This window comes from Hibiscus syriacus, unplaced genomic scaffold (assembly GCF_006381635.1).
Source record: "Hibiscus syriacus cultivar Baekdansim isolate YM2019G1 unplaced genomic scaffold, ASM638163v2 tig00112215_pilon, whole genome shotgun sequence".
Lineage (NCBI taxonomy): Eukaryota > Viridiplantae > Streptophyta > Magnoliopsida > Malvales > Malvaceae > Hibiscus > Hibiscus syriacus.
In genome coordinates this window covers 2,404,902-2,476,990 of record NW_024063268.1, presented here as the reverse complement: position 1 = coordinate 2,476,990, position 72,089 = coordinate 2,404,902, and the positions used below count along the sequence as shown (strand labels likewise).

Below are 72,089 nucleotides of genomic sequence, written 5' to 3'. Positions count from 1 at the left end.
AGTTCCAGATTATCTAAGGCATTTAGAGTATGTATTGAGTTATTCTTAAAGGGCATGTACTATTTATGGACCCTTATCTATCCAGTCGTAAATCTTTTTTATTTAAATTTAGTATTTTATTATTTTGGATATTCTGGGAGCTCCTCTTACTTGTAAACTTTATTACTATGTTCTAATTTATTTTACTATGGACGAATTTCATCAGATTTAGATCGATTTAAAGAAAAATTTTGGATTAGTCACTTCGGGGGTCTCATGTGACTTGTTAATCCATTAGTCTTCGGGTCGTACTGAATTAGGGTGTTACAGTTTATCTTTTTTCTTAGGTTGGATTTGACATCGTCACGACTGATCAAGATGATGCTTATTTGTTGTCATGCTGATCTTCCCTACTTTGGTCCATCAAATTAATTTGGATACACGATTCGCGTTAGTGAATAGTTTTCTCATGTCGATTGACTCTGATTTGTAGGTTTTTGGTGGTCTTTCAGTCACTTCATCTTCTTTTGTTATTCCTTTGCCGATGCAGTTAGATTTGTTCTTATCTATCTTTTGTCCGCTTTTTGGTTAGGTTTTTTTTAACCTAAATTCCTTGTTTGGTTATGGTGTGATCTAGGTAGCTAGTTTTTATGTCAATGAATATATGAAAGTGTCATAATTATAAGTTTAATTTACGGTTATTCTTGTAAACCTTCATTGTAGTTCCAGATATTTCATATTTTTAATAAAACTAGCCACTTCTATAAAAAGATAAAAATAATTCTAAATTTGATTATATAAATACTGAAATATACAATATTACTTTTTAAATGATATGAAATAATTATAATATCATATTAGTTAAAAAAATAGTCAATGATGATGAACGTATATTACATAGACACAACAACATGAATCTGGAACTTCTAAAGGAAAGAACAAACTCTTTTAGGAAGAATCTAAAATGCATCTTGTAATTCTAGGGCTAAAATTTGACATAAATTACTAAGAATGTGACTTTTTAGATCGGATAATGTAGCATTTTAGGTTGAAATCGAAAATATTAGGGTACATTTGGTTTTAGAAAATATAGGCTATTTTCATTTTCATAGAACATAGAAAACGTTGAAGAAAACATGTTTGGTTGTAAAATTGAAAAATGATTTCTAAAAAATGAAAACAAAAATAAGTGAAAATATGAAAACATAAAAAAGATGTTTTCACTATTTTTATTAAAATTGTTTTTGGAAATTCAAAAAATAAGGAAACATTATATTTATATTTTTAACTTAACTTACACATGTTTAAATCATTCTAACAATAATTTTTTGATTTAATGGTATCTAAAGCCCTCAAACTTTTGTAAAAAAGTCAATATGGTCCCTAAACTTTTTTTACACTCAATATAATCCTTAAATTAATTTTTTATTTTGATAATTTAATTTTATAGTATATTTATATTTAATTTATTGAATATCTTAATAATTGTTTATATTTTATATTTTTAATTTAAATAATTTTTTTAATTTTTAAAAAATTAATAAGTCCTCAAACTTTCTAAAATAATCAATTAAGTTCATCTACCACATCATCATTCATCGAGTATTGTCACAACAATATCGTGAACTATCACATCAATATTATAGATTTTCAAATTTGTGAACTGTCATGTAAGCGTCGTGATAGTCAATGTTTGATTTTGTTGTTCAAAGGGTTTGATTAATTTTTTTCCAATTTTAACAATCACATTTGAAGTAAAAAAAGTTTAAGGACTACACTAATTATTTTTCTCAAAATATTTAGGGTATCAGTTGCTACTAAACATATTTTTTATGTCAATGACTCTTTTGTGTGATATTACTTATAACAATATTTTTATGTATTTTTAAAATTAAAATAAATTTTATATTATAGAATTTCTTATCAACTTTATTGTTTTATATTTGTATAATTCATATGTTAAATTTATGTAATATTTTTTTTAATAATTATAATATAATTTAATTATTTAATAACTATTTTTTTTATTTCTATTTTTAAAAAATAGATATCAAATATATTTTTACTATTTTAGTTTTGAATTCAATTTTTCATTTATATTAACTAAACATGTTTTTGAATTTTAAAAAAATTGAAAAGTTTTTTCTAAAAATAAAAATAGAAAATAAACATATTTTTTTAATAACCAAACAGGCCCTTACATTCTCCATAACAAATTATGTAAATTATATAATTACTCCATTGCAACTTAAAAAGTTACATTAAGATATTTTTTGTTGTAACCAAAATTATTATAAATTATATGACATTTTAGGTTGGACATGTAGTATTTCAAATTAAAACCTGTCACAATATTATATTTTCGAATATGACCAAAATTATTATAAATTTTACAAAATTTTAGATTGAACATTATAACATTTAGATTAAAAACAGTTACAAATTAACTTTAAATTAGGCCCCATTTGATAATCCTGTCTAAAAATACTTTTAGCTAAAAGCTTATTTTGACCACGAAACTAATACCCAACCGGTAAATTTTAAAAAAAAAATGGTGGAAACGGTGGTTTTAAACCAATCGCAAAAGCTAAAATTTCTAGCTTTTTTTAATTCAAACTATGCATTTAAAATCAAATTTATATTTTTACCCTTATTAATACAAGGGCTACTAAATCATGTATTTATATTTTATTTTAATAATTTAATACAAACATCGTTAAAAACAATTTATTACTTTCAATAATTTATTTATAAATAAATAAAGTTCATGATTTATATTAAAACATTAATAGTGAGTTATATAAAATATATTTATAATATAATTATACTTTTATTTATACTTTTATACATATATTATAATTTAAATTGATATAATATATATATAATAATATTTTTTTAAAAAATTTATCGTAATTTAAATTAATATAATTCATATATAACTATAAATATAATTTAATGTTATATTTTAAATTTACAATATAATGCCTATAATAAATATTTTTTTATTTTAAACTTATTTTTTAATAATAAACCTAGATAATTAAATTATAAATTATATTTTTGAATAATATTTTTAAAAATCCATTTTTACAACACTTTTAAAATCAATTTTTTTAAAAAAATACCAACCGGTGCTTAATCCACTACTGATGTTAGTAAGGGTGCGTTTGGTTCACGGAATGTAAGATTACCAGTGGGAATAAAAGATTACCAGGGAATAGGATTACTGAGAATGTTACGTTACTGTGTTTGGTTGGTTTGGCAGGAATGTAAGATTATCGTGTTTGGTTGAAGGAATAAAAGATTATTGGAATGTATATTTTACCAAATTGACCTTGTTCTATATTATTTAAGGTGTGAAATTCTAATTATTTAAATAAAAATTATTTATATAAAAATTCATCGATAATATATTTAAATAAAAATTATTTATATAAAAAATCATCGATAATATATTTAAATAAAAATTATTTATATAAAAAATCATCGATAATATATTATTTTATTATTTAAATATATCATGTATAATTTTAATTTTAATTAATATTAAATTTTACATAATTTATTTAAAAAATATATTAAAATTTTACTTCAACATAATTTATATAAAAATATATCATGTTCAATTTAGGGATTTTTAACTTTCACTATGATATTAAATCGACCATGACGATGATTCCGTTGGGTAATATTTTCCACACAAAATAGCTTCCAAATTTCCCTACATTGATGCCTTTAAATTTATTTGAAGTGAATGCTCTAAATATTATACAAATTGGAATGTTATTTACATGTTAGGTCATGCATGCATAATGAAATGAATTTGTGTATACACTATACAAAGATTTCGAAAAGTATTTTACAAAATACAGATTATAAAATATGAAGGTTAAACATACAGGGTGGAAACATAACACATTGAACAAAATATTATAGAAAAGTTAAGAGAGTTGAGAGAAGCACATCATAAGTTAACATTACAGCATGAAACTGCATAATGTGAGTCTGTACAATTGTTTGATAACTACAAAGCCAACTTTGTATGTTTAATTTAAGTTTCATGCAAACAGAAAAAAAAAAGATTACTCTTCAGTTCACATATTCATTCTTAAAAAGAAAAAGATAACCTGTTACATCCACATATAGACTTATATATCCCAAAGTTATTATAAACTCAAAGATACATAACAAGGGTCTCAAAATTGTAATGCATACAATACGATGACATTGTACCTTAACATTAGCACTCTTAAAAGTAGCTTAACAAATTAACTACTTATGAGATTGTGCAAAAGTGTAGAGTTATATGTGTACGAGTTAAATGTCAACTCCAAAAGCTATGAAAGTTAAATTGAGATACTCAAACAAGTTCCTATGTTCCTTGCAGGAAATTTGGTTACAAGCTTCCACAGTGCAAAGTCAAGCTTGAGTAGTAACAAATCCTTGCATTACTAGGAAAAAGTTTTGAGATATTTATTTGAAAATGAAAGCAGAACTAGATGAGGATGAAGGAGAAATCTAAAGTACTATTATTAGAGAAAGTAGATAATATATCAAAGCTTAATATGATGACAATATAATAGCAACCTCTAATGAATAAAGAGTTCAATGGTAAGGTCAGGAAGGTCAGCATCAAGGTTCAAAGGACTCCAAAAAGAATTCAGACTTGAAGGAACATACTCTGAAAAAAGAACGGAAAAACAAAACCAACAACAGGATATTGCATCCGCTAACAACCATTTACACAGTTACAAACATATAATGACATTAGCCTAATTAATTTTAAATATAAAAGGATTCAGTCATGAAGAAAAATATTCAGACAAAAGAAGAAAAAAAACATCAACAACAGGATATTGCATCTGCTAACAATCATTTACATGGCTACAAATAGAAAATGGTATTAACCTAATTAATTTTAAATATATGTGCAACAGAAAGTTTAGAAAGAATTAACAAAAAGATGGTCTAACATAAAAGGTGCATCAATTGCAATTTTCTTTTGAGATACATCTGGAAGAGTTAGTAAAAAAAAATTCCAAAATAATAAGAATCATGCCTTATGTTTATTTACCTTATTGTACAATTTTAAACTTCAAGAGCCCAAGTAAGAAAGTTCACATAGTTCAAGCAAAATATGTATATATATAAGTTCTGAAATTAACTCAAAATATTATCAAACTTTTCATCAAGAAAAGCTTACTTCAAACTAATGGCTTTCAAGCTACAAACTTGTAACACTAGCAACCAAGGAACACCTATTTAACTGTTCCAAATAGAAAAGTTAAGGTTTTTTCTCTATTGAGTTTCACTATATATTCCACAACCTATCACCAAAACTCAATAAAACAAAAAATGCTGCTACTCAAATGCCTATCAAACTATAATTATAACGTAATCGATATGGTGAACAAGGTGATGTAAACCTTTTCCAACACCATCTGAGCAGTAGACTGCTCAATGTCTTTCTTTTTCTTAAAGGACTCAGACACAATAGTAAAATCTGAAAGCTCCAAGGTACAACGATAAAGGCAAGGCCCCTTCTGAAGGATTGCCAATCCTGGGCATCCATTTGAGTAGGTTCCTCTACTTCCTCTACCGAATAAGAAGCTTTACTCCCAAACTTTTGGTGTATAATAGCCTTTGGCATAAGCGTTGGCTTTCTTATTGCCTGTGCCAACGATCCTCCAGTTTCCATGTGACTTCTAGGTGTTTGAATAAACCAATCTAGAAAACAAAAACTGAAAAAGTTCAGCAAACTATCATGTATGCAAATAAAATGGTAAGAACAACAACTGAATCAAACTTGCATTTCACCAATTGCACAAACTAAACCCTAAACCCTAGAAGAAAAAAGAAAAAAGAAAAACAGTACCCTAACCATATTCTATACAATCAACCAATAAAATCATAGAAAATGGAAATATAGAAATGAAGAAAGATCCGTTAATTTCTTGAATGGTGGAAGATTGAAATCTATTGTGTTATGAATATGAAATTAATTCCAACTCCAGAATCAATGTTCTGCAATTGCCAAACACAGAGATGAGAAGAATAGAAACACAGAGATGAGAATAACAAAAAAAATTGAATAGAAAAAGGCAGGGAAGTGAGAAGGACGGAAGTCCTTATAAGGAACAAGTTGGGGAAAGCAAAATAAATGAAAGGGAGTGGAGAAAAATCTTACTAGCAGAATCTCATTGGAAAAACAACGAATTTTTCGCAGGCAAGCTCACGGGAGAAGAAGATATCGCAGAGGCAAACTCACAAGGACAAGAAGGATATTTTAGCCCTTAAGCCCGAGAATAAAAATATACCTAAGACACATATGAGAATAACATTCCCGGAATAAACCCACAAAATTTTAATATTGGTATTGTGATATTAACCTCACTTGAGAATCTTGTCTATCCAAACATGGGTATATTAAACAGGAAAAAAATATTCCTGAGAGGAATAATAAAATCATTGATCCAAACGGGCCTTAATATATTTGAATCAAACTAATTCCAAATCAGGGATAATCCACAGAACTGATGCTCACCATATTACTGAGAAACCATTGTCCGGAAGAAGCAACAATTAAACAGATGGAGCTAAGTACCATGTTTTTTATCATCCAATCGAACGGCCCACAACAATTAAACCCGTACATCATAAAACACCGTAATGAAACCCTAAAAAGGGTGGAGCCCACAGTAACCTCACCCCAATCCAATCTTAAAAAATAAACGGCTCTCTCTTAAAAACCGCCCACCAGAGCTTCTCCGTCAATCTTCCGTCGACCGTCTACACAAATTAATTACCTCAAAGGAGAAGAAATCGTGAATGAATCTATGGACGAAACCCTAGCAGATCACAAGCTCTGCGGTTACCTTCTTACGGTTCTAACGCTCCCCCCTCAATCCATTCCCTCCACGGCTCCCTTATCCGCTCCCTGCCTCCTCACCACCGACGACGACAACGCCGTTTGCTTCCGGTGCCAAAACGGCCTGCTTTTCTCCCCAGTTCGAAACGCTTCCGTTTCGTATCGCGACAATGCGGGGAATTCCAGGAGGAAAGGGAGGAAGAAGATTGGGATGGTTCATGGGAGCATCAGTGTGGTGAATCAGATTCATGTGTTGGTTGCTCATAAGTGCCTCAAGATCCAGGCACGGCTTCTCAGAGTGGAGGACGGCTGGGAGGAGGTTAGGGCGGTGGTTCTCGTGGATGTTTATTTGCCAGTTGAGTTGTGGGCCGGTTGGCAGTTTCCCCGTTCCGGTTCCGTTGCCGGTTCATTGTTTAGGCATTTGAGGTAAAGCTTTTGCAATTTTTATATACCAGTTCGATAATTAGTTGTAACGTTTTCGTGTGTATGCTGTTAAGCTTAGTTTAAAAAAATTAGAAAGTATTTTCTTAATCATTAAACATTAAATTCCGTGCATGATTTATTATGATTAAGTACTGAGGTATATTTAAGCTTGTTTAATCATTTTAATCAAGCGGGGCAATTCAATTTTGACTTTGAAGCGCAATTTAACTATGTTTAATAAGCAAACTAGTAAAGAGCAACAACCTAGGCTAGAAGAAGATCAGCCATATATTATTGTGGGAAGTTTTGAAACTATAGGGAAAATAATTCTGTTATGCGCTTAGGGCAACATTAGGATGTATGTAATGTGATGGGGTAAAGGTGGTGTATACAGTTTTTGAAGTAAAATTTGATTGAGCAAGTATGAGAAGGAATTGGAAAACAATGGTGATGCTGATACATGCTACTCCGAGTTTAAATAAAACTATTTTTTCATCATTCATCGGTCCTAAAGATGATATTTTCTTAGCTTCTGCTGATTTTTATTTATTTAGTAATTGGGGTTATTTTGTTGCCCTTACATTCTTGATTGTTAGCTATCTGTGCACCTTTGAATTAAAAATGCCACGCCCTTCATCTTTTCTATTGGTTAGCTGAGACATTCATATTAGACCAATCTGCTGCTAAAGAGTAGTGGATATGAACTGACTGATATATAGTATGGTAGTTTACATTGTTTTAAATTTATTACTTCTAAAAATTCTTGAATGGAAAACCTTTTTGCATTCTACTTTGTAGAACACAGCTAATTGGGTTGTTTCCTATTGGTCATAACTATTACTCTCTTATTTACAAGCTTCCTCAACAAACTAGCTGTATTTTCATGTTAAAAAATACTAAGTTTTAGTTTGAGATTTTATCATTTAAATAGATTATTTTCCCTTTATATTTGCATTGCTTTGTCAAAATTTTGCCTCTAAAGTGTAGTTTGGTTTGTCAGCTGTGATTGGAAGGAGAGAAATTTGATGCTCACTAATGGTACAGAGATCGGTCAAGATGCTCTTGGAAATGCAAGGAGCATCTGGAATGTTTTTGATTGTCATGTTCTAGGATGCAAGTTGCATTGTAATGATATTGACCCTTTGAAGAAAAGGCTATTTGAGCTTCATGACATTTTCAAGAGCTTGCCTAGTGTAACAAATAAGGGAATGACTCATTCTTCTAGAATACAACCAGCTGATGATAGTCAAAATTCTGGCCTTTGGGACATAACTGATGATATTCTGATGAATATTCTAGCTGCACTTGGTCCGAGGGATCTTACCAGGATAGCAGCGACTTGTCAACATCTAAGGTCTTTGACTGCATTGATAATGCCATGCATGAAACTTAGACTTTTCCCTCATCAGCAGTCAGCTGTTGAATGGATGTTAAAACGTGAGCGAAATGCTGAGGTTTTGCTTCATCCTTTGTACATGGAATTTTCAACAGAAGATGGGTTTTCTTTCTATGTTAATAGTGTTACTGGCAGTATAGTTACTGGCACAGCTCCCACTATTAGAGATTTTCATGGAGGAATGTTCTGTGATGAACCTGGCCTGGGAAAGACTATAACTACCCTATCACTAATTCTGAAAACACAAGGAACAATGGCTGATCCACCGGAGGGTGTTCAGATAATTTGGTGCACACACAATGGTAATGATAAATGTGGTTATTATGAGCTTATTGGTGATAAATTTACCAGAAGTATGTCTTTGGGGAAGAGGACTACAAGTCCGAATGCTCTCAGGGGGCTATCATCTTTAGGGGAGTCTTGTCTCATGGAGGACATAAACCACCCTTTACCTAAAAGGGCCAAGCTGATGAATCCAGGTGAGAGAAGTGCAGAATTTGACGATTCTTGTTCTGGTAGAAGAACAAAATCACCATCGACTCAAGTCTCTGAGCCAGTAACTTGGGCACTTCGATCCTCAAGAAATTTGAGGCACATCAGGAAAAATCTTCTGTATTCATATGGTGGGCTGTCTGGTTCTTGTAACAGAAAAACAGTTGAGAAGAACACATCAAAAAGGAATGGATCAAGACACATTTGCAGGGAAAAGCAAGTTGATTTATCCTTTGGAGTTTCAGATGGTTGCAAGAGACCTGGGAAGGGCACTGCTGATAGTGCTATGTGTACTGAAACTTGGGTTCAGTGTGATGCCTGTCACAAGTGGAGGAAACTTGTAGGCTCAAGTTTAACTAATGCTAAGGTAGCATGGTTTTGTAGCATGAACACTGACCTTGCACGTCAGAACTGTACTGATCCTGAAGAAGCATGGGATGCTCATGGTTCTATAACATACCTACCAGGATTTTTCACCAAAGGAACAGCTGGAGGAAAGGAGGAGAATGTATCCTTTTTCATCAGTGTTCTTAAGGAGCACTATGCTGTGATAAATTTGAAAACAAAGAAAGCCATACTTTGGCTATCTAAGCTTTCTCCAGATAGGCTTTCTGAAATGGAGACAGTTGGTTTGTCAAGTCCAATATTGGGCAGTGGTGTTGCAGGAGATGCACTTGGGTTCCATAAGATGTTTCAAGCATTTGGTCTTATAAAGAGGGTAGAAAAGGGAATTAGCAGGTGGTATTATCCAAAGACTCTTGAGAACTTGGCATTTGATGTGGCTGCACTCAGACTTGCTCTATGTGAGCCATTAGACTCTGTCAGGTTATATTTGTCAAGAGCAACATTAGTTGTTGTTCCAGCAAATCTAGTTGATCATTGGAAAACACAAATCCAGAAACATGTAAGGCCAGGTCAGTTACAGCTTTATGTCTGGACTGATCATAGAAAGCCTCCTGTTCACAATCTGGCTTGGGACTACGATATTGTTATCACTACATTTCACCGTTTAAGTGCAGAGTGGGGCCCCTGTAAGAGAAGTGCACTGATGCAAGTGCATTGGCTTAGGGTCATCTTAGATGAAGGGCACACCCTTGGCTCAAGTCTTAATTTAACCAACAAATTGCAAATGGCTATTTCATTGACTTCTTGTAGTCGTTGGTTACTGACAGGAACACCCACTCCTAACACACCCAATAGTCAACTGTCTCATCTCCAACCATTACTCAAGTTCCTTCATGAAGAAGCTTATGGTCAGAACCGAAAGTCATGGGAAGCTGGCATTCTTAGACCATTTGAAGCCAAAATGGAAGAGGGTCGATCACGTTTATTGCAGCTGCTCCATAGATGCATGATTAGTGCAAGAAAGATAGATTTGCAGAATATTCCTCCATGCATTAAGAAGGTGACATTTGTCAATTTCACTGATGAACATGCAAGAAGTTATAATGAATTGGTGGTTACAGTGAGGCGAAATATTCTAATGGCCGACTGGAATGACCCTTCTCATGTTGAAAGTTTATTAAATCCAAAGCAGTGGAAGTTTCGGAGCACAACAATTAGAAATGTCAGGCTATCTTGTTGTGTGGCTGGGCATATAAAAGTAACAGAAGCTGGTGAAGATATTCAAGAAACAATGGACATTTTAGTTGAAAATGGTCTGGATCCTCTTTCAGAAGAATATGCTTTAATTAAATATAACCTCCTTTATGGTGGTAATTGTCAGAGGTAGTAATTTGTTTTTGAGTTTCTTTGTCGCTTTGTTTAAACCATTTCCTATCATATGATCAGATTAAGGTTTATTTTATTTCTTCTGATATAGATGCAATGAATGGTGCCGTCTACCAATTGTTACCCCATGTAGGCATCTTTTGTGCCTTGATTGTGTTGGTTTAGATAGTGAAATGTGTACGTTATCTGGCTGTGGTCACTTATATGAGATGCAGACTCCTGAAACATTAGCACGCCCGGAAAATCCAAATCCCAAGTGGCCTGTCCCAAAAGATCTTATTGAGTTACAACCTTCATATAAACAGGTAGGTTAATTCTTGATTTAATCATTTTATTATGTAGGTTTTAATTTTATGCTATATAAATCCTACAAAATAGACATTCCTTTTTCTGGTTATTAGGATGATTGGAATCCTGATTGGCAATCAACCTCTAGTAGTAAAGTTGCTTATCTTGTGGAGAGGCTGAAAGCATTGCAGGAGGTTAATAAAGAGGTCAATTCCTCTGTGGATGAAGATGATGAGGGAAAGAACATTGATAAGTTACTTTGGCCTTCACAGAGGATTGCTATGGATGTGCCTTTGCTGCTGAATTTCTCTAGACCGGGCAATGAGTCATACAAGATGCTTCCGGAGAAAGTTCTAATATTTTCTCAATTTCTTGAGCATATACATGTTATTGAGCAGCAGGTATATGTAGTTTGACTTTACCTACACAGAAGTGCACTTTTTTTTATTTTCCTTTAAAAGTGGTAGGCTGATTACCTTTTTTTATTTTGGCAGCTGAATTGTGCTGATATCAAGTTTGTTGGAATGTATAGTCCAATGCATTCTAGCAACAAGGTACTTCTTTTCTCTAGCCGTTAATTTCTATTCCCCCCCCCCCCTATTCGTGCAATCCTTGAGTTTTAATTTCCATTTTTGCAGATGAAGTCACTGACCACATTCCAGTATGATGATAGTTGCATGGCTCTCTTGATGGATGGGAGTGCTGCATTGGGGCTTGATTTGAGTTTTGTTACTCATGTATTTTTAATGGAGCCTATTTGGGACAGAAGGTAATTTTAACTAACTTGTATCCTAAAATTTATTTTTGGTTAGGATTCTGGAAAATAAGATATTTTATCTCATCAGTTCCCTGCAAAAGGTTGTAGACTTTGCTGCTAATGCTGTTTTGTTTCCAAGTGAAAGATAAAAGCGCCGGTGTTCCAATTCTCAGATCTAACATCAAAGCTTAGGCATTAATTTTTTTTTCCTGCATCATTTTAGTATTTTTTTTTAAGTAATAACGGTCAGCAGCGGTAACCCTTTCGGGCATGACCATTGCCACTAACCACTAGGGAACCAGTGGCTGGACAAGCTTGCACAGAGATTGTAGAAAGGCATTTGTTGCCGGCTGTTAAGGTCGCAAGTGTGTGCTTGGTGAAGTGGTTAAACCACAGACTAACCCCCTCACTGAGGGTAATAACAATGGAGAGGCTGGTTGTATCCCATCATTCACTGTTAATATGGATCAAACATTGACCATCTTGCTAACAAAACACCTTGAATATATGCTATATTCTGCGTGCCACACTAGGCATAGTCTGTCTCCAAGCTCACCGAGGATTACAGTATTTCAGAAACCAATATCTAAAGATTGACGTGTAGTGCACTTGTGGTCCACTTTTGTGGCTTGAGCCCTGAGCTCTTCGTTGCCATTAAGCCTAGTGGCTTTTATATCCATTCTTTTGTTAAAAATAGCGTGCACACACACACACTTAATTATCAACTGATGCCAATGTTTACCGGTTGAAACCTTATCAGCATGGAGGAACAAGTCATTAGCCGTGCCCATCGGATGGGTGCTATTCGTCCAATTCATGTGGAGACTTTAGCCATGCGTGGTACAATTGAAGAACAAATGATGGAATTCTTACAGGTATGCCTCTTGGCCAAGCTTCTGTTTTCGAGACAATGACTTGATAATTTGCCATAACATTATTGTAGATATTCAACCCGTCCCCAGCTAAGTTGACATTTCTTGTGTTTGGCTGGGTGGGTGCATGACAGAGTCCATGGCTTTTCTACCAGTTGGGAACTCGTTAGATTGATTTCGCTGGTTGTATTTTTTTCCTAAAAGTTTTATCTGAAGGATCATCTATATCTGAATTACCTGATGTCTTTTAGCCTTTTGTGAGGATCATTGACTTTTATACATTTACATTCCTCTTATCTAATTTCCTTCCTAAATTCAATTCAATCTTTCATAACATCTTCTTTCCAGGATGTTGATGCATGTAGGGAGATTTTGAAAGAAGAGTCCCAGAGACTTGGTCATGAGGGTTCACGCCCTTGTCGGACACTACATGATTTTGCTGAGAGTAATTATTTGGCTCGACTTAGCTTTGTGCATAGAAATTCAGTATCCTGAGGTTTGTACGATGATATTATTTTGTCCTACTATTTCAACCCTTTAACTTTCTTGGTTTACATTGCTTCTATTACCCAAAAGAACTGTTTTTTTGCTAATACACCAACATTTTGTTCCTTGTATGCATGTCAGTTCCAATCAAAAAGAAATTAATCTGTTTTGCTAATCTTAGATTTCGTATTTACCTAGAAAAATTTTGCAGCCTTGACATATGGACAATGTTAAATGTTGGTGTAGAAGACACATATTTGAACTTTGAACTGATAGCTGTACCTTCAACAACTTATAGGACTGACATTGTCTAAGGGTAGGAGATGCATGATTTGGAGCACCATCTTCAGTTCAACGCCATGATGATGTTTGCTGTTACAGTTCTGCAAATATGATACCTTTGGCCAATCATGGTTAAGTTAACCCAACTGAATTGTTGTAGAGATATACCTTTCTTCCTGGTATATGGTGTTTGCAGACAGAAATAGGATAATTTGTTCAACATGTAGTATCTGTTGTAGGATGTGTATGTATTAGGTCAATTATTTTGGGTGTATAATGGTGCCTTTACTGCTATATATGATTACTTATTGCTATATTTATCATCTGTCTGGATGAACAATACTTGCATTGCACATTTTATTAATTTGCTTGGCTTGCCAAATCATGAAACCTCAACCTCATCCCTATTGATGTGGTTAATGTAGTTGGCAAGTAGTGGTGGATCTAAACTTCGTATCAAGTGGATTTAAAAAAGTTGAAGTGGGATTAAGGGCCTTTAAAAGTACTGTAGAAAAACTTTTAAAAAGTGATCTTTAAAAGTGTAATTTAAAATCTAACTACATAATTGAGTGGAATGTATTAGTAAGGGTAAAATTATAATTTGCTTTTAAATACGAAGTTAAAAATGGAAAGCTAGAAATTTTAGGTTTTGTAAAGTTGAGAATGAAAAGTTAGAAATTTTAGGTTTTGCGGCTAGTTTGAAATTATTGTTTTTTATTTTGTGTTATTTTTTTATTCGTTTGCCATTGATTTTATGGTAAAAATAATTTTTTTAATTAATTTTTTTTTAGAAAGCATGACCAAGTGTAGATTTAATTTTCTATCTTTCAAACTCTTCTGTTTTTACAATGATGTTCGTAGACCCAAGTGAGTGCCAAGTACATGTATTGTTGGCGATCAAGTCTGACGCATTTGCTTTTATATATATTTTTTTATTCTTCTATAGATATATTTTGTGAAATTTTTATGATTTGAAATTTTTAAATAAAAGTTTGTTTTCATATGTATAATATACATTCAATTAATTTTACTTAGGTCACGTATAGTAATTTCATTGATTATTTAATTATCACACTATTTACTTTTTTGGTACCATAAAGAACGGTAAATTATACCAATGATCACTTAATTGTTATTCTTTTTTATTTTAATCATCAAATTTTTATTTTTGTTAGTCATACCAGTTAACTATTTAAGTATTATCAATCAAGTCACTAATCAGTAATATTTAATTTACAAAGTGATGTGATAATTAAAAAAATTAATATAATTACATATTTGGTCATTGTTACTTATATATTTTATTAGTTTGATCTTAATTTTAAATTAAAATAAATTAAATCATTGAATTGAATGGTGTCATTTGTTATATGTGTCATGATTTAATTTTAAGATAAAATTTTATCATATCCTAATTAGTAAATTAATGTTCAGTTCAGACGACTATTAAATTTTAACAAAAAAAGGACAAGTTTGAACTTATAGATAGTTAAATGATTAATTTATAAGTTTTAATTATCAAAAGACTAAACAAAATAATATCCTAGATCAAAAAATCATTTTATAAATTTTAATAATAGCGAAACTCCTAATAAAGCAACATTTATATATTTTTTATTATGCCATTATAAGTCTAAAAGCGGGTAAATATCAGTTATTGGCTAAATTTCTCATGTCTTGGTCTTTAACAGTAGTAAACACAGATTATGGCGGAAGAGGAAGGGCGTACTTGTTAAAGTATTTTATATAACTCTCTCTTCTTCTTCCTCACGTTGTTCTCCTCTCTACTCTCACCGTATCTCCATATTTCATCAAAAACAACGTTTTTAATCAGAATTACTTCAAATATCATCTCCTAAACCTGTTGGAATCATAAAAATCGTGCAAATTTCATCCAATCTCACTCTAATCCGAAATTCTTCAAGGTATTTTTCTAAAACTTCTATTTTATTAATTTTTGATTTTAGAACTAGTTTTAATTAGTTCTAGGTTGAATATTATATCGGGCATTGATTGTTTAGTGTTTAGAACATAGATTTTACAACTAATTTCATCAAAAACACAAGAATTTTTCAAAATTATTTGAAATTTTCGAAAAAAAAACTGTTTCTCAAATTATTGTGTTTTGATTGAACTATGTTGTTATGAAAACTATACATATTGATTTTCAAAACTTAATTTTTCGATTGTTTTTCAAAACTTTGCCCATTAGGATTATTTTAGAGAACCTTGAAATATTAAGGACTCAATTGAGTTTTGGGATTGATTATATTGCATACATGTGTTTTAAAACTACAGATTATTCTTTCCAATCCGATTACCTTAATCATGTCTCATAAACGTTCTAGGGCTTCCTCTAGTCGTTCTAACCAACCTCCAAGCTCACCTCCAAATCCTCCACCTATCCAACAAATTCTTAATCCTAATCCCGATGATCCAAACATGACCATTCGCAATTCTTGCTTTAATGAACCCGGTCGTCGACAAAATCTCTACTTTAGATTTTTTCAATACTTTGAGTCTTACAAAATCCGGGAAGAACGAATCTCATCTCTTCAAGCCATGTTAGACATCAATTTTCAACAGTACGTATGAGAGGTAGCATTGAAGAAAAGGAAAAGAAAAGATGAGCCAAAGTTGGGAAAATATGGAGCTCAAACATTAAATTTCAAGTCAAGCTGGAGCTTAAAAACATTTCACAATTTGAGCTTGGGTCAGCTCAATGGGTTGAGTCCTAATTTGGTACATATAATGCTACCTTGAGCAACTCATTAACCTATTGAAGATTTCGAGTATTTTTTTTATGTAATGTTCAAGTATAATATGATTTGACATTTATTTTCATGTTTGCAAAATCCAACCTCTTGAACTTTGAATTCAAGTTTCAAGTTCCTTACTGGATTACTTATAATTGGCACTATTTGAGTCTTCTGTGACCGTGGCTTGATTGTTCTGTTTGAGCTGATAGAAAGTCATGGAATAAACAAAAGAAACAAAATTATAAACTTGTCACTGATTTTTGCGATTTTCGGCCGTTATGACCATCCGTTCACCTCACCGCTACCACCGTTAAAGTACTCTCCTCTTTCCAAACGAAACCCAGTCGGCCTTGCCTCCTCACCGGTGCTGTTTTACTGTCGTCGGTGGGTAAGTTGTTCGATCACGTGTTTTGTTTATTCTTTCGGTTTTAGGCCAGATTTGTGGGATGATTCGAACCGATTTTGGCGAGTTGGTGTAGGTGGTGCAATCAGAACACATTGGACATTCTTTCTGTTGCGTCATGCTCCACCCTTACGTGTGGGGCTGCTTATTCGGTTGAGAATCATATAGAAACTGGTATGAGTCAACTTGGATCTAACCGAGTGAACTTTAATCGGTTTGACCTGTTAACTTTGACCGAGTTGACATGTTTAGAGTTGACTTTGACAAAGTCAAATTTTTTGAAAAGTCATACTGTTGAGTTAATCGATCGATGGAATTTGCCAAGAGGGGGTGAATTGGCAATAAAAATTTTGGTGAAGCTTTTGCAGAAAATTAAAAATATTTGCACAATGATTTAGAGTGGTTCGACTTTCTCAACCAAAGTCTACGTACACTACCTTAGCTATCAGAACACATTGGACATTCTTTCTGTTGCGTCATACTCCACCCTTACGTGTGGGGCTGCTTATTCGGTCGAGAATCATATAGAAACTGGTATGAGTCAACTTGGATCTAACCGAGTGAACTTTAATCGGTTTGACCTGTTAACTTTGACCGAGTTGACATGCTTAGAGTTGACTTTGACAAAGTCAAATTTTTTGAAAAGTCATACTGTTGAGTTAATCGATCGATGGAATTGGTCAAGAGGGGTGAATTGGCAATAAAAATTTTGGTGAAGCTTTTGCAGAAAATTAAAAATATTTGCACAATGATTTAGAGTGGTTCGACTTTCTCAACCAAAGTCTACGTACACTACCTTAGCTATCCACACTAAGGATTTTCCAACAAATTCACTAATTTGTTCTTTCTTTTGAGGACAAAGAGTAACCTTACTACTCCCTCAAGAATTATACCCCAAATTCTTGAGCACACTCTTTTTCAAAGAGAAATACACAAATTTGCAAACTTACAAGGAAAACCTCACAAGGTAGATTGTTTGCACAATTCTAGAACAAAGAAAGAACACTCAAGGATAAATACTATAGAGTACAAATGGTGTTCTTGAAAGCACAATGAATATTGAATGAAAAATAGGCTTGAAGTGCTCAAACAATGAGTTTGATGCTTTCTCTTTGATTCTCTCTCAATTCTTGATAATTGTTGTTGATCAATGGCTTCTAAACTTGTTTATAAACTCCTTTAATTGAATCTGAACGTTGGGGATCATTAGTGGAGTCAATAGAGTCGTTATTGTGTGAAAACAATTAATAAAACAGCTTGGAGCGTGGGGGGAATCGGTTCCCTACCATAGGGAATCGATTCATGCAGTGTAAAATTCAAATATTTCCACCGTTAGACAGGGGAAATCGGTACCCCCTTGGGGGGAATCGGTTCCCTCCAAGCATTCTGTTTTTCTTGGAGCCAAACCATTCAGGGGGAATCGGTACCCCCTTGGGGGGAAATCGGTTCCCTCTGGACAATCTGGAATTTTTGGCTTTGAAACGGTTCGAAATACTTTGTTAAATTGTTTTGAAATTATTTTAAGATTAAAACTTAATTTTACACTTGAGTAAGGATTAAAAATGACATTTGAAAGATTTGGAGTAATATTTTGATATTCGAATAATTATATCGAATATACTTAGAAAATCTTTTGGAAAATCTTAAAATTCATTTATCTTAATTTGTTATATCGAAATATCAAAATGTTTTCAACAATCTCCCCTTTTTTATATAACAAAACATTTTAGTAATTTTAAGATTTTGAAATTAAGTTTTGAAATTACTCCCCCTTACTCTAACACTTATCCCCTTTAAAAATACTTTAACATTTCTCCCCCTTTTTGTTAAATCAAAAAGACCTTTAAAAGATTTTAAACAAGTTTTTGAAAAACATTTAGTCAATTGATTATAAATAAATATAGCGTAAGCTGCTAAGATCACAATCAAGAGAAACGTTAGCCATTAGTTTCATAATTCAATATTCATAAATAATGTGAAATGGCAAAAATTGGTCATAATGCAACTAATACGTAAATGATGCAAAAATAAACATTAAGCTCAAAATGAAAGTTAAAACCAAACCAAATATATAAGCATGTAAGTTCAAATATCCAATTATACAACAAATTCAGACATCCATAATAAAACAATCCATGAACATCAAAATGTTTCACAATCCAAAGTTCTGAGTTCGGGATGATAAATCCATTGGCCCGTTTCCTTATCCTTTTTCCATCTTGCTTTCTTCAAGGAAGTAAGATTGATTTGGTTTTGAAGAGGGATGGGAATATCAGAAGAGACCATAAGACCAAGTTTGATAAACAAATTACTAAGGAGACAACCATAAACCAAGGTTTCTATATTCTTGGAAGGAATAGTGTTTATGGAAACTCACTAAAGATGATTTGTGGCAGATTAATCTTCTTTTTATGTTGGATACAATATATCCACCATATATCTATGTTCCTAAGGGAGGAGTACCTACCTCCGGATGATCTAAACCACCAAGGGATCATATAATGAAGGAATCTGTCACGATAAGTTCTTAGGGCACTCTCACTATCCTTAGACTTATAGGGTGAATCCACAGTCTTTTTTTCATTAAACCTGAGTTACCTAGTCCAAAATGGGTAGCGATTGTACCGGAGTCAATAAAAATGAATTGTCCTAAAAGATAGGATCGAATTCCTATAAGTTCAGATTGACGCTCGTTTTGGACACATACCACATTGGAATAGAAAAATGCGGACTAATTGATGATAAACCAAAGGTTTGAGTTTAAAGAGTTTATCAAACTTCTAGGATTTAAGAGTATGAAGATATTGGAAGTCCATATCTTCTATAGCTTGGATCGAAGGGATATGTTCTTCTCGGATTTTGTATGACTCAAAACAAGTATGAAACCTGTGATATAGATCTTGTCTACGACCAGGTACGTTGAAACAAGAGTTCAAAATGGTCATATTTGGGTTATTTAGATTGGGTGGAGGAATAAGAGGTCGGTTTTGACTTGAGTGACTAGACAATGTCCTAAGTCGATTAGGATTTGACATGGTTTAAGAATTGGAATAGAATATGTAACCTGCAAATTTAAACACATGTATACAATATAATCAATCTCAAAACTCAAACGAGTCCTCAATATTTCAAGGTTCTCTAAACCGAATCCTAAAGGGCAATGTTTTGAAAAACTATTTGGAAAATAATGTTTGAAAATCATAATACATATAGTTTTTATGAAAACAATATAATTGAATCAAAAACATCAATTAAAATAACAATTCTCGATTTTTTTTTTCAAAATTAAAAGATAATTTTGAAAAATTGAGTGTTTTTGACGAAATTGGTTGTAAAATCATCATATAACCAATGCCTAATGTAATGTTCATCTTAGAACTAATCAAAACTAGTCCTAAGTTAAAAAATCAATGAAATAGAGGATTTTGAAATATTACCTTGAAAATTTGGATTTTATGAGAATGTGATGTTGTTTGCAAGGATTAGAAGTTGAAGAAAGATCTAATTCCGACTTGTATTTGATGATTTTGGCAAAAATGGAGATTTAGAGAGAAATAGAGGATGAACGAAAGATAGAAGAGAGGGTTCTGAGAGAAAAGGTTTTTTTGGACGTTTAATAACCAGAACCCGTGGGGGTATCGATTCCCTAAAAGAGGGAATCAGTTCCCATTCAAAGGGGGGATCGGTTCCCCTTCAAGGGGGTATCGATTCACTCTGTACTAAAACTGCTAAAATTTGATTTTAAACACTCAAAATTCTAAATTAATTTTCTCTAGTGGTATTGGCAACTCATATTACGAAAAATTAACTATGTTCAATCAATCAAATTTATCATTAAAATTTATTTGAACATATAATCAATTTTTCACAAAGAATCATAAACTCCCCCCAACTAATAGCAAAGAATGCAATCAAAATTTATTATAAGCATTTTTCATTTATTCTTAAAAGTGCTAAAATTATTTTAAACACTAAGTGAAGATAGGTCAGTTAAACCTAATTCTCTCCTAAGTGTCCAAAATATTTCCTTGTCTAAAGGTTTTGTAAAGATATTATCTAATTGGTGCAAAGTATCAACAAATTCTAGAACTACATCTTCCTTAGCAACATGGTCTCTAATGAAGTGATGTCTTATTTCAATGTGCTTAGTTTTAAAGTGTTGGATGGGATTTTTAGTGAGAAAAATAGCACTAGTATTGTCACACTTGATAGGAATGATACCTACTTCATTTCCATAATCAAAAGTTGTTGTTTCATCCATAAAATTTATGCACAACAACTACCAGCTGAAATGTATTCCGCTTCAGTGGTAGATAATGCAACACAATTTTTTTTCTTTGAAAACCAAGAAATCAACATATTTCCAAGGAATTAGCAAGTACCGGAGGTGCTTTTCCTATCTAATTTGCATGCTCCATAATCCGCATCAGAAAATGCATACAAGCTAAAGCTAGAGTCTCTAGGATACCAAAGTTCTAAACTAGGAGTGTCCTTAAGGTATCTAAAGATTCTCTTAACAACTAGTAAATGTGATTCCTTAGGGCATGATTGAAATCTAGCACATAAGCAAACAGTAAACATAATGTCCGGTCTACTTACAGTTAGATAAAGAAAAGAGCCAATCATTGACATATATAATTTAAAATCCACACATTTACCTCATTCATCTATGTCAAGCTTTGTTGATGAGCTCATTGGAGTGTCATGAGGTTTCCAATTTTCCAGTCCCAACTTCTTGAGCATATCTTTGACGTACTTAGCTTGATTGATGAAGATACCATCTTTTCTTTGCTTGATTTGGAGTCCCAAGAAAAATGAGAGCTCCCTCATCATGCTCATCTCAAATTCACTTTGCATTAGCTTAGAAAGTTCTTGGCAAAGAACATCATTAGTAGAACCAAATATTATATCATCAACATAAATTTGAACTACAAATAAATCTTTACCTTTATGCTTTAAAAATAATGTAGTGTCAACCTTCCCTTTTGAAAAACCTTTTTCAATTAAAACGTTTGACAATATTTCATACCAAGCTCTAGGAGCTTGTTTTAAACCATAAAGCTCTTTTGTCAATTTAAGAACATGATTTGGGAATTTTAAATCTTCAAAACCAGGAGGTTGTTTCACATAAACTTCTTCCTTTATAAAACCATTTAAAAATGCAATTTTAACATCCATTTGATATAATTTAAATTCATTGAAGCATGCAAATGCTAATAACATTCTAATTGCTTCCATCCAAGCTACGAGAGCATATGTTTCATCATAGTCTATGCCTTCTTCTTGAGTATAGCCTTGAGCAACAAGTCTAGCCTTGTTTCTTACTATATTACCACTTTCATCAAGCTTATTCCTAAATACCCATCTAGTACCTATAGTAGATTTATTACTAGGCCTTTCAACTAATGTACATACTTTACTTCTCTTAAATTGATTTAACTCTTCTTGCATTACCATAATCCAATGTTTGTCATTTAATACTTCTTTAGTATTCTTAGGCTCTATGCATGAGATAAATGCAACATAAATACAAATATTTCTAAAAGAAGATCAAGTTGTTACCTTTTTTAATGGATCACCTATTATTTCACCATCCTTGACATAGTTGTATTCCCTTGGGTAAGAGACTTCTCTTTCTTCAATGGTTGGATTCTCGAGAGGATCTTGAGTTTCCTCATCTTTCATTTCTTCCTTTGATGATGGTTCTCCAACGTCATGTCCAACGTCATTTCTTTTTATAATGCCTACATCATCATTCACACAAGAATCCTTCCTCGGAAGGGGATTATCATTGAAAACAATATGTATAGACTCTTCTACAACTAAAGTTCTTTTATTAAATACCCGATAAGCTTTAGAATTTAAGGAATAACCCAGAAAAATTCCTTCATCACTTTTAGCATCAAGATTGTCTTTACCGTTGTTAAAATAAAACATTTACATCCAAAAAGATGAAAATAGCTAATGTTAGGTTTTTTATTTTTAAAAAGTTCATATGGAGTTTTCTTCAAAATAGGCCTAATCAAAAGTTTGATTTTTCCTCTCAACAACTCCATTTTGTTGAGGGGTTCTAGGTGCTAAAAAATTATGGCTAATACCATTAGAATTACAAAATTCAGTAAATCCAAGACTTTCAAATTCAGTTTCATAATCACTCCTAACACTAGTTATAGAGTAACCTTTTTCGTTTTGGATTACTTTTCTAATGCTTCATCTTTAGCACTTAAGAATAGAACCCAAGTATATCTAGAATAGTCATCTACCAAGACAAATGCATATTGTTTTCCACCCAAGCTAGTAGTCCTAGATGGCCCAAAAAGATCTATATCGATCAATTGTAATACTCTACTAGTTGATACATCATTAATGGACTTAAAGGAAGCTTTTCTATATTTTCCTTTAGCACAAGAATCACATATTTTATCATTATCAAATTTTAGCTTTGGCAATCCTCTAACTAAATCTCCTTGAATCAATCGTTGCAAAACACTCATACGAGCATGTCCTAGTCTCCTATTTCATAACCAACTATCATGACCATCCTTAGCAACTAGGCATAAATTAGTCATATTGATAGAATCTAAATTCACCATGTAAATGTTTCCTATTCTATGACCAACAAGCATAATCAAAGTAGATGCAATGTCAATCAATTTTGCAAACACTTAATTTAAAAATAAGACATTGTATCTTTTGTCAAATTCATCTAATCGGATTATGCTTTAATCCATTCACATACAAAACATTATGCAATGTTGATTATCTAGATTAAAAGCATATGCATAAAGTTTTTGAAAATTTTATGCATTAAAACAAAAAAAATGCATAAACATTAAGAAAAATTTAAGGTCAAAATTTAGCAAAAACCAAAGTTCTTAAAAAATCGATATAAATTGTTAAAGATATATCAAAAGCAATTTTGACCAAAAATTAATATGATGAACTAGAGTTTATAAAACATTACCAAAAATTATTATGTTCATCATACAATATTTTTCAACATACATGAGATAAAACATAATCATTTAGAATTATTCAACATTTAAAATCTCATGCATGCATAAACTAAATGAGCAACCAAATAAAATAAAAACATTAAGTTTAGAGGTTACCCATCCCTTTTTCATGTGTGGCTAGAGCATCTTGAATATCATCATCTTCATCACCATTGCTCCCACACACCTACAAGAGACATTTAAGTAGATTTTGGTATCCAAATTGCTTTGGATCCTTGAACATTAGTTTCAATGCCTCTGTTCCTTTTGGAACCCATATTTGTCTAATTTTAAATCGTTTTCCTTTCTTTAAAGGACAAGTATGTTCCTTATGACCATGATAATGACAATGTGAACATATTGTCATTATTGAACTAGATGAATTATTTAAAATGATATCTTTTTCTTTTGTTAAACATTCAAGCTTAACTTTCAAATAGAAATTTTCTTTTTCAATACTTTCAAATTTCATTTTTGAAAGCTCTAAATCCTTCTTCAAGATTTCATTTTGATTTTCAAAATCCATTTTCGTTTCTAGAAGAAGTTTGTTTAATTTGAAAATTTCTTTTTCAAAGTTTTCAGATTTTATTTTTGAAAGCTCTAACTCATTTCTCAACATTTCATTTTGATTTTCCAAGTCTGTTTTAGCTTTCAAAAGAAGATCAATTTTAGCAATCAATTTAGAAATCAATTTATTGTATTTGGAGTTCATGGTCTCAAACTCCGAAAATAATTCATCATAAGCATCTTGTAACTCATTAAAAGATTTTGAATTTAATCTATTTGAGTTAGAAGATTCCTTTGGCTCTGTGAGAGCTAATAGAGACATCACCTTTATTGGTTCTTTTTCTTCCTTGTCTATATAGATCTCCTTAAGCTTATCCCACATCTCCTTGGCATTTGAACAAGAAGAAACTCCTTTATATACATTAAGATCAATTGCACAACACAACATGTGCATAGCCTTTGTATTTTGTTGAGCTTTCTTCCGTTCTTGATCACTCCACTTCTTTGCATTCTTTGTAGGAGAAGAATATTCTTTCTCGATCATCATCCAAGCTTCCATATCAAATGCTTGGATAAATATCATCATAAGCTTCTTCCAACAACGATAATTTGTTCCATTGAAGTGTGGAGGCACGTTAATTGGTCTGGATTCTTCCATGGAGAATGAACCGGAAGTGGACACCATCTTTATCGATTTAACTCTTCCCAGATCTACTCAAGAGGTGGTTAAACCTTCAAATGAGTTAATCTCTGATACGAATTATTGAGTTAATCGATCGATGGAATTGACCAAGAGGGGGTGAATTGGCAATAAAAATTTTGGTGGAAGCTTTTGTAGAAAATTGAAAATATTTGCACAACGATTTAGAGTGGTTCGACTTTCTCAACCAAAGTCTACGTCCACTACCTTAGTTATCCAAACTAAGGATTTTCCAACAAATTCACTAATTTGTTCTTTCTTTTGAGGACAAAGAGTAACCTTACAACTCCCTCAAGAATTATACCCCAAATTCTTGAGCACACTCTTTTTCAAAGAGAAATACACAAATTTGCAAACTTACAAGGAAAACCTCATAAGGTATATTGTTTGCACAATTCTAGAACAAAGAAAGAAAACTCAAGGATAAATACAATAGAGCACAAATGGTGTTCTTGAAAGAACAATGAATATTGAATGAAAAATAGGCTTGAAGTGCTCAAACAATGAGTTTGATGCTTTCTCTTTGATTCTCTCTCAATTCATGATAATTGTTGTTGATCAATGGCTTCTAAACTTGTTTATAAACTTCTTCAATTGATTCTGAATGTTGGGGACCATTAGTGGAGTCAATAGAGTCGTTATTGTGTGAAAACAATTAATAAAACTGCTTGGAGAGTGGGGGGAATCGGTTCATGCAGTGTAAAATTCAAATATTTCGACCGTTAGACAGGGGGAATCGGTTCCCTCCGAGCATTCTGTTTTTCTTGGATCCAAACCATTCAGGGGGAATCGGTACTCCCTTGGGGGGGAATCGGTACCCCCTTGGGGGGAATCAGTTCCCTTTAGACAATCTGGAATTTTTGGCTTTGAAACGGTTTGAAATACTTTGTAAAATTGTTTTGAAATTATTTTAAGATTAAAAATTAATTTTACACTTGATTAAGGATTAAAAATGGCATTTGAAAGATTTGGAGTAATATTTTGATATTCGAATATACTTAGAATATCTTTTAGAAAATCTTAAAATTCATTTATCTTAATTTGTTATATCGAAATATCAAAATGTTTTCAACACATACTCTATGTTTTCCGACATCCTGTGTCCGAATTTGAAGTCCGTTTTGCCGAATTGGAATTCGGTAAGTTGTTTTTCAGCATTTTATCTCTTGACTCAATTCATTTCTGATTAAGTTCTGTTTCTAACGTAATTCATTTTGCTTTGTATCCAAGATATTATGGGACATTGAATTCAAGTTCGAGAGAGATCGAATGGACTTTAAATGGTCGATCGATATGACTCAAAAATCGAGGTAATACATTACTACATTTTTGCATGCTTTATGGTACATGATAGGTAATTAGTTGATGTATAGATAAATATGTTTGAGGCGTAATAAATATTAAGTATTCTAAACCCATACTGATTTCAGTAAAATGACGATAAATCGATTAAGACCAGAATGATTGCTATTGAAATTTAGGAGACCAGTAGGAAACCCTAACCTTAGTGATTGTTTAATTAAGCAATTAATATCGAAACATTAATTTTCAAGTGGTGCTTGTAAAGGATTTTAATACCTAAAATTATTGGTTATGAAATAACAAAAATGCCCTTGAGATACAAATATGACATGACTTACTTCTGATAGTGGTAATGACATGGAAATTTATACTTTGCCTGATATAAGCATGAATTATATGTTTAAGTTCATAATCTGTCAGAAAAATACTCGGATAACTCGTATAAGAGACTAGAAGATTGATAAGAAATTATGAAATTACCCTTGTGAGATCAAAATGACCCAAATTGACCCTTATAGTGGAATTGATCTGAGGACCCATATTTGACTCGATAAACTTACTGACTCACATGTTAAATCTTTAAATGTTTATATAATTTTAGTAATCAGTTTCTGACCTCCGAGAGGGTAAAAGACTCGAAATTTCTAATTTTTAGACTAAACACCCGAAGACCAAAAACTGGAGTTAATACATGCAACTTAATCGAAGAAAATGACCAAAATAACCTAAGTACTCAAATGAATAAAATACTCTCGAGCTCTGAAATGACCAAGATAACCTTGAGTATTGTAATGAACTAAATGCCCTCATGACCTGGATCAAGGAAATGTTTGTGGATAAGTTCTGAAAGACCTGATGAAGCATTAAATATTGTAACGCCCCTAAAGGTTTTGGAGTACAACCTAAGTATATAAATCCTCTTTGTGACTATTACAATATTGGAAAGGAATACCACCTGAATATAAGTCTGCCTCCTCAAGTTAGGTTCAATGATGGTTTGTAAAGATGATATGTTCAAGTATATAATGCAGTCGATCGCAAGAAATAAATATTCGTGAAGTGTTTTTGTCTAAATAACCAGTAAATATCGTGTTATTGAACTTTGATTTGTTTGATGGGATTTAAAAGTCTGATGAATCATTAAAAGTATGGAATGCTGCAAATTTACTGTGTTATCCTCATTAGTCCTATTATTAGAATTTCTATCGATGGTAAAATGACTAAAATACCCCTAATAACTCGAGTAATGAAATCATTACAATTGCATCTGAATATTAAATAATTCTGATGTAAGGTTCTTGAATACCTTTTTTATTCGCCCGAAATCCTAAATGGTCTTGAAGCATCATTTTCTGAATGTCTGATTATATCCGTTATAATTGAACCCTTTTAGTAGGAATCTCGTTTATGAAATCTGATCGATTTGTAGAAGTTCGTGTTTCCCTTCCTGATAATCAAGGTGTGCCTTTGGAAAGATATTTGAATCCTCTAGTGTGTTCCTTATGCACATAAATTTTTTCTCTGATTTTAAAAGTATGACTATGATTTTTGAAATAAAAAACATGGTTTATGATCTCTTAGTTTCTGATTTCTGATACTAGATACATCTGACTCCTGATTCTGATATTATTGTTTACTATTTAACTTATTTTATACTAGGGTACCATTCTGGATCTATTATGGAGTTTTGTAAGTTCAACTCCGATCAAGCTGGTAATTCCTTATGGACCTAAGTCGACCCTTGGGTGGGCTTATGGGCCAATAGGCCAAGTGGTAAGACCTTATGGACCCTAAGACAATCCCTTAGGGTATCTCATTTGAGGTACTCCCCTCAGGTAGCTCCTACGCTTCGACTAGGGTAAGTCCTTACGGACCCAATATGTTCCCTTAGTTTGGCTCCTATGCCCAATGGGCTTAGGGTAAGCCCTTATGAATGCAGTTCTGGGGAATTGCATATCGACATTCGGTTAAAAGGTATTACAGTGTTTAAAAATATTTTTTTACTAAAATAAACTACTATTTTTTTTAAACTATGATTACATTTATTCTGGTTTTGTGGGAACACACTAGATATGATATTTAGATCTCCTAAATCCGTCTCTCTGAATGTTTCCTCTAGACTGTAGGTTTCCTATCTATTACCTGAAAAATTAATTACATAAATCTTAGCTCATCACGAAAACTTATAGTTTCCTGAATCAATAAGAAAGTTTTTTGTTTTACCATATATCCTCCTTTCATTCAGCATCATCTGATAATTTTATATTACTAAGCTTTCCAAAGCTCACTCTATTACTTACCATTTCAGGTTAAAGAATCGATCCTGTGCAGTTGTCGATCGATAGTGGGAGTTCCTTTAGTGTCACTTGCAGTACAGATGTAATTAAGGGGCATGTAGGTCACATTTGTTTTTATACTGAGTTATGGTATGCTGTATGATTGAATTATGTTTTGATATGTGAATGATTTTATGAACATGTGTTTATTTATAAATTGTTTTACGATTTTTAACTGGTCTATCAAAAAGTTTATTTTTCAAGTATTTTTACCGTGGGCCGCTTCGGTAAACCTAATTTGACACATCAGATTGGATCGGGTCACCATATCGGTCGGAGGGTGTTCCATATCTTTTCTGCCTCAATCTTATTCAGAATATTTCCTTTAATTTGTTTCCAGCTATTATATTTTTTTCTTTGTTTTGCAGCAAAAACGATATGCATCCAAAAACAAGAAAGATCCTATACAAACTAAGATTGAGGAAAGTTTTCAGTGGTGTCTTTGTGAAGGCAACTAAGGGTGTAATAGACATGCTTCAGAAGGTGGAGGCGTGGAGTCATGTCACTTATGGGTACGAAAGCAAAGCAACCTTTGTTCTTTGGAATTATATTTTTCGGTCAATGTAAAATACTAAATCATTTGATGTGAGAAGTCATAAATTATAAGGGGCTACTCCTTGTGTGTTGATGATTTCTATTCTCTAGTGTAGTGTATGTGTATGGTCGTTTTACGATTTAGGGTTTAAGGTTAGGCGTCCACACTTGGCAATCAACATACACCTTATTTCCGTGAAGAGAATTCTGGAACTTGCCACGCCAAATTGTTCTTGGTCATCAACTATCTAGAATCCAAAGTGAGTTGCTATTGGGATTTCATTGTGATGGTACCTGCCACTGCTTTCTGTGAACCTTTTATCAAGCAAATACTGGATATATTATTTAATCTTATCAATCAGAGACATTTTGATTTATAACATGTTTTGAGGTTGAACTCTCTATTAATTCATGGTGGAATTAAAGCTTTTATCTCGGATAGTTTAGGAGTAGGAGGATTATGGGTAGAGCCTAGTGGTGCGTCCTGACAAAAAAAGGCTTCATGATACTTCTTCATATAGGATGCCTGTTGAGGAATTTGCTATCTGTCATAAATTTTGCAACCATCTATCCTTTAGAAGATGCATAAACACAGAGGACTCTTCATGTAATTATACCAGCATCCAACACTCACGCTCTACTCTGAGTAGCATAGACTAGAATCTTACGCTAGCTATATGGATTACGTTATATTTACAATGGCATGAAGTTATACAGTAGTGTATTGAGTTAGAATTCATATTTCTTTTATATCTGTTTCTTCAAGTTTTGTAACCCGGGTTGTTTGAAAATGCTTATGTAAGTGCTTTTCGCTCAAAATTCTGTTTCAAACGTTAAAGCATTCCCAAACAACTCATTTTCAGCAAAAAATTCATGTTTAAAAGGTGATTATTGACTCAAACCAAGAAGCTAGAAAAGCGATGCTTTTGCATTAGAGAAGTTTGTTGAAGAAGCTCGTTTAGAGAAGCATTCCCAGACAAAACCTTTACAACAATAAAATTGTTTTATGCAGATACCCTAATCTTAAGAGTGTGAAGGATCTTGTTTACAAGAAAGGTTATGCAAGGGGTGACAAGAAAGCAGATCCTCTGACTGATAATAACATCATCGAGCAGGTATTAACAGAGTCTACAGTTGAAGTTCCCAATTCAACTTTGTCCTAAGGTTTGTAATGTTCCCAACTAAATTTCCTTGTTTGTCTGACATTGGGAAAATATGGCATCATATGCATAGAAGATATCATACACAATCGCAAATGTCAGTCCACATTTCGACGAGGTTGTTCAAGCCAGAAGATGAATATCCAGGGGAAGAAACTTCCATATAAAGAAGGGCGAGATGCCGGAAATCGCGAAGATGAAATCAATGACCTGATCAGTAAAATGAGTTAAGCTCCATATCATAGTTCTTTGTAGCTTTCTCTAAGCCCGCATGGGATGTAATCCAGTTAAGTAGAACGACTTTGGCTCTGCTTTATCAATACTAATTTACCATTTCTCATTTGTTGAGAAAGTTCCCTATGAATCTTGTTCGAATTTTTCTTGCTTTCCCCTTATTGCTTATTGTTGCATTCTACAGAGCGTACAAATAGTGGTTGTTTACTGAGAAACTGAACGAAAAATAGGAAAGTGTGATACAAAGACAGAGGCAGAGGAGAAAATCTGTTAATCAACCATCAAAAATGAGTTTATAATTCTCGCTCTGGTAATTTACATTTGGAAGCTTAGATTCCATAATCCATACAAGTATACAACTCTAAAGCATAACTATGTAGCTTTCTCTCCTTTGATACTGAAATCAAAATTCTATACAATGATTTTGTATACATCAAAGAGTTGAGTACAATTGGTTCATCTCACTTTGTATCCAGAAACCAAAAGGTAAAATAAAAGAGAGAGAAACCCAGAAAATTTTCCCGAGAAAATAACAGATTAGACAACTTCCAATTCCTTGTATCTGGCTCTTGTTCTATCAGGGGAATGAATTTCTTCCATACCCTTTCTTTTGTTAACGTTTGATTTCGTTTCTTTAGATGTAATTCCTTTCATGAGACGAGGCTTCAGCTTGGTTACATCTGATAATTGAACTGGCTTTAAAAAAAACTCTTCAGCTCCATCTTCCAAGCATCTGATTTTGATAAAATTCATGTCACTTTCTTAGTTATTACTACTATCAAACTTTGAAAAAAAATGTTATACAAACTACAAACCTGTTGATTCTTGATGGGATATTCTCAGAAGACATGATAACAACAGGTATATCCTTAAATGATGAAGATTGTTTGATTTTTCTGAGGAGATCATAGCCTGTCATTCCAGGCATGCAATAATCAGTGATGATCAAATTCACTCTCGCTTGTTGTTCATCATGTGATGCAACACTCGAGTTCCTTTCTTCATCTTCATTCATATCATTCAATCCAAGAAACTCCAAAGCCTTACTCCCAGAATCAACTGCAGTAACTGTAAAACACAAACATCAAATTCAACCCATCTTGTGTTTCTCAATTAAAGAATTGTTTTTACCCAAAAAAAAAGGATTAACTTGATAAGAAGAGGTCTTGAGAAGCCTTTCAATAAGTTTTCTATCAATGAGACTATCATCAACGGCAAGTACATGGAACTGAGAATGACTAGCCATTCCCATGATTGTTAGACAAAGAAGAAGAAGAAAAAGAAGGGGAAGTGGATAAGGAAGAAGGCGAAAGAGGGGGTTTAAAAGGGTGGGAATGGAAGAAAATGGGAAAGCAAGATCCGGGAGATATCATCAAGAATCTACCGGATCTTCAAGGTTGATTTTTGAATTGGACAAGAAGCAAAGATGATGGTGTATTTTCCATTTTCAATCATTTTTTCTCTCTAATAATAATATTTTTTTTGAAAGAAGAATTTAACATAATCCTTTAATCGACGTTTTATTATTATTGATTAATATTAATGTAACACCCCAATTTAGGGGTTAAATTTAAGAAATTATAAAGTGGTGGATTTAATTGGTATTTTGAAAGAAACAGTGGATTAAATTGTAAAATTTCAAAGTTGGTAGACCGTTTTAAGAAGTGTAGAAAGTTTAGTGACTAAACTCATGGTTTACCAATTTTTATTATGAGATGAATTATAAACCTCATTTGCCGTGCCCAATTTCCAGTATGTTTCCAGTTTTCCTCTTCCTCTCAACCCTTCTTTCAACTCCGATCTACTCGTCGTCCGACCTCCGATCGACGAGCCGAAACTATCATCGTGTTCGTTGTCGAGCGAGGAACAAAATCCCTCAAACCTTTCATCGTGAATCGTCGTCGTTCATCGTTAATTTCAGTTGGAAGTATCGTCAGTAATAACTCGATTTCAATTGGTTTTTCATCGATTCACGACGATCCGAGTATCCGTTTATGACACCTCTCGCACCATCGTGTTCCTTGCATCGTTCCGAGTCCGCCGGTGTCATCCTTGGTCTCCGTCGACGGCGGCGCGTGAGGAGGTGAAGCGGTCAAAGTTTCCGATTAATTGAAATCGAGCTCTCCGCCGTTCAAAATTGTGAACCGAGATTTGTAAGTATCTCGGAATAGCTCAAAATAATTTTTAAGAATTTTTTCATGATTTTTAGGCAGCCGGAAGGGGCCCCACGTGCCCCCACGCGCCGCCACCGCGCGTGGGGATGGTCCAAATGATCAGTTTGATCGGTTTTGGAGCAGAGTTGACCGGTTTGACCGGTCACAACCCGACCCGACCTGTTGACCCGACCCGACCCGTTGACCCGACCCGTTGACCCGACCCGACCCATTGACTGTTAACCGTTGACCGGCATTGACCAATGTTCACCAAAACTTTGATTGGCTTTGACAGGGCATTAAACGACCTTTGACTTTGACCGAGTACACCTATCCTGACATTTTTCAACGTTCCAAATCCGATTCCGCAGTCCATTTTTTGAAATTCGAACCCGAAGGCCTTGAAATTGCCGGTCAAACCCGTTGACTTTGATTTTGACCAAAAATTCCAAATTTCAGAAAAGTCATATTTTATGCTTTCATTGTCCTGAATCCAAATCCGAAGTCCGTTTCGCCAAATTCGAACCCGGTAAGCTATTTTCACTGATTTATCACCCGATTCAATCCGTTTATCGTAATTAAGCTTCGTTTTTGATATAATCTATGTTAATATGTATCTGAGAAATTATTGGAAGTTGAATTGAAGATCAAAGGCGTTCGAATGGAATTTTTATGGTCAATCAGTATTGCATGAAAATCGAGGTAATACTTTACTACATCTTTATGCTTTATGGAACATGTTGATATTGGTAAATGCATGAATAAGATAATGTTGATCACTTTTGTGGAGTTGATTAATTTATACACTCGATATGAATGTGGTAGAAATTCGATAACTGAATTCGGATCGAATGATTAATATAAGAGATTGAGGGAATGTTAGAATTAAATTACAAGTTGTGTGATTTGTGATAAAGAAATCAGCCATGGATTTGTAACTTATATTTTAAATGTTAAATGTTAAAGGTACTTGGATGGGAAATTATGAGAATACTCTGGTATGGTAAAATTACGAAAATACCCTTATGTTTGAGTATGACAAGAATTGTCCCTGGAAGTTGGTTAATAACTCTGAAAATACATATTGATCTGATATAATTACAGATGTGTATAAGAAATGCTAGCTTTGCTTAGAAAATTTGGATAATTGGTTTTTAACCCTAAAAGGGTTTGTATAAGATACTATAAGTCTGTTAAGGAATCATTTCGAGATCAAAGAATGTTCGGGAAAACAATTAACCATTGGATCTCTAAAGTATAATTATTTTCGTTAAGAGTTACTACCGAAATTATCTGATTAAGAAATTACGAAAATGCCCTTGAGAGGTAAAAATAGTCCAAGTTGACTCTGAATGAGGAAGTAACATGAGAATTTGTTTTTAAACCGATAAATTACTGATTTGATTATTGAGATCCTATTTTTGTATGGAAAATTCTGATAATCCGTTAGTAACATCTGAGAATGCATTTAACTTGGAAATCTTCGACTTGAGTAAGTACGTGAAGAATAATAATTTATCGATGGTGATATTTTGTTAGAATAGTTAAAAGGGACTGACATAAATTATAAGTTTGAATTAAATAATAAGACCGAACGGAAGGAAATGATTGAAATATTCTAGATTTGTAAAATGACCAAAATACCCCTAGAATGGAAATGACTCAAGAATGTCACCAAGCTCAGGAATGAATGGATATACTCAAGCTTTGAAATGAATAGAAAAATGTCGAGCACCAAAATGACCAAAATACCCTATTGGCCTAGAATAAGTAAATGTCTTGGATTAATTAAGGAATCCAAATAAACATAGATGTACTACTACTCTTAAAAGTTATGGAACACAGCTTAAGTGATCAACCAACGTTAGTGCTATATCATTACCTGAATGATATAAGTACCACTTGAATGTTTGTTCATCTTCTCAAATTTGGATCGATGATAATTCTGGAAGTACTTAGCTCAGCTCAACTCTAGAGTGCATATAGTACTAATAAGTGGGTACGTGAGTCAAATCAACACGAATACCAGAATGACTTTATTATATGAATAAATTGAACTGAAATGAAATACAACGTGTATTTGAAATTTAGAAACGTCTGAATTATTCTGGAAAACTTTAAAGTAATCGGGATAGACTTGCTTACTAAACGAACTAAGTAACATCAATGGCTGAGGATTAAATAGGTGATTGGATGAGTTTGGAAACACTATTGAACTTACATGATGAATTGTCCTTATGGGTTATGAGCCATGGATCAAGTACGTCCGTATTTCCTGATATTGTTGAAACGTGGAAATGAAATAAAGACCGTTGGAAGATTTATTCAGTGATGATTATGAGGATGATCTATGGATCTACATTATGGTATTAAAGAGTGTATACACTTGAAGGATAATGAATTGACTTGTTGACATGCATCAGTTTGAGAGTTGTGTAACTCGAGTTGTTTGATAATATGATCGATAGTCATAGATTGTAAATGACTTGAATCTTCGATTCTATATTTTCATCTAAAATCACTTCGGTCATGTTGGAAAACGTAAGTAACGCAGAAGGAAAAGATTCTGAATACCTCATTTAGTTCAATTGGGCTGAAATCCTATGAATTCAAAGTATATTCCTAAATACCCCTGATTGTTTGGGTAATGGAATCACTCGCAGTAAATCTGAATTTAGAATTATTCTGTATAAAGGTTCCTGAACGTTTTCCTGATGTACATGAAAATTTAGTGGAATTCTAAAGTATCAATATGAAATGTCTGATTAGATCGGTTAGAAATCGATTCTCTTCAATAAAATCTTATTCCTAGAATCCGATCAAATTGCACAAGTTCATGTTATCCATATTGATAACTACAAAATGAATATGGAAAAATTTGGATTCTCTAGTGTGTTCCTTATATTTTGAAAATTTGTTTTATTGTTTTAACATGTGGTACACTGAAATCTATGGTTACTGTTTTATGGATGCACCGACTTAACGGTGATGGCTTATGGATTTGTATCATTGTATAAATTGTATCTTGGAGATACAGATTTGTAAAGTACAGCTCTAATCAAGCTAGAAAATTTTTATGGACCTAATGTGACTCTTAGGTAGGCTCTACGGCCCTGAGATCATTCTCGGGTAGGCCCTACGGCCCTAAAATGTGTTCTTAGGTAGGCCCCATGGCCCCGAAATCTATCTTGGGTAGGCTCTCAGGCCCTAAGATGTTCCCTTAGGTTAACTCTTTGTAAGATGGTTTTAAAATAAGAGTTTAAAAAGCTCCACTACAGTATGGTTTATGGGATTTTACTGAACTATCATTTGATTATTGTACCTATTATGGTTTTATCGTACTGATGGAACACACTAGGCATCCTATTCGACCTCATGAAAACGTGATAGTATGAAAGGTTTCTTATGAACTGAGATTCATGGCTTCTACTCGATGAACTTCTAAGGGAACCCCAAATTATTCCGCCCACTGGTATACGTATGATTCAATAAGGAAATTATGGTTTCTCATTTATCTGCATGTCATGTAGCATCATCTGGTAGTTCTGTATTACTGAGCTTTTCGAAGCTCACTCTATTACTCATCTTTTCAGGCTAAAAGAATTGTACCAGTGCATCTATCGATTTCAGTAAGGGAGCTCTTCCGGCGTTATTTGCAGAGTATGGTACATGTGATTAGGGGGCATGTAATTGTATTTTGTTTTATAATTGAGTCTGAAAATATGATTTATTTCTACATACTGGTAAATCATTTTATGAGTTACATGTTTTTATTTAAGTTTTAAATTTTCCGAGATTTTTACAGTGGGTCGCTCCGGTGACCCTAATGTGACACTCCAGATCGGATCGGGATATCCGCATCTGTATGAGGGGTTACAATTAATGTAAATCTTGTCATTAAAATCATAAGTTTATGTTATTTTATTATTTTCTTTTTAATAACTATTCATGTAATCGGAAATTGATTATTTTCGTCTTTACCAATAATCACAAGTAGTATTCTCTTGGTAACAAATTTGAGAAAGCATCCACGTCATCAGGAATTAACAGAGCCGTTGGTCAATAACGAAAAGTATTGGTCAAAATATCACATTAAATTTATTTTTTGAGTTGAAAGACGACATTAAAGTGAAATAGTTACATAAACAACTAGTTGGTCTAGTGAGATGAGATATTAAATTTTTTAAGTAAGGTCAGAGGTTCAAATCTTGACAATTACGAATGGAGGAAACTGATTTGGGAGGGTCGCCATTACCTTTACACTACCCTATTTGGATTAATCGATAAGTAGATCAAATACCGATAATTATACCTAAAAAGACAAATAGTTAAAAATCACATCAATTTTCTTAAAAAAACAGTGACTTCAAGTATATTTCCATATTTAAAGCAAATCAATTTGGCCTTTTCGCTTCATGGAAAGCAACTGTTTCAGACTTTTCCATGCACGTTTCATTTTCTTTTTTATATATCATGCCTGTCCTCTAACTAAAATTGATGTTATAAAAAAAAGAGAAAAATCAAAATTGTAGAAAATTGTTTAAAGAAATAGAATGAATAAATTTGCCATATAGCAAAGAATAAACTTGATAAAATCGTTAATAGTTGTTGACCATTTTATTTTTATATTTTTTTTGAAACAAAATATAACAAAATAAAAGTACAAGTACAAAAATTGTTTTTTAAAATGTTTTTTAAGAAGAAACGGTGAATTTAAAGAATTAAAATTTGTGGGTATTCATTAATAATTTTATTAGCACTATAATACCAAGTTAATTTTTTTAAAATATTATAGTAAAATTATACGTATTGAATTGTAACAACCCGAAAATTTCAAAATAATATTTAATTGGGAATTGAGGTTTTAATTGTGAAAATTGGTGGATTTTTGGGGACTAAATTGTAAGTTTTTAAAACTTGAAGTTTGTTTTAGAGTTAAAGAAAATTCAGAGACCAAGCCTTGAATTTACCCTAAAATGTTAGGTATGGGTTGTTATATACGTGAATTGGTTTCTGAAAATCAGAAACCAATTCCTCCCAAATTCCCTCTCCCAACCTCAACTTCCGACGACGATCCCGACGCCGTCCGAATTCCGATCGTCATTTTAAAACCACCATCGTGTTCATCATCAAGCGAGGAACAAACCCTTCAATTTAATTGAAGCGAAACGCTGCCAAACGTCGTGAATTTCAAGTCAAAGCATCGACGTTTTTTTTAAGCTCAATCGCCTAGAAAATCCTAAATTCATCGCCGATCGTTGCTCCGTTTACGATACCTCCCGCACCATCGTGTTCCTTGTGCCGTTCCGAGTCCGCCGGTGTCATCCTCGATCTCCGTTGACTGCGACGCGTGGGGAGGTGGATCAGTCAAAGATTCGGAGGACGTCGCATGCGCCACACGCGCCGCCGCAGGCGAGTGAACGCTGGAAACCGGTTTTGACCGATTTAACCGGTTTTGAACCGATTTTGACCGGTTTGACCGGTCACGACCCGTTTACCCGACCCGTTGACCCGACCCGACCCGACCCGTTGACCAGTGCTATTCTGGGAATTAATTCGATTTTGGTACTATTCTGGGAATTAATTAGAAATAGGTGTTATTTTGGTATTTTTTTTAAAAAGGGTGCTATTTGTGTAAAATGTTTGACAGTTTGTTGACCTCCTTTAACCAGAACTTTGACCGGCTTTGACCAGCTATTAAACGACCTTTGTTTTCGACCAAGAATACATATCCTGATAGTTTTTGACGTCCCGAATCTGTTTTTGAGGTCCGTTTCGCTAAATTCAAACCCGAAAGTCTCCAAATCGTCAGTCAAATCCTTTGACTTTAATTTTGACCAAGAATTCGAAATTTCGGAAGATCATACTTTATGTTTTTCGACGTCCTGAATTTGATTCCGAAGTTCGTTTTGCCAAATTCTGACCCGAAATTCCTGAATCGAGCTTGTAAACCCAAAAGGCTTAATATTTTAATATTTTGATTATTTAAATGAGATTTGGTCAAGGATTTATTCAATAAAAATATTTTATGAAGGTACTCGTGTTTCACCTGAGCAAGGATCAATTAGGTCCGGTGTTATCCGTTCATTAGATCAGCCTGAACCGCATACTACGAGAATTACCCGTAGGTTTCCGTATATTGTTTAAATAATATTTAGATTATTTATATTAGGATTCCAATATGGATTTTTCTAATTCGTAGGATCTAGCGCTGCAGCAGAACGTGATCGACAAACCCAATAGTAGGATTCCCTATCCGATTTCTCAGAGTGTGACAGGTGTGTTTCTTGATAGTGTTGTTTTACTGTTTTAAAATATTATTTGAATTATTTTGAATGGTGATTATTCAAAATATTGTTATGACATGATACATGATATCTGATTTCTGAATAATGGTTACCGACATCTGATTACCGTATTTCTGTATATGATTTTCAAGCATGATCCATTTTCATGTTTTAATGGATTAATCACTATTTTTACTCGAATACATATTTGTTTATTACTGTCATTGGGGGGGAAAGAATTGTTGGAGGAAGAAAATATTGCAGGCTCCTCGGCTTTGTGCTCAGGGCCTTACTGGTCGGGACGGGGTGTATGGTTATGGGAACCTACACAATTTGTTGGTGACGGATGGGGGTAGTGTTCATATTTAAAAAAAACATGTTGCATAAATCGATTTTTATTGATAATATTTTATTAATATGTTTTTGTACGCTGTATGGAACACACTGGGCTTTTTAGCTCATTCTGTAAATTTTAACCTTTTTCAGATAACAGCAGACCGTAAGCTAGCAGATTTGGCATCAGGAGAAATCAACTACTTTATTTTGTACAAACATATATTTCTATATGTTTTTCGGTTATGTTTGGTGACATGTATTTTATTATCGTTTTGGACATATATGTATTATTAATATTATGTTATATATTATATTTAACGTTCTATAAGTTATAAAAAAAACCTCTGAATGGGATATGTGACCACTTAGGTTTGGGTCTAACTCACAGACCGGGTCTAGGGGGTTACATTTGGTGGTATCAGAGCTTTCGGTTTTAAACACTCGGACTGTATATGGGTCCTAAACTTTGAATTTTTAAGAAATAAAAAAAAATGTCACCTTATGTTATGATTTAAAGTTTTCTCGAGATCCCTGATGCTAATCTGACATATGTTTCAAATTCTTCTGTAGAGCCTTATAGATCCAACGATGAATACTGCTAGAGGTCGTAGGACAGGACGTGGACGTGGTAGAGGGCGACTCACTCGACCTTCTGTTACGATAGACGATCCGATGTCACGACGTGATCCTCCTGTTCCGCAAGTAGATCCGACTCTTTCTCATGATGATCAGTTTACTCCTATGAGAGACCCTCCCGTCACTGAAGATGAGGATTCTGAGATGAATGAAGACGCCATTAATAGAGCTATCTCCGCATGTTTCAGAGAGCTGCTAGAGCCCCTAGTAACATGACTGCAGTGGAGATTTCAAATTCTCTGGTTGCTGCTGGTGTAGTACCATTCGAGGGTATTACTGGTGGACCTCTGACAGATGTTGAGTATTGGCTGGAGGACACAGAGAGGATTATGGATGAGATGGACCTCATACCTGAGCAAAAGTTAAAGGGGGGCCTAACTATGTTGAAGAAAGAAAGCTTCAGATGGTGGCAATCCATTTCTGGTAGTATTCCGAGGAACAAATTAACATGGGATCTTTTCAAGACGCGCTTCCGAAGTCGCTACATCGGAGAGAGATATCTGCAGGAGCGACGCCAGGAGTTTCAGAATCTGGAGCAGGGTATATGTCTGTTATGGATTATGAGGTTGAATTCATCCGATTGAGGCCGATATGCTCCTGGACTTGTGGACACTGAGACAGATCGATGCTTGAGGTTCGAGAATGGACTCAGGTATGAAATCAGGAGTCGAATCGCTACCCACCGAGAGAGAAATTTTGACGCCCTGGTTGAGATAGCCAAGACTGCTGATGAAATAGAGCGATTGGGTATAGAGCACAAGAGAGATAGTGATCGAGCCCAGAATCGATTCAGGAGGCCTTCTGGTTCTGTTAATTCTTCTGCACATCCTAGCAAGAGAGGCAGGGGTGATTCCTTTCAGAGAGGCGGTGCAAGTGGCAGACCTGTTGCATCTGGTGCTTCAACAGTTCAATCTTCTAGACATGGTGGTTCTTTTGGGTCGCAACCCTTTCCAACATGTGATTATTGTGGGAAAATCACTTTGGAGAATGCAGGAAGAAATTGGGCACTTGTTATAAATATGGGTCTGGTGACCATTATTTGAAGGATTGTCCGGAGATACCTCATTCTGTTCAGACACCAGCTCGTACTCCCGCTAGTTCTCATAGTACAGTTCAGACTCCAGCACGGGGACGTACTCAGGAGAGAGCACATGGATTATCTAGTAGAGGCCGAGTATCTCAGAGTAGGGGTCCAGTCAGATCTGAGGCTAGACAACCTGCATTGGTTTACACTGCTAGACTTCGACAAGATCGTGATGGGCCTAATGTGACTGCAGGTACTATTACTATTCATTCAGTTCCATACTTTGCATTATTTGATAGTGGCTTTACAAATTCCTATATATCACATTCCGTTTCTGAGGGTCTAAATATTCCCGTTGAAAATACTGAGCATTCGGTGATAGTTCAAAGTCTCTTAGGCAAATCCATCGTGTTGGATCGTATTTTTAGAGAGTGCCCTATAGAGATCAATGGGGAGATTTTTCTGGCTGACCTGATGGAGTTACCCTTTGAAGAGTTCGATTTGATTCTTGGCGTAGATTGGTTGGATAAACATCGAGTAAATATTGATTTTGAGACTAAGAGAGCTGTTCTGAAGACCCCAGATAATTGAAAGATTATAATGATCGGGGGAACGACGTGGATTTCTGACGAATGTTGTGTCTGCCTTGGTAGCGGAGAAGATGATCAGGAAGGGTTCCGAGGCGTTTCTTGCTTATATTTTGGACACTAGGAGATCTCAATCCGATATTGAAGGCATCCGAATTGTCAAGGAATTTCCCGATGTTTTTCCCGAGGAGTTGCCTGGATTACCTCCAGATAGAGAAGTCGAGTTTGTGATTGAAGTCTATTCTGGTTCCACCCCGGTTTCAATGGCTCCTTATCGTATGGCCCCAAAGGAGCTTAAGGAACTAAAAGTTCAACTTCAGGAGTTGTTGGACAGGGGATTTATTCGACCTAGTGTATCACCGTGGGGAGCTCCAGTTCTCTTTGTCAAGAAGAAAGATGGGACATTGAGACTCTGTATTGATTATAGAAAACTAAACAAGCTCACTGTTAAAAATAAATATCCTCTGCCCAGGATCGATGATCTATTTGACCAATTTCGAGGGGCTTCTATCTTTTCAAAGATAGACTTGAGATCTAGTTATTATCAACTCAAAGTGAAAGATTCGGATATTCCGAAGACTGCTTTCCGTACTCGATATGGGCACTATGAGTTTTTAGTGATGTCATTCGGGTTAACTAATGCCCCTGCTGCTTTTATGGATCTGATGCATAGGGTGTTTTGACCTTATTTGGACCAGTTTGTAGTTGTATTCATTGATGATATACTGTGTATTCTAGAGTGAAGTAGAACATGAGGAGCATTTAAGGATTGTTCTTCAGAATCTAAGGGAGAATAAGCTATACGCTAAGTTGAGCAAGTGTGAGTTCTGGCTCAGCGAAGTGACTTTTCTTGGACATATCATCTCTGCTGATGGCATTCAGTGGATCCAAGCAAGTGAGGCTATTCTGAACTGGAAGCAACCCAGAAACGTCTCTGAGATCCGTAGTTTCTTGGGCTTAGCTGGTTACTATCGTCGTTTCGTTGAGGGGTTCTCCCTTATTGCAGCTCCTCTGACGAAACTATTGAGGAAAGATGTTCCATTTGTCTGGTCTGAGGACCAACAAGCTAGCTTTGAGAAATTGAAGATTGTTCTAACTCAAGCCCCAGTGTTGATTCAGCCTGAATCTGGGAAGGATTTTTCTGTCTACAGTGATGCTTCTCATTCTGGATTAGGATGTGTTTTGATGCAACATAGGAAGGTTGTCGCTTATGCGTCATGTCAGTTAAGGCCGCATGAGCGTAACTATCCTACTCACGATCTGGAATTAGCTGCTGTGGTTTTTGCTTTAAAGGCCTGGAGACACTACCTCTACGGAGAAAAGTGTTATATCTATACTGATCATAAGAGTCTGAAGTATCTGCTTACTCAGAAAGAATTAAATTTGAGACAGCGTCGCTGGTTGGAGCTTTTAAAGGACTATGATTTTGAGATAGAATATCATCCAGGGAAGGCTAATGTAGTGGCAGACGCCTTGAGCCGTAAGGCGATATCAGATCTCAGAGCCTTATTTGCCAACTTGAGCTTATTTGATGATAATAGTTTGTTAGCAGAGTTACAGGTTAAACCTACTTTGGCCGAGGAGATTAAGGCTAAACAACTCCTTGATAACTCGTTGCTTCCCATTATTGAACAAGTTAAGCAAGGATCGAGTTCGGAGTATACTGTGGATCAGGATGGTATTTTGTGTTTTCACGGTCATTACTGCGTTCCTAAAGATAATGAGTTGAAACGGGTTATTCTTTAGGAGGCTTATAGTAGTCCTTATGCTATGCATCCTGGTGGGGACAAAATGTACAATAATCTCAAAGAGCGCTACTTTTGGACTGGTATGAAGAAAAAATATTTCAGATTTTATGGCGAGGTGTTTGACTTGTCAGCAGGTTAAGGCAGAGCACCAACATCCATCTGGATTATTACAGTCAATTAAGATTCCTGAGTGGAAATGGGAGCGTATTACGATGGACTTCGTTACTGGTCTTCCTCTAACTCCTTCCAAAAAGGATTTTATCTGGGTGATTGTTGATCGACTCACCAAGTCAGCGCACTTTATCCCTATTCGAGTTAATTATTCTCTGGACAAACTGGCTAAGTTGTACATTTCTGAGATCGTTAGACTTCATGGTGTTCCGTTGTCTATCATATCTGATCGAGATCCGAGATTCACTTCCAGGTTCTGGAAAGCTTTGCATGAGGCTCTGGGTACTCGTTTGAATTTCAGTACAACTTTTCATCCTTAAACTGATGGACAGTTTGAGCGAGTGATTCAGGTGTTGGAGGATATGTTACGGGGGCTGTGTGATTGATTTCCGTGGTAGTTGGGAAGATTTCTTGCCATTAGCTGAGTTTGCTTACAATAATAGTTATCAGGCGAGTATTCGCATGGCACCGTACGAGGCTCTGTATGGACGTAGATGTCGTACTCCTATATGTTTGACAGAGTTACATGATAGAAAAACTTTGGGTCCAGATTTGGTTCGAGAGACTGAAGATACTGTCAGATTGATCCGTGATCGCTTAAGAGAGGCATTTGATAGGCAGAAGTCATACGCAGATAAGCGACGTAAGGATATCGAGTTTGAGGTTGAAGATCAGGTTTTTCTCAAGGTATCTCCATGGAAGAAGGTATTGAGATTTGGACGTAAAGGTAAACTGAGTCCACGATTTATTGGGCCGTATCGTATTCTGAAGAAAGTTGGACCTGTTGCTTATCAGCTTGAGTTGCCTTCCCAGCTCAGTCGTATTCATGATGTTTTTCATGTTTCTATGTTGAGGCGATACCGTCCAGATCCAGATCACATCATTCAGGTTGATGAGGTAGAGCTGAGACCTGATTTGTCATATGAGGAGGAGCCTGTTCAGGTTTTAGAGAGGGATGAGCGAGTTCTTCGGAATAGGCGTATTCCAATGGTCAAAGTGCAGTGGAGTAATCGTAGCCCCTCAGAAGCTACTTGGGAGACATTGGAGTCAATGGAGGTTATATTTCCTCATCTGTTTTCATAAGGTAAATTTCGAGGACGAAATTTCTTGTAGAGGGAGAGAATTGTAACAACCCGAAAATTTCAAAATAATATTTAATTGGGAATTGAGGTTTTAATTGTGAAAATTGGTGGATTTTTGGGGACTAAATTATAAGTTTTTAAAACTTGAAGTTTGTTTTAGAGTTAAAGAAAATTCAGGGACCAAGCCTTGAATTTACCCTAAAATGTTAGGTATGGGTTGTTATATACGTGAATTGGTTTCTGAAAATCAGAAACCAATTCCTCCCAAATTCCCTCTCCCAACCTCAACTTCCGACGACGATCCCGACGCCGTCCGAATTCCGATCGTCATTTTAAAACCACCATCGTGTTTATCATCGAGCGAGGAACAAACCCTTCAATTTAATTGAAGCGAAACGCCGCCAAACGTCGTGAATTTCAAGTCAAAGCATCGACTTTTTTTAAGCTCAATCGCCTAGAAAATCCTAAATTCATCGCCGATCGTTGCTCCGTTTACGACACCTCCCGCACCATCGTGTTCCTTGTGCAGTTCCGAGTCCGCCGGTGTCATCCTCGATCTCCGTTGACGGCGGCGCGTGGGGAGGTGGATCAGTCAAAGATTCGACCAAGTCGAAATCGAGCTCTCCGCCGTTCAAAAATTTGAACCGATCTTTGTAAGTATCTCGAAATCGCTCAAAATAATTTTTAGAAATTTTTCCGTGATTTTTAGAGCCCCGGAGGACGTCACACGCGCCACACAAGCCGCCGCAGGCGAGTGAACGCTGGAAACCGGTTTTTTACCGATTTAACCGGTTTTGAACCGATTTTGACCGGTTTAACCGGTCACGACCCGTTTACCCGACCCGTTGACCCGACCCGACCCGTTGACCAGTGCTATTCTGGGAATAAATTCGGTTTTGGTACTATTCTGGGAATTAATTCGAAATAGGTGTTATTTTGGTAATTTTTTTAAAAAGGGTGCTATTTGTGTAAAATGTTTGACAGTTTGTTGACCTCCTTTGACCAGAACTTTGACCGGCTTTGACCAGCTATTAAACGACCTTTGTTTTCGACCAAGAATACCTATCCTGATAGTTTTCGACGTCTCGAATCTGTTTTTGGGGTCCGTTTTGCTAAATTCAAACCCAAAAGTCTCCAAATCGTCAGTCAAATCCGTTGACTTTAATTTTGACCAAGAATTCAAAATTTCGAAAGATCATACTTTATGTTTTTCGACGTCCTGAATTTGATTCCGAAGTCCGTTTTGCCAAATTCTGACCCGAAATTTCTGAATCGAGCTTGTAAACCCAAAAGGCTTAATATTTTAATATTTTGATTATTTAAATGAGATTTGGTCAAGGATTTATTCAATAAAAATATTTTATGAAGGTACTCGTGTTTCACCTGAGCAAGGATCAATTAGGTCCGGTGTTATCCGTTCATTAGATCAGCCTGAACCGCATACTACGAGAATTACCCGTAGGTTTCCGTATATTGTTTAAATAATATTTAGATTATTTATATTAGGATTCTAATATGGATTTTTCTAATTCGTAGGATCTAGCGCTGCAGCAGAACGTGATCGACAAACCCAATAGTAGGATTCCCTATCCGATTTCTCAGAGTGTGACAGGTGTGTTTCTTGACAGTGTTGTTTTACTGTTTTAAAATATTATTTGAATTATTTTGAATGGTGATTATTCAAAATATTGTTATGACATGATACATGATATCTGATTTCTGAATAATGGTTACCGACATCTGATTACCGTATTTCTGTATATGATTTTCAAGCATGATCCATTTTCATGTTTTAATGGATTAATCACCATTTTTACTCGAATACATATTTGTTTATTACTGTCATTGGGGGGGAAAGAATTGTTGGAGGAAGAAAATATTGCAGGCTCCTCGGCTTTGTGCTCAGGGCCTTACTGGTCGTGACGGGGTGTATGGTTATGGGAACCTACACAATTTGTTGGTGACGGATGGGGGTAGTGTTCATATTTAAAAAAAACATGTTGCATAAATCGATTTTTATTGATAATATTTTATTAATATGTTTTTGTACGTTGTATGGAACACACTGGGCTTTTTAGCTCATTCTGTAAATTTTAACCTTTTTCAGATAACAGCAGACCGTAAGCTAGCAGATTTGGCATCAGGAGAAATCAACTACTTTATTTTGTACGAACATATATTTCTATATGTTTTTCGGTTATGTTTGGTGACATGTATTTTATTATCGTTTTGGACATATCTGTATTATTAATATTATGTTATATATTATATTTAACGTTCTATAAGTTATAAAAAAAACCTCTGAATGGGATATGTGACCACTTAGGTTTGGGTCTAACTCACAGACCGGGTCTAGGGGTTATAATGCTTATAAACAATCACATGTTTTTGCACAAAAAAATTCAGACTGGTTTTAATGCGAAAATATCTAACTGTATTATGTTTATATGGTTTTCTATTTATTTTCTGGCAACATTTTATGTAATTTTAATCATATTTAAAGTGGTCATACTTTGATATGATTATTATTATTATTATTCTTGATTTGCCAATTAAGGATTTTCTTTTTAATTTGTTGCTACTAAATGTCAACATTAGAATATAGTATATAAGATTTCGAATCATTTTTTTAAAGATATGAAAACGAACATTTAGACTTTTTTCCCTTTGAAAAGAGAATTCAAAGATTAAAACTAGGGACGGGTATGAGTCGGATTTTTGGTCCATCTAACCTAAACAAAAAACAATGACTTCTCCACCCGAAATTCGACCCAAACTGCATAATATATACCTTTCACCCGACTTGAACCCGACCCGACCTTTTGAAATAAAATTCAAAGATGACCCGACCCGACCCGACCCGAAATAATAATAAAAATATTATTTTTATTCAATAAAAACAATAATTTAATTTAAAAATAATAGATATAGGGGTATTATTGTAATTATTTCTAAATATATAAGGCAAAATAATATTTTTTCGGGTCGGATATTTTTCACCCTAAACCCGAATCCGAAACGACTCAAACCCAATTTTTTTAAAAAAACACCCAATCCCACCTTATTGGGTCGGGTCGGAACCCGTCGAGTTCGGATCTCATGCTCATCCCTAATTAAAACGTTGACCAATTGAATATTTAAACATTTTTTTCGTTTTCTTGAGAGATATGATAATATGTACATGAGATCATTGAAAACTAATTTGGATAATGCAATTAAATAAAAGATAAGTGTATGAAGCTAATTTTTATTTTCCAAATGCTATAATTAAAAGCTAAAACCCGTTAATTAAAATGGATTAAACTTTTGTACTCAAAATTTTTTAATTAAATAATCAAAATATAAAGGGCTGTATATTTATATAAAATAAAATAGGATAAACTACACATGTGACCACTCAACTATTTTCCCCTTTCATTTTGACCACCGATTTTTTAATTTCGTCAATCACACCATCCAACTATTTAAATGCATCAATTAAACTACTGACCGTTAACTTTTAATGGAGGAGGTGAAGCGAAAATAAAAAAAATTTGGTATAATTATATATTTAATCCTTAATATTTATACATTTTATCAATTCAGTCATAATTTAATTAAATTAAAATAAAGTTAATATCTAATTAAATGATAACACGTGTCAATATCTGTTGTAAAATTTAATATTAACTTTAATTAATTTAATCTAATATGTTCCCCTCCAATAAGGTGGTGACATGAAGCTGGGACCAAGGGGAAGATCATCGCGCCTGAACCACTTAGCCAACACCATGCTGAGAAAAATTTCACAACATAATTTATATATTCTATAACTGTTGATGATAAAAAAAGAAGTTAAAATGCGAACCTAAAAGACTAATCAAAGATGTATACATTTAACCACTAGGCCAAATCATATATTTTAATAGAAGTTACAACATGTTTTATATATTTTAAATGCTGTTAATGGCAAAAATAATTGAATGCATAAATTAGAGGAAAACAAAAGGATGGCGCATGTTAAAGCTTTTCTCTCGATGCATGTTAGCAGGTCTAATGGAGTTTGAAGCTTCCCATATTTGCTTTCTTCTTTTTTTTTTTTTTCGATTCTTATTCTCTGATTTGGGGTTCTTGTTTGGGTTCATGTATGGGCTTGTGGTGAGTGAAAAAGCCGATTGGAGGAAGTTGTTCGTGGCTGTCGAAGAATAAAATCTTGAGTTTTTTCCGTCTGTGGTGAATGATGGTTCTATCACAATTAAGCCTCCAGCTGATGTATTTGAGGAGGGTATTTTAGAGAGTAGATATGCGCTGGTGGGGTAATTTATTGGTGCTGCTCCTAATTTCGGCGTTATGCAAAAGATCATTGATTTGCTTTGAGGGAAAACCTCGCCAGTGAAGGTGAGTCTTGCTGGATTGAGTTTATTTGTGTTTTCATTCGTTAATTCTGTTTGCTAGGGACTGAGTTTAGAAAATGGTCCATGTCATATACAAAAATTAGTCGATTTTTCTTAGGAAATGGGAACCTAGTCTTAGGAAGTTGGAATTTGATTTGGTTCGAATGCTCATGTGGATTCAATTGTTTAAAGTTTCATTAGAGTTATTTTCCAAAAGAGGCCTAACTTACATTGCAAGTGCAATGGGTAATCCATTGTATATGAATTCCATTACTGCTTCTTAGGAGAGGTTGGAATTTGCTATGGTTTATGTTGAGAGTACTATTGGTGATAAAATACCTAGTTCTATTGAAGTTCAGTTGCGTGATGGCTCTACTGTTCAAATTCGAATTAAGGTTCCATGGGTGCCTCCTGTGTTTGTGGATTATAATAAATTCGGTCATATAGCTAAAAATTGTCCACAACCGAAGAAGGTTAACAAGTGTGAAGGAGAAGACTCAGACAACCCCTTCTATGGCTAGTGATTCTGTTGTACAGAGGGTGGGAAATCCTTTAGTTCATAATCATCAGGTGTGCGTGGATGCTAGTAGCTAAGGGAAAAAAGAGTATTCCTGGTAGTAAGGATTGTCTTCTCTTACAATAATCTCATCCTAAGAGGGGAATAGCTAGACTTGCTAAGGAATGGGATAAGGCTACAATTGTTCTAAAAAAAAGTTTGAACTTCTTAATAGTGTGAATGATAGTAATGTTTTAGTGACTGATGATCCGGTGAGAAAACATAGGGCAACTTCCTTGAGGGTTAATGCTCTTTTGCAGGATCTCAAAGCGAAGAAGAAAGCGTTGAATTTTTTTTTGTTTATCAGTTTCATGATCAGTCTGTTACACTTGTTAGATCTTTTAATGGTCATTCTTTGTTCATAACTGCTGTGTATGGAAGTAATGGTGTTGTTGTTAGAAGGAGATTATGGCAGTAGCTTAGAGATTTGGATGGTATTGTGCAGGGTTCCCCTTGGGTTGTAGGGGATTTCAATGCTTTCCTTGATTCTGTTGAAAGTTATGACCATGAGATCTTGAATAGTTATATTAACTCGGAAATCAAGGATTTTCAAGAGTGTGTTGAGGATGTGATGCTAACTGACCATCCTTTCTTTGTTTCCAAGTACACCTGGTCGAATAAGAAGAATATGAGTTTTTTTGCTAGAAAGCTTGATAGGGTTCTTCTAAATCCTGGCTGGTTGTAGTTGTTCCCTGAGTCATTTGTTGAGTTCATTGCTCCAGGGGTTTCATATCATTGTTCTGCTATGATGTGGATATCCAGGGAGATTCCTGCAAACAGGTCTAAACCCTTTAAATTCTTTAATTTTGGAAATTGTACCCAGATTTTATGGAAGTTGTTGGGTAGTCATGGCATTGTCCTGTTCAAGATGACCCTTCTCAGGTGTCGTTCCACAATTTAAAACACCTTAAAGTATGCTTGAAGGATCTGAATAAAGCTTATTATAGTGATATCACTCTGAAAGTTCAGCAAAAGAAGAGTAATCTGGAGGCTCAACAGGTTTTTAATCTCTCCCATGGAAGTGCTATGCAGGGATTCAAAAAACGGTCGTGTAACGGTTTAACGACCATTATATCACGGTATCGGCGACCCCTGTTACCGATATCAGCCGAAATCACAGTGTGAAACGAAATCACACCCATAACGGCCGATAACGGCTCAATTTAACGGGTAACGATAAAAAAAATAGCAATTCATATATAAAAATCAATGTATTTCCAGCAAAAGTAAAAAAAAAAAAGTAAAAATGAAAGAATATATTCTCTGTAAAACCTGTAAAAATCAATTTACTTTACATCAAAATTGAAAAAAAGTAATCACAATTTCAAAATTAGTACAAAATAAAAAAAAAAGCAAAAAAAAACAACCCCAAATTAAAATATGAAATTTTTTGCTTGTAACTTCAAAAATCCTCTCAAATTTCACTGCCCCAAGCTCAAAATCAAAGAAAAACCAGAAGGAAAAAAAAACCTTCACTTTGAAGAGAATCTCATAATTTCAAGTAAGTAAAATACTTGATTGTTTTAAGTTCTTCCTTGTTGTTTCTTGTAACATGCAGCAACCAACATACGTATGGAAAAACTTTGAAAGAAAATCTTCACAAATCTATCCATTTTTGTAGTTTTGTGGATATTTTTTGTAGAAATAACAAGAAAATTTTAAGAAAGGTAACAAAGAAAAGAAAAGAAAAGGGATGCATTTGAAAAAAGAAGAAGAAATTTTTGTTGCTTCTGCGTTCAGCCTCCAACCTCCAGCTCTCCATTTTCACGGTAGAAGAAAGAGGATATTTGTTTTATGTTTTATCTTTACCCGTTCCTTAGGCTAGGGATTTAAAGATTTTTGTTTTATGTTTTATTTCTTATTATTATTACTTTTTTCTACTTTTAATTTTTAGGATTTTTGGGTTTGAAGTTTGGACCCAAAAGAACCATATAATATTAAATAAAATAGAGTATTTTGGTTATTGTTATGGACTTATGAATTTACCCCATAAAATTAAATAGATTAGGCTATTTAATTAGTTATTATTATGGCCTTATGATTTTTTTAAAACAAATGTTGAATTTAAATTTTATATATTTCAATTATTTTTATTTTTTATTAATTTATGTAATAAACTTATTTTTTTCACTGTTAATAATATTTATTATTTTTTGTATTATATTATTGATAATAGAAGTGATGAATTGCTTATATTTCTAAATTCTAATTTTTTGGCTTTATGTTTCTTGTATATAAATAAAAATAAAGCATGTCACCACGTGAAGAGTTTCCGACGAAAGGATTAGAAGGTGCACCGAGTAATGATATAGGTTGTCACTCTGGTACTCCTATGCCAAATGCGAGAGGAAACACTGCATGTAAACTCTATGGTAAAGTTGTGAAAGGAGGAATAACACGATTTAAAGAGCACATTGCTCATAAAGCCGAAAATGTTACACCATGCCCTAATGTTAATGGTATGCGATATATTTATTATTATTTTTAAATTTTATTATAAATTTATTGATATAGATTATATATAATTGATAACAATATAAAATGGACATTATTTTTATTTTATTAACATGTGTCATTAGGGAAAGTATGATGATTTTATTAAAAGAAGGTAACAAAAAAATAGACAAAAAGAGGAGAACATAAGAATTCTTGTCCTAGTTAAGAGAATAGGGGGATGAAAATGAAGGATTCATTGATGAGATTGATGCAATTAGGCAAGCAACTCGAGAAAGTATCAAATCACAACATGAGTGACATAGAAGAGAAGAATTCAGACGGAGTACTGGTGGTTGGAGTAATATTTATGAAGAATGGCGACAATCCCATGGATCAGTTGGAGGATATCATCGAGAAATAATAAGTAAATCCATCTCGAGTGAGTCTGAGTTTACCTTACGAGGAGTTACACCTGAATTGGTTAGAAGTACAAGATCAAAACAACCAAAGGCCACTGGCTCTTTTTTAAAGACTTTACGCAAGAAGATGGGTGAAGCGATATCTAAATTTTTAATATATGAATGACTTTCTGTTCTATTAGCAAGCACTTCATGGTTATATAATTTAATTCAAGTGTCAATAGAAGTTGGACAAGGTGTAAAGCTGCCAACACCTTATGAGGTTTCAGATGTGTATTTGGAGTCATAATTTGAATGAGTTCGTGATTGGGTAAATGGACTGAAGACTCATTGGAAATATTTCGGTGCAACTCTAATATGTGATGGTTGGACCAACAGTTTGAACCAAATGCACATCATTAATTTCCTTGTTTATTGTGGTAAAGGAACAGTTTTTTGAAAATCTGTGGATGTCTCAATTGTTCGTAGCAGAGACGTTGAGTTCTACTACAACTTGTTAGATTCGGTTGTAGAAGAAATGAGAGAAAGCTATATTGTCCAAATAGTGACTGATAATGAGGCAACAATAAAAGCCATTGGAAAAAATAATCTTAAAAAGAAAGCATCTATATTGGACCTCATATGCAGCTCATTATTTGGATTTATGCCTTGAAGATATTGGAAAAAGGCCTAGTGTAGCAAAAGTGTTAGAAGAGACTAAGAAAGTGACTTGCTTCATATACAATCACATTTGGACTGTTGATCTAATGAAGAAGTATACACAAGGTAAGCAAATACTTCGACCCGCTCTTACTCAATTTGCAACTCATTTTATCCAACTTGAAGAGATAACAAGACAAAAGCAAGGCCTGAGAGAAATGCTTAATTCAAAGGTTAGTATTTTATAATTAATTATATAATTACTTAAATATAACAACCTTTAATGATTTATTAGTTGTAAATAATTTAAATTATATAATTTTAATTTTTTATGAATATACATGAATTTAAAGAATCAAAATGGGGACAATAAAAGACATGGCCAACTTATGAAGCCAAGAAGATTATTTTGGGAAAGGATTTTTGAAAAAAAGCAAATGAATTCATAAAAGTTTACGAGCCCTTAGTGAAATTATTGAGACTTGTGGATAGTGATGAAAAACCAACAATGAGCTTTATTTATGAAGCTGTTGATAGAGCAAAACGGGCAATTTAACACGATTGTCGATATTTCACCGAGTATGAAAAGATTATTGACAATAGGTGGAATTTTATGCATTCTGACTTGCATTCAGCTGGTAAGATAAAATGTTTCATATAATTAAGAATTATTTTTATATTTTATTATAGATGAAATTTTATTACTGTAAGCTCTAAATTATTATTTAATGATATTCTCATAAATTATGCTTAGGTTATTTTCTCAATCTTCAATTTTAATTTGGGGTGGAGCATTCTGAAAATGTATTGATAGAACCATTAGAAGGTACAATATCAATAATTGAAAGATTAGAACCTTCTCTTGACACTCAAGTCAGCATGGTTAAGCAGGTTAGATGGTGGTGGTTAACTACAAACGAAATTGGAGCACATTTAGCTATATTCACACCAAGGCAAGAAATAGGTTGAAGTATAAAAGACTTGAGAAACTAGTGTTCACCTACTACAATATGAGGCTCCAGATTAGACATCAGAAAAGAACGAGCATCGATGATATAAACACTAGTTTTAATCCTATCAACCTTGATCACATCTTTGAAGATGTTGATCCATTATCAGAATGACTTCAAGAGAAAGAGAATCCATTGTTAGATGGTGAAATTACCGGTGTGTTGCCTGTGGATACCTCAGATGATGAAACATATGTTGATGAATCTCAACAACAAATTTGGCTCATTCAAGTTCTAGTGCAACACTAAGTCAAAATGGTGATGGACTTGATGGTGGTGGTTTAAGTCCAATTGATGATGATGATGATGATGTTGATGATGATGATGATAATGGTAGAGATTAAATTAGGTATTCTAGTCGATATGGAAGAGAATATGGGGTTGGTACCATTAGTGGACATTTCCGTGATAAATTGAAATTTGGTGGAAATATATCTCCGAAAGCTAGAAGAGATAGAAGTAAACCTAAATCTCCATCAAAAGGAAAGTGCAAGAAGCATACTTCTGTAGACTCTTCATCTAGTAGAAGATCAATTTCTAGTAACCTTGGGCAGGGAGATTCATCTACTAGCACACAAGGTTTTTATCCACCAGAACAATTTTCATATTTCCAACCTTCACATGGTTATCCACAACCATATGGTTATTATCCATCATTTTCTAATTATGGTGTGCCATATCAACCTCAAATGTATCCTCCACCACCAATGTATCTGCCACCTCCACCTCTCATGTATCCTCCTCAAATATATCTTCCACATCAATTATATGAAAATCAAGGTGAAAATATTACTTTTTTTTGGATATTTTTTGGACAAAGGCCACGAGAATCAACTCAAGAAAACTCACAAAATGAAGGTGAAGGATCTGAACCTCCTCGTCATTCCACTAATTGGTGAAAATTAAATTCTTCCTCTACCACTTTTTGAAAGGTATGTTTTTTTAAAATAATTTTTCCGCAATGTTTTAAAATTTAATGATACATAAAACATTTATATCTTCATTCTCAATTTTAATGTTTGACGTACTATTGTCATTGTTGCAGTGAATTAAATTTTCTCATATTTATTCTTAAATTATTCTACTTCAATGAGTACAAATTCAAATTGATTCTATGCATTTCATTAAAATGATGTCACTCAACATCCCAAATGCATCCAAAGACAGGTAAGTAATTCGTTCTTTTGTAGTTTTAAAATTTCAATAAAAATTTATTTCTTAAGTAACATCCAATTGTTGCATTGAAAACTTTCTGCAACCCTACTCTATGTTGAACTCAATATTTTCAATTTTTTTGTTATGAGTTAATATAATATTCTTCAGAAATTTAAAATTATTTTCCTAATTAAATATATAATCATTAAATTGATTATTTTTAATTTATATAATAAGTCAATTTTTTATTAAAAATTATAACTTAATTTATCCTTTAATAAATTTAGGATGAGTCTATTAGTAGTTCTTATTATCATTGAGACTGTATGTGGATGTTTTAGCTCTCGAATAGTAAATATGAGCACATTCTCCTCCTGATTGTAAGAATAGATAACATGATTATCATATATATATATATATATATAATATTTTTGGTTTTTTTTCTTATATATATATATATTAAATTAAAAGAGTGTTTGAGTATAGAACTAAATAGATCATTTATTTATTGTGCTACAAGAAAATAAATTATCGAGAGTAACTTAGACATAAAAAAATTATTATTTTAAAAAAATTAAAATATAAAATATAATTTTTTATTTTAAATCTTGCATTTAATTATTCTTTTCATTAACAATATTTAAAAACATATAAAAACATGTAATATATGTTAACATATTTTATTTCACCTAGTGGTCATTGTGTTGGGTTTTAGATTCGAGTCCTTACAATAATATTTTAACTTTCCTTTTCCTATCAAGAAACAACAGATGTAGAATATATGTAGTACTTTATAAAACATTATAAAGATGGATGTTGGTTGAGTTGTTCAGGCAAACATTATAAAGCATGGATGTTGGCTGTGGTTCAGGCAGGTGGAGACCACCCTTTAGTCCAAGTTTGATCACCTATGGCAACATTTCAATCCTCTTACTGGAGTAAAAATATTAAATTAAAATTAAGAAAATATCTGTGTAATACCCTAATTTTTCCTGGAGGATTCAAATCAAATCAGGGACAATTGATGTTTAACTTTGTGGACACACATACGTTGAGGTTAAGTTGATTCGAATGGTGGATGCATACTGAAATGACGGATCCTTTAGCTTTGGACTAAATGCATAGGACTTGAGAATGTTTGGATGGTAAGCTGGCACTATACGAATCAAGATTAATTTGTTTTGATATATAGTCCAAGCCAAGTTAAAATACCCAACACATATATAAATGTCCATTTACATAGTCCATAACCCATTACATCAAAAAAAACCAAATAATCCTTAAACCCAAACTAACCCCAAGCCCATCTACCCAACATTGTGACTTAAGGTTAATGCAAACTCTAAGCTTATTCCATCAGCCGCCACCAATTTCTCATTAACCTTCCACGCCAGCAGGCCACTCGTAAGGACCCAACAATGATCCCAAGCTGTCAGCAAGCGTCCAGATCGAGCCAGTATCCCCATCTCCACATCAACCATCTAGCTCCTACGGTCAGCACGTGAGCAGCAGCAATGGTCACCTCCTCTTGTGGTCCTCTGCCAGGCGGTTATGGAAGAGAAGCAGAGCACGCATATTCTCTCTTTCGCACATGCAAAACAACAAAAGAAAAAGAAGTAATTTTTTGTTTTCATAATTTTGTAAATCGGGTATATATACCATCAAAGAACCAATATAAAGGGATCCTTTTCCCCTTTGTTTTATAGAAAATCAATTCAAAGAGCTTTCCCGTTTTTTGTTTCGAATCAGGTCGAAACACCAAGAAGCATATATCTCTGTAAGGTTTTTTTATTTCTTTTTTGCAACAATAATATTAATCTTTTATTAAAAAAAACCCAAAAATATAGAAAAGAGAGGGTTCGATCTAGGTTTACCTAAGATAGGTACCTTGTGTGGGGTCTCCTCGAGTGCTCCTTAAGCCGAGCAGGTTTTATTGGGATAAGAACGGGAGTGGAACTGTCGTTAGAGGTCATCAGAGCCAGAGATGAAAAGTCAGTAGCGTTTTAGGACTGTTTAGTGGGATTTTTAGCTTCTCTAAGTTCTGGTTTTGTGGTCTAGAGGAGAACTAGAAGGTTAGGGTTAATATTGGTGGGATCTTAGTCGCCCGACCGCCTTCAGTGGCGGTCAGAGAGAGTGAAGCAACGCCAATCTATGACGTAGTGATGGTCGTTTAGGTCTTTGAGGTTTCCATCGATGATTATTTTCACGATGATTGATTTTCCAGTTTTATGGTAGTTTTAAAATAGAGGATAATTTTCCTTTTGGTCCCCCGAACTCACCCACATTTTTATATTTTGGTCACTTGGTGCTTAATTTCGTTTTACTTCGAATCTTGCATGTTAGTTTGATTTTAACCTATTTTAGCCACTAATTTCCATGTTTTAGTTGTTATTTAGCTCTTGATAGAGGCACTCAATTGGTTATTTCCCATTTATGCTCTTAAATCTTTTAGGGTCAGAATATAAGAGGAAATTAGTTTTTAGTCACTAGAAAGTTACACTTTTGTCTCGCAGTCCTTTTTGTTTTTAGTTTATTTTAATTTGAGCATTATTGTTTTGCATTTATTTTAAGTTAGTCTTTATCACTCTATTTTAGTTTAATTTGAATCTGTTTTAGTTAATATTATTTTAGCCCTAGCATATTGGTATTATTAAGTTTAGATTCTTTCAACTTAGTCCCTAAATTTTAGAACTATTTGAAATTTGTCCTCAAGCTTTCTTTTAATTAGGGAATAATTTGATTTGGCCTTCGCATTAAAATGCCAAGAGTCCAAGTTGATTATTCAATTCCATAATCGACATAATTAAATAGGATTAACAATTAGAGCCTTCACTTTAGATTTTTTACACTTTAGTCCTTTAATTTAGGGAATAAATTGATTTGGCCTTCAAATTAAAATGCCCGAGGGTCCAACTTGATTATTGGATTCCATAATTGACATAAAATAAATTAGGATTAATATTGACACATCCAATTCTAGGTAGTCTTCTTTAAATTACATAATTTGAAACTTTAAATTAGGAAGAAACCTTAATTAATTCACCCAGTATAATTAGGTTCATAAATAGTGTGATTCCATTATGATTTTTAAAATAATACGAAAATGTTCATTTATCAAGGAATTAATAGTGTATCCTCCGCATTATGCTTAGCGGTGACCACTAGTAATTCCCGAAGTAAATCGACATCCTTTCCAAAACTCTACATCATATTTTCTTAATTATCAAGGCAATGTTTGTTTATTGGGATCGATAATGAAGCTTTTAAATAAATGGTTCGAGGGTGGTTGTTATTGGTCGTAGTAAACCGATAACCTTTTCAAAATTTTGCATACATAGTGGATTTCAAATTAAATAAAACCTCAAACTTAAAATATCCAATTTTTAAATATAAGGTAATTGACTAAGTATCAATTTTTTAGCATTGTTGGGGTGCTAATCCTTCCCTACGCATAACTGACTCCCAAACCTGATTTTTGATTTAGTAAACCAAAACCTGGTATTTTTGAAGAAGAAAAAAAATTAGAGTCGAGCCACGAGTCGACTACCATATATTTGGAATTTGACAATTTTGAGTTTGAATTTATTTAATTTACAATTTATTATGTTATTTTAAAAAAATTGAAAAAAATCTCTTTGATTATGCTTTTACTTGTGTTAACATACTTAGAACTGTTGCATATCATAGCTCTATACCCGAGCTTTATCCTATTTCACCTAAGTAGGGAAAACATCACACCACTGAGTAACATTGGTCTTCCTCGTGTATGTATGGCAAAGTATCTCTGAAAAGCATTCTAAATGTCTGTCTGGATACTACATTCTGTGACACACATTTAATGATGTGATCCACTAAACTGAATTCGATTCATGAAGTCTATAATTGGCCAGAATCAAAGTCTTTATTAACCTTAATAGGTTGTAAGGATAGTTTAGGAACCTTTTTTAGAATCAAACCTTATATAGAGAATTTAGTAAGCCCACCACTAGAGCCCTGTGGATACCTTAAGAGAACTAAAACGCATGCGATTAGGACTTTAATTTCCTTTACATGTTTTATTTGAAGTCTTATCTATGATTTGTATTTAATTATTCTTTTATTTTTACTAACTCATATTCCTTCAATTATTGTTTCTATTAGCTTCATTTTCTTTTGTATTATGTGTTTTGTTGTGTTCTCTTTTTCTACATAAACATGACATCTTATCAAAGGTATAGATCTCTGAAATTGCTGGTCATTTAGAAGGTTCTTGAAACAACAAAAAAATAATTCCTTTAATTGGATTAGATAGAATTTCAAAGATTCCTCCGTAGAAAAAGAAAAAGCAACAAGAATCAAAAGACAGTTTACCTGCTACGGAGACAAGTTGGACTTAAAAAGACTCAATGTTGAAGACAATAACTAAAGGTCATGAATCGACTTGATAAACCTTTACTATGGGAAAGGAAGTAGAAGCTCTGTAATTGCTGCAAGATAGAGCTAGATTTCATCCGTAATATATGATTTGCATTTTCCCATAGTACAAATACATTGTTAGTTCTTCAAGAATTGTTTTAGGAATAATTATTTTAAGATCAATATTTTTTGCGTACATGCATTCCATATTTCATTTGTATTGTTTGTGCTTTTACATTTTAAATTCATTCATTAAAACATTCATTCAAACCCATAATAATAAGACAAGGTTTTTGTTCACAAGTGATCCTGGCCCCTATTAGAAGCAAGAACACTTCGTATCCGCACGGTACCAGAAAATGACTAAGAAATTGAAGACAAACTAGCTAAAATTGAGAAAGAGCAGAAGAAATTACAAGAAGAGATAAGAGGACAATTGACTAAGATGGAGACTGACATTGCTAATTCCCACGCTGATTTGCTGATTAAGATGAAAGAGATGTTTAAGGAGCATGTGATAGTTGGGAAGAGTGCTGTCGAAGTCCCTACACATTCCTCGAATTCTGCACCTATTCATATTCTAATACTCACCCCAATGAGTCATGAATCTAGAACTCTAGCTTTCTTAGTTATTGAGAACCGCCACAATATTAAGATGAAACTTCTCTCCGCATTAACTACCCTGATATTTCTGTAGTGAAACCGAGTGACTTTCATGCTAACATTAAAGTCCATACCTGAATGAGATTGTTGATGAGGAAAAACGTGAATGAAGAACTGACTCAACTAATGAAGAATATGGAGGAGAAGATGAAATCTAGAGAGATGAATGAGTCGTTTTATGGATTTGATGCTAGAGAACCAAGTCTGGTTCCCGATATGGTCTTTCCACCAAAATTCAAAATACTTGACTTTGAGAAGTATGATGAGACCACTTACCCTTAATCCCACATCACCATGTTCTGTATGAGAATGACAGACCATGTGGAGAATGAAAAGTTATTGATCCATTTTTCCAAGACAACCTAACTAGACTCATTTCCAAGTGGTATAACCAGTTAAATCGTACTCAAATCCGTTCTTGGAAATATTTAGCTCAAGCCTTCTTAGTCCAATACAAGCATATGACTGATATGACCATGATTGAATAACAATGCAAAATATAGAGGTGAAACATAATGAGAGCTTCCAACAATATGCACAACGATAAAGGGATATCGTATCCCAAGTACATCCGTCAGTAACTGAAAGGGAGTTCACCTTTTTTTTCATCGACACATTAAAATCTCCCTATATAGATCACATGATATGAGCAACCACTAAGGGTGCGTTTGGTTCACGGAATGTAAGATTACCAGTGGGAATGTAAGATTACCAGGGAATATGATTACTGGGAATGTTGTATTTTGTGTTTGGTTGGTTTAGCATGAATGTAAGATTACTGTGTTTGGTTAAAGGAATAAAAGATTATTGGAATGTATATTTGACCAAATTATCCTTATTATATATTTGTTTTTTTAACAAGTTGGAAAATATTTATATATTTTCTATAAAAAATTTAAATTCATAAAATTTATATAATTTTTTTTACAAAATTGAAAATATAAAAATGTTTAATGAAAGGGTAAACTTTTATTTTAACCCTTGAACTTCATATAAAATTTTAATTATAGATTTTTTTGTAAATCTAAAATAGTTTAAGGATAAATTTGTAATTTAACCTTCATAGAATTTTTATTATTCAACGACAGAAAAAGGATATTTTGAAGGAAAAAAATTAAGGGCATTTTAGTTCAAAACACCGGTAATCCAACAATACCTAAGGAAAGAGAGGTAATGACATTTCTGGTAATATACCCCAAAAAATTCACTATTAGTAATCTTACATTACCGGGAATAAGATTCTTGGCTAACCAAATGGGGGAATGTGGATTCCATTCCCATGGGAATCCCACATTCCCCCATTCAAATGCACCCTAAGAGTTTCTCTGACATCTTCATGTGTGGAGAAATGATCAAAAGAGCTATCAAGCATGGTAAGATAAGGGGCAATAACAATGTTGATGTTGAAACAAGAGTTGAGGTCAATATAGTGAGGTCTTATTCAGTAATCATGAGACCAAACCTTATAAGTTAAATCGATAAAAGACTCATTTTTGATTCGATTCCAATGACATATGAAGAATTTCTCCCCAACACTAGTTGAGAAGAACCTAGTGACTTCAATGCAATCCAAGCCAAATGAACCCCCATTTCCTGAAGGGTATGATGTTAAGGCAGTGAGTAGCTACCACATAGGAAGCTTAGGATACACTATTGAGAATTTTGGGGTATCGAAGTGTAAGGTTCAAAATTTGATTGATTCAGGGGCAGTGTTCTTTGACGAGTAATTGGGCATTCTAATGTGAATAGAGGAGTCACTACATCTAACATGAATCTTTATTGCACTTGCAAGCATATCATCTTTGTTTAACATGTTTTTCTTCTTTTTTATTTTAAAATGTAAGTCGTTTGATTTCAAACATTTTAAATAAAACGCTACCTTATTAGGTTATGAGCAATGAGTAAATTTCAATCTTGAAATTCTCTAGATATCAACTGAATTAAAATTTCTTTAAATAATAGAAATTATAAATCTTTGACAAAATGATAATATTGAACCCTTGTAAAATAAGAACCTTTGACTCTACTCCGAAAGATACGCAGAACACCATACTCATCTCTTGTATGGATCAAGATAGTTTTCTCCTCTCATGAAGAAATAATCAAAGGACTTGGCCTTCTAATATGTATATGAGATAACGAAATGAAGCATCTATTGTGTATGACATTGCAAGACCAATTAGATCACACTTCCATTGAAGACGTTCAGTGATGATCATATTCGTCACATATGGAATGGTGGAGTAGATGAATTTAGTCTAGGTCAGTTGCTTGGGAATTGAACTCTAAAGATAAAATTTCTTGATTGTCAACGGCACCCAAACTATAACAGGTTCTTCTCGATGAGCTTAAGAAATCAAATATGTATACCCAGAAAGTTAATGAAGTATCTTTATAAGGTAATTCGCTATTCCACTAAAGCTAATGACTGTAGAAGTAACTCTAAAGCCTTGGATTTATTAACAGGTTACATTAAAACCATGACATTGATCGGATACCTAACAATTCAGTGTTTTCTCCACTGCGGTTGTTAAGTCAAAGACTTTGTGATATGATGAACCCTTCAACTATGCCAAATAAAGGAAAACAAATTTAAAGTTGATAAATTTCAAGGAATAGAGGCAATAATGCCTAGTGTTTGAGTCAATAAGGAGTATCAGTGAAAGATGAACTAAGGGTGTTGAGAAACACTTGTTATAGTCAACTTCACACAAGCACCAAAAAAATTATTTTTAGACCGATATTTCTGCACTACCTCTGCTAAATGAGTCTACGAAGCTTGAACAAATGAAAGATTTAAGAGAACCAAAATAGAAGTGTTCTAAAAGGTCTAGCAATTGATTATGCTAGTTGCAACATTTTTGTTTGCATTCGATTAAATTTTCAAGTCAAAAAAGGGGCACATCACAATGTTCACAAGGATGAAGAAAAGGAGGAGAACTCGATGACTGATACTTTAGTAAATTTAGGAAGCTAACCTAAAACCAACCCATCAATCCTTACACTTGTCAAAGGGTTATAACTTTGAAAATTTAAAGAACAATTGGTTCTCTTGATATTCAGTGAACTCACCTTTTATGATTTACTTCAATTGTGAGCTTGAGAAGGGATATTATTTTATTTCTTCAACAAACTTTTCAAAATAAGAAAGAATATTTTCAAACAAGATAATTCTCCTAGAATGATATCATGAAAAGGCCTCTCAGACTTAGAAGCTTAGAATAAGAAACTGGGGAAATAGCATTGAATGCTAAAGGGAAGTATTGTTTGAGACAAGAGGAGCAATTTGTCATGAGATAAAGAATCAACAAAGAGAATGGACCAAATATTTATGAGATAGTAGAATTTGCAACACTAAAATGATGTCATGCATGCATATTTAGGTCTTTTCAAACTAGAAACATACACCTTCATTTTTGTAAAGTTTGGAATGTCTGACAGGAATTCAAAAAGTTAACAAAGACTTCATTTCGACTTCGTGCAAAAGAAGAGGATTTTAGGAAATATTCAGTCTACCTTTTCACAATTGAAAGAAATGAATCTTAACAAAAAATTAAGGAACTTCAGGTCACTACCTTCGGGTACTTTAAATACATATCAATGACATATGTAGTCCTTTATAGGTTTAAAATTCTTCAAAGAGAATATAAATCAATATTTCTAATGGAAGAGTTCCTAATGAGAAGAACTCGTCTGATGAGATAGAAGAAGTTTCTATTGAGAAGAACTTGTTTAACCTTGGCTCATCCATCACACAAGGAGTTAGATCAACATTGTAAACACCATTTTTTATTATTAAAAAAATATAAAACTATAGCAGTTAAGGTTATAATAACCCCAATTAACCACTTTATAAACCCCATTTTCCTCAAAAATTTTGGAATGAAAAGTAGGATTCGTTGACTTTTTTCCTCCATTTTGCTTTCTTTCTTTTCTTTTTCTCTTTGCAACCGTTCGTATCATAGGGGGTGTCCATTGTTGAGCGGTAGCTGACATGTGAGATAGGCCAACTCACGGCCAAACAACGCTGGATGTTGGTGGCCGACGAGGGAGCCATTTTGACCTTAGTTTTTTGGTTACCGCCGTGTAGGAATACATGAGAGTAGGAAGAAGGATAAGTCTAGTTGAGGGTCGCTTCAGTTTCGGTCGGAGTTCTAGCGTTCGCCATTGAATTGGCAAGGTATGGTGGCTCATTTTTTAGCCTTTTCGATCGTCGAGTGGGGAAGAGAAAGAGTGAGAAAGGAAGGAAGCGGGGAAGTTTTTCAGTCGTTCAAGTAGTTCGGTCAGTCTTCCTCTGGTCGTGTCAGGTTCGCCAGTTGGTGTAGGTTGGTCACCGGCCCAGTGGCCGACCTGTGAGGGTCGACGTTCGTCAGCCGAAGCAGTTTTGGAAGCTTGGTAAGCTTCGATCATTTGCGTGAAATAGGGGGAAATATTTTCGTTTTAAGAAAAAAGGGTAAATCACGCATAGGCCACCTTATTTTAATATCACTTTTGTTTTATGGGCACCTGGTTTAGGGGGAAACTACACTCAGGTCCCTCCACTTCTACCGTGTATTTTCATCTTGATCACCATGTTTTTGTGTTTTTATTTGTTGTGATTTTAATCCCTCTTTTTCATTTTATTTATATTTCGTCACTATTTTACTATTTTATTTGTTATAATTTAGATGTTGTTTTATTATTTTATTGCATTTTGGTCATATGTTGGTTGCTTTATTTACTTGCATTTACATTCGATTACGTTGCCCATTGGTATTAATTATGTAAATTCTATGCGCTGTTTTTTATTTTTCTGTATTTGGTTCTGTTTTATTTTATTTATTAATTAACCATTAACTTTTATTTTATCGTTTTTAATTATTATACGACCTTGTGGTGACCCGATCCGGTGTATGATCCATATTATTATGGTCCATACTCTATTAACTCCTAACTGTTAATTTTTATTAATTTGTTTGAATTATTATACGACCTTGCGGTGACCCGATTCGGGGCACAACCCGCATTATTATGGTTCGGACTCTGCTAACATTTCTAACACTAACCGTTAATTACTAACATCTAACCACTAACTGCTAACATTAACCGCTAATTTTTTATTTATTTATTTATTTATTTATGTATGTATTTTATTTTATGTTCGAACCACAGTACGGCTTTGCGACAATCCATCCCGGGTACAACTCGCATTATTTACGGTCAAAGTTAAATATTAAAAATTAACACTAACATTTTATTTTTATTGCTCTTTTATTTTTATCATTTAATTTTATGCACATTTAAATTTCTATCATTTACCTTTTTTTATTTAATTTCAGTCCTTTAATTTTATTATTTTAATTTACTTTTTTATTTTGTTTTTACCCTTCATTTTTTTGTACTTTAATTTTAGTCCTTTTATATATTTTAATTTTCTTTAATATTTGTATCCTTTTAATTTAGTCCTTGATGGATCACCCTTTTTAGATTTTGCCCATACGCTTTAAATTACTCGACTCATGTTTAGTCATTAGATTAAGAGAATTCTTAATTTGGTCCTCGCTTTTGCTCGAGGTTCCAATTTAATTATTTGTATTGCAATATTGATTAAAATTAATTTAAGTTATTGTTAGAACCTCTACTTTAGATTAAATTTCAATTTAGTCCATTTAATTTAAGGAATAATTCGAGTTGGGCCTCACCTAAATACTCAAGGGACCATCTCAATTATTCTATTCAATAACTGGTTAAAATCAATTAGGATTAATATTATAGCCTACATTTTTAGGTTTATGCCTCTAGGTTATTTAATTTTCATAATTTGACACTATAAGCTAGAGAAAGCCTTAATATATCCTTAGTTTAATTCGGATTAATAAAAATTTATTTGATTGCATTTTATTTTAAAATTTAAGACAATGTTCACTTATTATGGATTCGATAGTATATCTCCTGCAAGTATGCTCAGAGAGTGACTACTAGTGATTCCTGAAATAGGTTGACATCCTTTTCAAGACTGCATCATGATTTTTAAAATATCGAGGTTATATCCAGTTATTAGTCACAATAGCTGATCTCCCGTACTTATGCTAGGGGTGAATACTATTGGCTCAATAAATGAATACACTTTTCAACTTTACATTTGTAATGATTTTTAAATTAAATAAAGTTCGAACTCAAAATATACGATTCTAAATATAGGGTAATCAACTAGGTATCGATTTTTGGGTGCTTGTAGGGGTGCTAATCATTCTTCACGCGTAATCGACTCCCGAACCTGATATTTGGATTTTTATAAACCCTAAAACTTGGTATTTTGATAAAAATAAAATGGTTTATTAAAATCACCCAATTTTATGGTGTCCCAATTGCACCTTAAAGTGATTGGTGGTGACTTCTCACATTTCAAAACCTTTTTAAAGAAAAACCCCCAAGTTGGTACAGGGTTTCCCCCCCCGCCCGGGCGAAAAATGATGTCGACAGCTTGGCGACTCCGTTGGGGAAGTTTTGTTTTCCAAAACAACTTGAGAGTCGAGCCACAAGTTGGTTATCCTATATTTAGAATTTTGGAAATTATGAGTTTGATCTTAATTAATTTACAATTTTCAAAGAAAAAAAGAAAAATATTTTTTTTTCTCTCTAGTTAATGCTTACACTTCTTTGAATATTAGGACTGTTGCATATCATAGCTCTAAACCCAAGCTCAATCTGAATTTATTTATGTAGGGGAAACGTCACACCTCATGGGGAGCATTGGGATTCCTTATGTGGGTCTGACAAATTACCTCTGGAAAGCATCCTAAGTTGCATGTCCAGATATTAGTTCTTAGGCATGCTTTTAGCGGTGTGATCCCCTGAGCCGAATCCAATTCGCAAGTCTGTAATAGACCAGAATCAGAGTCAACCCTAACATATTATAGAGATGGCTTGGGAACCATTTTATAGAATCCAACCCCATCTAGAGAATTTAGTAGATGTACCCCGCTAGAGCCATGTGGACACCCTAGGAGAACTATAAGGCATGCGGTTAGGACTCTTAATTTCCTTTGCATGCCTTATTTTTCAGTCTCAGTTTTGAGTCATATTTAATTATTTTAGCTAAGATTACATTTCTTTGAATAATCGTTTTAACTAACTTGATTATTTTTGTCTATTTTCTACTAACTTGATTTCCTTTTGTCTTATCTTGTGCTTTGTTGTATTTTTGCATGAGCATGACATATCCTTCAAAGGTATTGATCCCTTAAATAAATGATCTTTTAGAAGGTTCCTGGAAAACAATGCCCATAGTAATGCCTTTCATTGGTTTAGATAAAATTTCAAAGATGCTTTACGTAGATCAAGTAGCATCTAGAGATAGTCTACCTACTAAGGAGATAAGCCAGACGTATGCCTGCTGAGGTAACAAGTTGGACTCAAGAAGATTCGACGCTGAAGCCAATAGTTTAAGATCACGAAGCAGCTCGATAAATTTCTGAAAGTAAAAGACGAAGTGGAAGCTTCGAAGGTTTTCAATATGCCTAAATATAATGAAAGATAACACAATACCCAAACGATCGCAAGAGCTGGAGATGGACCAGATCTTCACTGCCCTAGTGTACCGAGAAATTGTCGGTTTCTCAAGAATTGTTCAAGGAGCAATTATTTTTTGGATTAATTCATTTGTTGCATTTGCATCTATATATTGTACATTTCATCAATCACGAACCCTGGGGAGTAACTCACGGAGAATTTTGTGATAGAAGTTTTGGAGGTAAATTAAAGTCACCCCATTTGTACCTAGAAAATAATTGAGAGCTATGGATGTGATGTTAGCAACATCCGAAGTTTGAGGTACATCATTAGATATGTGGGGCACCGAAGAGCAAGGTCCAAAATTGGTTTGACCTAGGGGATTTGATCTTTAACGTGTAATGAGACATTTTGGTGCCAATAAGGAAATAGTTCTTACATCCACCATGAAGCCTTATTGCACTAACATTGCCCTGTTTGAACATGTTTTTGTTGTTTCTTAATTTTCTTAAAATAATTTGATGATTGAACTTATGTCATTTTCTAAGGTTATGAGCAATAAATCAATTTTTAATATTGTAATTCTTTGAATATCAAATGAATTAAAGGTTCTTTTACTACTTCATTAATTATAGATATTTGAAAAGTGGCAAGATTATACCTTTCGTGGTCCACACAAAGCCGAAAGAACCATTATTTGGTTCCTTACCCGAAATAACATATGTTTACTACCAAAATACTGAGCCTTGACATCACTTCCCTCTTAAAACAGTAAAGTCATGCCCTTATCCTCCCCAATGCACTAAAATTCATACTTTTAGCTTCCCAGACAGAGCTAATCCTTCCTTAGCAATACCTTTTCCAAGATAGATGAATTCATATTCACTCATTTCCCTTCATAGATAACCGATGTTCATTGCTAACCTGAATAAATCTTGGAGGCTTAAAGTACAAGATGGTTGTGTGTACGAGAACCATTCTTGCAAGAAAGACAAGATGGAGTGTTATTGATCAAGTTTTTGAAGAGAACTCGAATAATTGGGGTATACCAGGAGTGAATGAAAGAAGAAGAAATAAAATAAATAATTAAAATAATTATATCATGCATTAATTACATTATTTTCATGTAAATAAGATTAATCCTAAATACTCGTCCCCCTGGGAATACCTCTTTTACAAGGATTTCCGTGTTTGATATGATGAACAACTTTGTTTCATTTATCCTTTCAAAAAAGGAAAAGAAAAAATATATCCCTTGTCCCCATTTGAGCCTATAGTATTTTTTTCTCTAATTCAACCCTAACCAAGAATCACCCTCCACACCGACGGGCAAGGTAAAGGAAATCTGCTTGCAAGAATGAAAGCCACAAATCCAAATTTTGTTACAGAGGCAAGTCATGGTGAAATAAAGTAAGAAATAACAAGATACCGTAAGGTGAACCAAATACGAAGTGCTAGAAGATCAAATCAAGTTGATAACACAAAGAGAAAAAAGAAAAGATATACCAAAAACAAAAATAAAAAAGAGAGAAAAGAAAGAATAAAAGAAAAAGTAAGTAAAAAAATAAAAAAAAAGATAAAAAATTTTAAGATGAGTGACTCATCAAGCTTCAAGTTACAAGGCTGATAAAGTACAATTGGTTCAAAGATCTGGAATCAGTTCGCCAGAAGATCATGAAACTCTAAAGGAAAATAAACGACACACAAGTAGATTTAAATCAAGCAAGACAAGATTGAAGACAACATAACAAATTATTCTTTGGCTCAATAACCCTTAAACACTTGTTTGAGCCTATTTATCCTTTTCTTTCATAATCGTGAGCCATGGCCTACGTTACGTGCCTGAAAAGTCCCTTCTAATCATACATGAATTTTCAAGTGGAGAGACTATCTTCAGATTTCATTCTACCCTTCAGTGTTAATTTTATTTGCAAAAAAATAGTTTTCTAAAATCTTTAGTGCATCTAGATACTTGATTTGTCCAGGGCTAAGTCGGAGTAGACCCGAAGCAATGGTGGGCTTAAAGAAGAACCCAAACCAGCTGGAGGCACAGTCTAATGATCCAGCAGAGCAGGCCACATGAAGATTCCCTGTAAAATAAAAATGGTTATGGGAAGTTAAGAAACGGGGGGAGGGATACATGAGCAATGGCGAAACTGTTTTGAAATAAAAATTAACTACTAGAAACTGGAAGGGGGTTTTACACGCAAATGGGAGAAAAAAGGGGGAGAGATATCAGCAATTAACCGAGAACTAAAAAAACCTCCATTGTTTCTCTTTACAGAAGGTAGATAGCAAAACGAAAAACATTGTATTGTATTTTTCCTTCAATTTGAAAATCAAAAGAACGGAAGAGTTCGCTCGTTTCAACGAATCAAAGCAATAATAAGTGAAATTCAGTTCCTACAAGGTTTTTTCCCTCTATGATTACATTAGTATGTTTCTTCATCTGTTTTAATAATTTTTTTAAACTAAATACAAATTATAAAGCCTAAAAACAGAAATACTTACCTTTGGTGCGTCATTGAAGTAAATGGTTTGTAGACTTTAGGGTCCCATTACCGAGTTGTCAAAGTTGTCGAAGTTGGGTAGAATTACTGTGAGTGGTTTGAGTCTGTGCTTGTCATTTTTTTTATTTAGGGTTATCATATATTGGGGTTTCAAGATAAAAAATAGAAAAAATAATATTAAATTTACTCTAGTGTTTCGAGTACCATACCACTGTCGTTGAAGAGTTGAGCGTAGTGTCGAGTAGGGGTTGTTGGTCTTTGGGGTTGATGTCATGTGTTAGAAGAAGGAGAGGGGTGGCTGAGCGATTGGGTGTTCCGGTGAGGCTTTTGGAATCTGTTTTGGGTGTTTTAGACATTGAATTAGAAGTTAGAAGAGTGGGATTAAGGTTAAGGGCTGTTAGGTGGTCGGTTTAGGTTACCAGGTCGTTGGGTATGGTGGTCGGAGAAGGCTTGGGCTTCGAAAGGCGCTGTCCGTGGCCGAGAGAGAGACGAAGAGTGAAGAGAATGAAGAAGGGAGCTTGAGCGGCAGTGCTTTCCTGCACAGGATTTACTTAGGCTTAGATTTAGTTTAGATTTTTTAGTTTAGGTTATATATTAATAGTTTTGGGTAAATTAAGTTTTGGCCACCGATTTTGTTTGGTAAAATCAGATTTCCAGTCCCTCAAAAGTTATATGTTTTCACGTTTAAATCATTGATTTGTACTTATTTATTTATTTATTATTAAACTCTAGTTTGTAAATTTATGTATATATTTATATCGAATATGTTTCATTTAATATGTTGTATGTTGTTTTTGTGTATTACAACATGCTTTTAACTTATACATTACAACATAAATGGATTACAACATGCGTTTAACTTATATTATATTATTAAATAGGCGTATGTAATTTTGTTATGAATATGTTACTTTGCATGATAGCTCTTTATTTAATCTTCAATGTATATGTGATCGTATGACATTTTTTTACTTGAATTTTATGATACCCTCATGTTCATAACTCGACCCGTATTACATAATTGGATTAAGAGTAATACACTTTTAATTTAAAATTATTTTAAGTGGGTTGTCATAATGCATTTGAGGTCCGCTTTTAATGATTTTAAAATAAAAGTGTATCCCATTAGTGACGCCTAAAAATTGATCCATCACTTTAAAATTTGGGAATGGAAGAAAAAGAAATGTTCGGCTATTTAAATTTATCGAGAAAAGGTTGTTATAGCTTTTAAGATATGGTCTCGATATTATTAAATAATAAAACATTCTTTATCTTTCTAAAACGACTTGGTAGTTTTAATTTGATTTATTTGGGTGCTTTTGAATATTATTAAATTCACATCTTTGTTTTATGGGATTAAAAATCAAATTAAGTTCGAATTTGTAATGTTCATTGCAAAGACGTTAATTAATCGACTAGGTACCGATTTAGGGCATTGTGGGGGTGCTAATCCTTCCCCAAACGTAACCGACTCCCGAACTCATTTTTTGGTAACACATATCACAATTTGTTGTTTTAATTAAAATTAATTTTTATTTAAAATGACAAAACATTTGTGGGTGCCCAATCACACCCTAATCAAGGATTGGTGGCGACTCTTTGAACCGTATTTTTTGCTATCGTAAAGAAAATCCAAAATATTTCGAAACGAGAGGTCTTTTAAATCACATTTGTTTTTAAATTAAAAATCAATTGAAAGAGGTAAATTAAAAATTGATGTGGTTATTTCAAAATCTCACCTTTTCACTTTTCAAGAAAAAAATCGTTTCGACAGCTCGACGACTCTACTGGGAACCATTTTTTAGAGAGTCAAGGCGATAGTCGATTAGTTATCATCTTTGCAATTAAAGGTTATAAATTTGTTCTAATTTGATTTATGATCCCTTGTTTGGTTTTAAATGAATTTTTGTTTGC

The 72,089-nt window shown here is 33.8% G+C and overlaps 1 protein-coding gene and 2 pseudogenes across 1 annotated transcript; 2 read left to right on the top strand and 1 right to left on the bottom strand.

Moving 5' to 3' along the window:
• Nucleotides 1-6,815: 6,815 nt before the first annotated feature.
• On the top strand, nucleotides 6,816-13,804 carry LOC120175801 (F-box protein At3g54460-like). Its single transcript, XM_039182359.1, has 9 exons — nucleotides 6,816-7,273; nucleotides 8,271-10,886; nucleotides 10,981-11,194; nucleotides 11,291-11,578; nucleotides 11,672-11,731; nucleotides 11,816-11,946; nucleotides 12,695-12,809; nucleotides 13,155-13,302; nucleotides 13,591-13,804. Exons 1-8 carry the CDS (start codon nucleotides 6,816-6,818, stop codon nucleotides 13,299-13,301), a joined length of 4,029 nt encoding a protein of 1,342 aa, XP_039038290.1. The 3' UTR covers nucleotide 13,302; nucleotides 13,591-13,804.
• Nucleotides 13,805-28,173: 14,369 nt separating this feature from the next.
• On the top strand, nucleotides 28,174-30,586 carry LOC120175720 (annotated as a pseudogene).
• A 455-nt stretch (nucleotides 30,587-31,041) lies between these two features.
• Nucleotides 31,042-31,949, bottom strand: LOC120175782 (annotated as a pseudogene).
• Between the last annotated feature and the right edge of the window lie 40,140 nt (nucleotides 31,950-72,089).

Excerpts from the sequence above, each read along its gene's own strand:
- LOC120175801 (XM_039182359.1), top strand. The coding sequence starts at position 6,816 with ATGGACGAAACCCTAGCAGATCACAAGCTCTGCGGTTACCTTCTTACG. Across the intron at positions 11,195-11,290 it reads TACAACCTTCATATAAACAG|GATGATTGGAATCCTGATTG; the intron begins GTAGGTTAATTC and ends TCTGGTTATTAG. Across the intron at positions 11,947-12,694 it reads GAGCCTATTTGGGACAGAAG|CATGGAGGAACAAGTCATTA; the intron begins GTAATTTTAACT and ends AAACCTTATCAG.